Here is a 71,098-nt window from a genome sequence, read left to right on the forward strand (position 1 = left end):
ACACAAACCTCGGCCCGTTTCCCTGGCAAACAAAAGTAAGCTGCCCCGCTTCTGCATGGCAGATTGCAGGTGCTATTTAGTACTATCAAACCAGACCGACTTGGCACTGGTGCCACCTCTGGTCTGGGAACCATCCTGCCTATCGTGGATTTTCTGGGGCCAGACGGCCACTATCAGCCATATGCCCCCAAAAACAAACCACGGCCCTTTTCTCTGGTAAACAAAACTCAACTGCCCCTCTTCTGGATGGCAAATTTTAGGACGCACTTTTTACTACGAATACCGCCCGACTTGGCACTGGTGCCACCTTGGGTCAGGGAACCATCCTGCCTATCGTAGCTTTTTAAGGAGCCAGCAGGCCACGCCCAGCCATATAGCCCCAAAAACAAACCACGGACCATTTCTCTTGGAAACAAAAATCCGCTGCCCCGCGTCAGGATGGCAGATTGCAGGAGCCACTTTGCACCATCAAACCACCCCGACTTGGCACTGGTGCCATCTTGGATCTGGGAACCATCCTGCCTATCGTAGCTTTTCAGGAGCCAGCCGGTTACTCCCAACCATAGGCCCCCAGACAGAAAGCTCTGCCCGTGTCCCTGGCAAACAAAAGTAAGCTACCCCGCTTCTGGATGGCAGATTGCAGGAGCCACTTGGTACTATCAAACCAGCCCAACTTGGCACTGGTGCCACCATGGGTCTGGTCACCATCCTGCCTATCGTAGCTTTTCAGGAGCCAGGCGGTCACTCCCAGCCATAGGCCCCCAGACAAATACCTCGGCCCGTTTCCCTGGCAAACAAATGTAAGCTGCCCCGCTTCTGGATGGCAGATTGCAGGAGCCACATGGTACTATCAAACCAGGCCAACATGGCACTGGTGCCACCTTGGCTCTGGGAACCATCCTGCCTATCGTGGATTTTCAGGTGCCAGCCGGCCACTCTCAGCCATATGCACCCAAACACAAACCACGGCCCTTTTCTCTGGTAAACAAAACTCAACTGCCCCTCTTCTGGATGGCAAATTGCAGGACGCACTTGGTACTACGAAAACAGCCCGACTTGGCAGTGATGCCACCTTGGGTCAGGGAACCATCCTGCGTATCGATGTTTTTAAGGAGTCAGCCGGCAACGTCCAGCCATATACCCCCAAAAAAAACCCACGGAACTTTTCTCCAGCAAGCAAAAATCCGCTGCCCCGCTTCTGGATGGCAGATTGCAGGAGCTATTTAGTATTATCAAACCAGCCCGACTTGGCACTGGTGCCACCATGGGTCTGGTCACCATCCTGCCTATCGTAGCTTTTCAGGAGCCAGCCGGTCACTCTCAGCCATAGGCCCCAAACACAAACCACGGCCCTTTTCTCTGGAAAACAAAACTCAACTGCCCCTCTTCTGGATGGCAGATTGCAGGAGCCACTGGGTACTATGAAACCAGCCCTACTTGGCACTGGTGCCACCTTGGGTCTGGGAACCATGCTGCGTATCATGGATTTTCAGGAGCCAGCCGTCCACTGCCAGCCACAGGCCCCGAAACACAAACAACAGCCTTTTTCTCTGGCAAACAAAATTCAGCTGCCCCGCTTCTGGATGGCAGATTGCAGGAACCACTTGGTACTAACAAACCAGCCCGACTTGGCACTGGTGCCACCTTGGGTCTGGGAACCATCCTGCGTATCGTGGATTCTAAGGAGCCAGCTGGCCACTCCCAGCCACAGGCCCCAAAACACACACAACGGCGCTTTTCCCTGGAAAACAAAACTCGCCTGCCAACTTTTTGATGGCAGATTGCAGGAGCCACTTGGTACTATCAAACCAGCCCAACTTGGCACTGGTGCCACCATGGGTCTGGTCACCATCCTGCCTATCGTAGCTTTTCAGGAGCCAGCCGGTCACTCCCAGCCATAGGCCCCCAGACACAAAGCTCGGCCTGTTTCCCTGGCACACAAAAGAAAGCTACCGCACTTCTGGATGGCAGATTGCAGGAGCCACTTTGCACCATCAAACCAGCCCAACTTGGCACTGGTGCCACCTTGGCTCTGGGAACCATGCTGCGTAACCCGGATTCTAAGACGACAGGCAGCCACTGCCAGCCACAGGCCTCCAAACAAAATCAACGTCGCTTTTCCCTGGAAAACAAAACTCGCCTGACAACTTTTAGATGGCAGATTGCAGGAGCCAGTTGGTACCATCAAACCAGCCCAACTTGGCACTGGTGCCACCTTGGGTCTGGGAACCATCCTGCCTATTGTTGCTTTTCAGGAGCCAGCCGGTCACTCCTAGCCCTAGGCCCCCAGTCATAAACCTCGGCCCGTTTCCCTGGCACACAAAAGTAAGCTACCCCGCTTCAGGATGGCAGATTGCAGGAGCCACTTTTCACCATCAAACCAGCCCGACGTGGCACTGGTGCCACCTTGGGTCTGGGAACCATCCTGCGTATCGTGTGTTCTAAGGAGCCAGCCGGCCACTCCCACCAACAGTCCCCCAAACACAAACAACGGCGCTTTTCCCTGGAAAACAAAACTCGCCTGACAACTTTTTGATGGCAGATTGCAGGAGCCACTTGGTACTATCAAACCAGCCCAACTTGGCACTGGTGCCACCATGGGTCTGGTAACCATCCTGCCTATCGTAGCTTTTCAGGAGCCAGGCGGTCACTCTCAGCCATAGGCCCCCAGACACAAACCTCGGCCCGTTTCCCTGGCAAACAAAAGTAAGCTGCCCCGCTTCTGCATGGCAGATTGCAGGTGCTATTTAGTACTATCAAACCAGCCCGACTTGGCACAGGTGCCACCTCTGGTCTGGGAACCATCCTGCCTATCGTGGATTTTCAGGCGCCAGACGGCCACTATCAGCCATATGCCCCCAAAAACAAACCACGGCCCTTTTCTCTGGTAAACAAAACTCAACTGCCCCTCTTCTGGATGGCAAATTTTAGGACGCACTTTGTACTACGAAAACTGCCCGACTTGGCACTGGTGCCACCTTGGGTCAGGGAACCATCCTGCCTATCGTAGCTTTTTAAGGAGCCAGCAGGCCACGCCCAGCCATATACCCCCAAAAACAAACCACGGACCATTTCTCTTGGAAACAAAAATCCGCTGCCCCGCGTCAGGATGGCAGATTGCAGGAGCCACGTTGCACCATCAAACCACCCCGACTTGGCACTGGTGCCATCTTGAATCTGGGAACCATCCTGCCTATCGTAGCTTTTCAGGAGCCAGCCGGTTACTCCCAACCATAGGCCCCCAGACAGAAAGCTCTGCCCGTTTCCCTGGCAAACAAAAGTAAGCTACCCCGCTTCTGGATGGCAGATTGCAGGAGCCACTTGGTACTATCAAACCAGCCCAACTTGACACTCGTGCCACTTTGGGTCTGGGAACCATGCTGCGTAACGTAGATTCTAAGGCGCCAGGCGGCCACTCCCAGCCACAGGCCCCAAATACAAACAACGGCGCTTTTCCCTGGAAAACAAAACTCGCCTGCCAGCTTTTTGATGGCAGATTGCAGGAGCCACTTGGTACTATCAAACCAGCCCAACTTGGCACTGGTGCCACCATGGGTCTGGTCACCATCCTGCCTATCGTAGCTTTTCAGGAGCCAGCCGGTCACTCCCTGCCATAGGCCCCGAGACACAAAGCTCGGCCCGTTTCCCTGGCAAACAAAAGTAAGCTGCCCCGCTTCTGGATGGCAGATTGCAGGAGCCACTTGGTACTATCAAACCAGCCCGACTTGGCACTGGTACCACCTTGGGTCTGGGAACCATCCTGCCTATCGTGGATTTTAAGGAGCCAGCCGGCTACTCCCAGCCACAGGCCCCCAACAAAAACCACGGCCCTTTTTTCTGGCAAACAAAACTTAGCTGCCTCACTTCTGGATGGCAGATTGCAGGAGCCACTTGGTGTAATCAAACCAGCCCGACTTGGCACTGGTGTCACCTTGGGTCTGGGAACCATCCTGCGTATCGTGGATTCTAAGGAGCCAGCCGGCCACTCCCAGCCACAGGCCCCCAAACAAAATCAACGGCGCTGTTCCCTGGAAAACAAAACACGCCTGCCAACTTTTTGATGGAGTTTGCAGGAGCCACTTGGTACTATCAAACCAGCCCAACTTGGCACTGGTGCCACCATGGGTCTGGTAAACATCCTGCGTATCGTGGATTCTTAGGAACCAGCAGGCCACTCCTAGCCACAGGCCCCCAAACAAAATCCTAGGCCTATTTCTCTGGCAAACAAAAGTAAGCTGCCCCGCTTCTGGATGGCAGATTGCAGGAGACACTTGGGACTATCAAACCAGCCCAACTTGGCACTGGTGCCACCTTGGATCTGGGAACCATGTTGTGTATCGTGGATTTTCAGGGGCCAGCTGGCCACTCTCAGCCATATGTCCCCAAACAGAAACCTCGGCCCGTTTCTCTGGCAAACAAAACTCAACTGCCCCTCTTCTGGATGGCAAATTGCAGGATGAACTTGATACTAAAACCGCAGGCCGACTTGGTAGTGGTGACACCTTGGGCCTGGGAACCATCATGCGTATCGAGCATTTTAAGGAGCCAGCCGGCCACTCCCAGCAATATGCCCCCAAAAACAATCCACGGAATTTTTCTCTGGCAAACAAAAATCAGCTGCCCCGCTTCTGGATGGCAGATTGCAGGAGCCACTTTGACCCATCAAACCAGCCCGACTTGGCACTGGTGCCACCTTGCATCTGGGAACCATGCTGCCTAGCGTGGATTTTCAGGGGCCAGCGGGCCACTCTCAGCTATATGCCCCCAAACAAAACCCACGGCCCGTTTCCCTGGCAAACAAAAGTAAGCTGCCCTGCTTCTGGATGGCAGATTGCAGGAACCACTTGGTAGTATCAAACCAGCCCGACTTGGCACTGGTGCCACCTTGGGTCTGGGAACCATCCTGCGTATCGTGGATTCTAAGCAGCCAGCCGGCCACTCCCAGCCACAGGCCCCCAAACACAAACAACGGCGCTTTTCCCTGGAAAACAAAACTCGCCTGCCAACTTTTTGATGGCAGATTGCAGGAGCAACTTGGTACTATCAAACCAGCCCAACTTGGCACTGGTGCCACCATGGGTCTGGTCACCATCCTGCCTATTGTAGCTTTCCAGGAGCCAGCCGGTCACTCCCAGCCATAGGCCCCCAAACACAAACCTCGGCCCGTTTCCCTGGCAAACAAAAGTAAGCTGCCCCGCTTCTGGATGGCAGATTGCAGGAGCCACTTGGTACTATCAAACCAGCCCAACTTGTTACTGGTGCCACCTTGGGTCTGGGAACCATGCTGCGTATCGCAGATTCTAAGGCTGCAGTCGGCCACTCCCAGCCACAAGCCCCCAAACACAAACAACGGCGCTTTTCTCTGGCAAACAAAACTCAACTGCCCCTCTTCTGGATGGCAAATTGCAGGACGCACTTGGTACTATCAAACCAGCCCGACTTGGCACTGGTGCCACCTTGGGTCTGGGAACCATCCTGCGTATCGATCTTTTTAATGAGACAGCCGGCCACTCCCAGCCATATGCCCCCAAACACAACCCACGGCCCTTTCCTCTGGCAAACAAAACTCAGCTGCACCGCTTCTGGATGGCAGATTGCAGGAGCCACTTGGTACTATCAAACCAGCAAGACTTGGCACTGGTGCGACCTTGGGTCTGGGAACCATCCTGCGTATTGTGGATTGTCAGGAGCCAGCTGAACATTCTCGGCCACAGACCCCAATCAAAAACAACGGCCCGTTTCACAGGCAAACAAAACTCAGCTGCCCCGCTTCTGGATGGGAGATTGCAGGAGGCACTTGACACTGTGAAACCAGCCCCACTTGGCACTGGTGCCACCTTGGGTCTGGGAACCATGCTGCGTATCATGGATTTTCAGGAGCCAGCCGGCCACTCCCAGCCATAGGCCCCCAAACAAAAACCACAGCCTTTTTCTCTGGCAAACAAAATTCAGCTGCCCCACTTCTGGATGGCAGATTGCAGGAGCCACTTGGGACTATCACACCAGCACAACATGGCACTGCTGCCACCTTGGATCTGGGAACCATCCTTCCTATCGTGGATTTTCAGGGGCCAGCCGGTCACTCTCAGCCATAGGCCCCAAACACAAACCACGGCCCTTTTCTCTGGAAAACAAAACTCAACTGCCCCTCTTCTGGATGGCAGATTGCAGGAGCCACTGGGTACTATGAAACTAGCCCTACTTGGCACTGGTGCCACCTTGGGTCTGGGAACCATGCTGCGTATCATGGATTTTCAGGAGCCAGCCGTCCACTGCCAGCCACAGGCCCCGAAACACAAACAACAGCCTTTTTCTCTGGCAAACAAAATTCAGCTGCCCCGCTTCTGGATGGCAGATTGCAGGAACCACTTGGTACTAACAAACCAGCCCGACTTGGCACTGGTGCCACCTTGGGTCTGGGAACCATCCTGCGTATCGTGGATTCTAAGGAGCCAGCTGGCCACTCCCAGCCACAGGCCCCAAAATACACACAACGGCGCTTTTCCCTGGAAAACAAAACTCGCCTGCCAACTTTTTGATGGCAGATTGCAGGAGCCACTTGGTACTATCAAACCAGCCCAACTTGGCACTGGTGCCACCATGGGTCTGGTCACCATCCTGCCTATCGTAGCTTTTCAGGAGCCAGCCGGTCACTCCCAGCCATAGGCCCCCAGAAAAAAACCTCGGTCCGTTTCCCTGGAAAACAAAAGTAAGCTGCCCCGCTTCTGGATGGCAGATTGCAGGAGCCACTTGGTGCTATCAAACCAGCCCGACGTGGCACTGGTGCCACCTTGGGTCTGGGAACCATCCTGCGTATCGTGTGTTCTAAGGAGCCAGCCGGCCACTCCCAGCCACAGTCCCCCAAACACAAACAACGGCGCTTTTCCCTGGAAAACAAAACTGGCCTGCCAACTTTTTGATGGCAGATTGCAGGAGCCACTTGGTACTATCAAACCAGCCCAACTTGGCACTGGTGCCACCATGGGTCTGGTCACCATCCTGCCTATCGTAGCTTTTCAGGAGCCAGCCGGTCACTCCCAGCCATAGGCCCCCAGACACAAACCTCGGCCCGTTTCCCTGGCAAACAAAAGTAAGCTGCCCCGCTTCTGGATGGCAGATTGCAGGTGCTATTTAGTACTATCAAACCAGCCTGACTTGGCACTGGTGCCACCTCTGGTCTGGGAACCATCCTGCCTATCGTGGATTTTCAGGGGCCAGACGGCCACTATCAGCCATATGCCCCCAAAAACAAACCACGGCCCTTTTCTCTGGTAAACAAAACTCAACTGCCCCTCTTCTGGATGGCAAATTTTAGGACGCACTTTGTACTACGAAAACCGCCCGACTTGGCACTGGTGCCACCTTGGGTCAGGGAACCATCCTGCCTATCGTAGTTTTTCAGGAGCCAGCCGGTCACTCCCAGCCATAGGTCCCCAGACAAATACCTCGGCCCGTTTCCCTGGCAAACAAAAGTAAGCTGCCCCGCTTCTGGATGGCAGATTGCAGGAGCCACTTGGTACTATCAAACCAGCCCAACTTGACACTGGTGCCACCTTGGCTCTGGGAACCATGCTGCGTAACCCGGATTCTAAGACGACAGGCAGCCCCTGCCAGCCACAGGCCTCCAAACAAAATCAACGGCGCTTTTCCCTGGAAAACAAAACTCGCCTGACAACTTTTAGATGGCAGATTGCAGGAGCCAGTTGGTACCATCAAACCAGCCCAACTTGGCACTGGTGCCACCTTGGGTCTGGGAACCATCCTGCCTATTGTTGCTTTTCAGGAGCCAGCCGGTCACTTCTAGCCCTAGGCCCCCAGTCATAAACCTCGGCCCGTTTCCCTGGCACACAAATGTAAGCTACCCCGCTTCAGGATGGCAGATTGCAGGAGCCACTTTTCACCATCAAACTAGCCCGACGTGGCACTGGTTCCACCTTGGGTCTGGGAACCATCCTGCGCATCGTGTGTTCTAAGGAGCCAGGCGGCCACTCCCACCCACAGTCCCCCAAACACAAACAACGGCGCTTTTCCCTGGAAAACAAAACTGGCCTGCCAACTTTTTGATGGCAGATTGCAGGAGCCACTTGGTACTATCAAACCAGCCCAACTTGGCACTGGTGCCACCATGGGTCTGGTAACCATCCTGCCTATCGTAGCTTTTCAGGAGCCAGGCGGTCACTCCCAGCCATAGGCCCCCAGACACAAACCTCGGCCCGTTTCCCTGGCAAACAAAAGTAAGCTGCCCCGCTTCTGCATGGCAGATTGCAGGTGCTATTTAGTACTATCAAACCAGACCGACTTGGCACTGGTGCCACCTCTGGTCTGGGAACCATCCTGCCTATCGTGGATTTTCTGGGGCCAGACGGCCACTATCAGCCATATGCCCCCAAAAACAAACCACGGCCCTTTTCTCTGGTAAACAAAACTCAACTGCCCCTCTTCTGGATGGCAAATTTTAGGACGCACTTTTTACTACGAATACCGCCCGACTTGGCACTGGTGCCACCTTGGGTCAGGGAACCATCCTGCCTATCGTAGCTTTTTAAGGAGCCAGCAGGCCACGCCCAGCCATATAGCCCCAAAAACAAACCACGGACCATTTCTCTTGGAAACAAAAATCCGCTGCCCCGCGTCAGGATGGCAGATTGCAGGAGCCACTTTGCACCATCAAACCACCCCGACTTGGCACTGGTGCCATCTTGGATCTGGGAACCATCCTGCCTATCGTAGCTTTTCAGGAGCCAGCCGGTTACTCCCAACCATAGGCCCCCAGACAGAAAGCTCTGCCCGTGTCCCTGGCAAACAAAAGTAAGCTACCCCGCTTCTGGATGGCAGATTGCAGGAGCCACTTGGTACTATCAAACCAGCCCAACTTGGCACTGGTGCCACCATGGGTCTGGTCACCATCCTGCCTATCGTAGCTTTTCAGGAGCCAGGCGGTCACTCCCAGCCATAGGCCCCCAGACAAATACCTCGGCCCGTTTCCCTGGCAAACAAAAGTAAGCTGCCCCGCTTCTGGATGGCAGATTGCAGGAGCCACATGGTACTATCAAACCAGGCCAACATGGCACTGGTGCCACCTTGGCTCTGGGAACCATCCTGCCTATCGTGGATTTTCAGGTGCCAGCCGGCCACTCTCAGCCATATGCACCCAAACACAAACCACGGCCCTTTTCTCTGGTAAACAAAACTCAACTGCCCCTCTTCTGGATGGCAAATTGCAGGACGCACTTGGTACTACGAAAACAGCCCGACTTGGCAGTGATGCCACCTTGGGTCAGGGAACCATCCTGCGTATCGATGTTTTTAAGGAGTCAGCCGGCAACGTCCAGCCATATACCCCCAAAAAAAACCCACGGAACTTTTCTCCAGCAAGCAAAAATCCGCTGCCCCGCTTCTGGATGGCAGATTGCAGGAGCTATTTAGTATTATCAAACCAGCCCGACTTGGCACTGGTGCCACCATGGGTCTGGTCACCATCCTGCCTATCGTAGCTTTTCAGGAGCCAGCCGGTCACTCTCAGCCATAGGCCCCAAACACAAACCACGGCCCTTTTCTCTGGAAAACAAAACTCAACTGCCCCTCTTCTGGATGGCAGATTGCAGGAGCCACTGGGTACTATGAAACCAGCCCTACTTGGCACTGGTGCCACCTTGGGTCTGGGAACCATGCTGCGTATCATGGATTTTCAGGAGCCAGCCGTCCACTGCCAGCCACAGGCCCCGAAACACAAACAACAGCCTTTTTCTCTGGCAAACAAAATTCAGCTGCCCCGCTTCTGGATGGCAGATTGCAGGAACCACTTGGTACTAACAAACCAGCCCGACTTGGCACTGGTGCCACCTTGGGTCTGGGAACCATCCTGCGTATCGTGGATTCTAAGGAGCCAGCTGGCCACTCCCAGCCACAGGCCCCAAAACACACACAACGGCGCTTTTCCCTGGAAAACAAAACTCGCCTGCCAACTTTTTGATGGCAGATTGCAGGAGCCACTTGGTACTATCAAACCAGCCCAACTTGGCACTGGTGCCACCATGGGTCTGGTCACCATCCTGCCTATCGTAGCTTTTCAGGAGCCAGCCGGTCACTCCCAGCCATAGGCCCCCAGACACAAAGCTCGGCCTGTTTCCCTGGCACACAAAAGAAAGCTACCGCACTTCTGGATGGCAGATTGCAGGAGCCACTTTGCACCATCAAACCAGCCCAACTTGGCACTGGTGCCACCTTGGCTCTGGGAACCATGCTGCGTAACCCGGATTCTAAGACGACAGGCAGCCACTGCCAGCCACAGGCCTCCAAACAAAATCAACGTCGCTTTTCCCTGGAAAACAAAACTCGCCTGACAACTTTTAGATGGCAGATTGCAGGAGCCAGTTGGTACCATCAAACCAGCCCAACTTGGCACTGGTGCCACCTTGGGTCTGGGAACCATCCTGCCTATTGTTGCTTTTCAGGAGCCAGCCGGTCACTCCTAGCCCTAGGCCCCCAGTCATAAACCTCGGCCCGTTTCCCTGGCACACAAAAGTAAGCTACCCCGCTTCAGGATGGCAGATTGCAGGAGCCACTTTTCACCATCAAACCAGCCCGACGTGGCACTGGTGCCACCTTGGGTCTGGGAACCATCCTGCGTATCGTGTGTTCTAAGGAGCCAGCCGGCCACTCCCACCAACAGTCCCCCAAACACAAACAACGGCGCTTTTCCCTGGAAAACAAAACTCGCCTGACAACTTTTTGATGGCAGATTGCAGGAGCCACTTGGTACTATCAAACCAGCCCAACTTGGCACTGGTGCCACCATGGGTCTGGTAACCATCCTGCCTATCGTAGCTTTTCAGGAGCCAGGCGGTCACTCTCAGCCATAGGCCCCCAGACACAAACCTCGGCCCGTTTCCCTGGCAAACAAAAGTAAGCTGCCCCGCTTCTGCATGGCAGATTGCAGGTGCTATTTAGTACTATCAAACCAGCCCGACTTGGCACAGGTGCCACCTCTGGTCTGGGAACCATCCTGCCTATCGTGGATTTTCAGGCGCCAGACGGCCACTATCAGCCATATGCCCCCAAAAACAAACCACGGCCCTTTTCTCTGGTAAACAAAACTCAACTGCCCCTCTTCTGGATGGCAAATTTTAGGACGCACTTTGTACTACGAAAACTGCCCGACTTGGCACTGGTGCCACCTTGGGTCAGGGAACCATCCTGCCTATTGTAGCTTTTTAAGGAGCCAGCAGGCCACGCCCAGCCATATACCCCCAAAAACAAACCACGGACCATTTCTCTTGGAAACAAAAATCCGCTGCCCCGCGTCAGGATGGCAGATTGCAGGAGCCACGTTGCACCATCAAACCACCCTGACTTGGCACTGGTGCCATCTTGAATCTGGGAACCATCCTGCCTATCGTAGCTTTTCAGGAGCCAGCCGGTTACTCCCAACCATAGGCCCCCAGACAGAAAGCTCTGCCCGTTTCCCTGGCAAACAAAAGTAAGCTACCCCGCTTCTGGATGGCAGATTGCAGGAGCCACTTGGTACTATCAAACCAGCCCAACTTGACACTCGTGCCACTTTGGGTCTGGGAACCATGCTGCGTAACGTAGATTCTAAGGCGCCAGGCGGCCACTCCCAGCCACAGGCCCCAAATACAAACAACGGCGCTTTTCCCTGGAAAACAAAACTCGCCTGCCAGCTTTTTGATGGCAGATTGCAGGAGCCACTTGGTACTATCAAATCATCCCAACTTGGCACTGGTGCCACTATGGGTCTGGGAACCATCCTGCCAATTGTACCATTTCAGGAGCCAGCCGGTCCCTCCCTGCCATAGGCCCCCATCACAAACCTCGGACCGTTTCCCTGGCAAACAAAATTAAGCTGCCCCGATTCTGGATGGCAGATTGCAGGAGCCACTTGGTAGTGTCAAACCAGCCCGACTTGGCACTGGTGCCACCTTGGGTCTGGGAACCATCCTGCGTATCGTGGATTCTAAGCAGCCACCCGGCCACTCCGTGCCACAGGCGCCCAAACACAAACAACGGCGCTTTTCCCTGGAAAACAAAACTCGCCTGCCAACATTTTGATGGCAGATTGCAGGAGCCACTTGGTACTATCAAACCAGCCCAACTTGGCACTGGTGCCACCATGGGTCTGGTCACCATCCTGCCTATCGTAGCTTTTCAGGAGCCAGCCGGTCACTCCCAGCCATAAACCCCCAGACAGAAACGTCGGCCCGTTTCCCTGGAAAACAAAAGTAAGCACCCCCGATACTGGATGGCAGATTGCAGGAGCCACTTGGTAGTATCAAATTAGCCCAACTTGGCACTGGTGCAATCATGGGTCTGGTAAACATCCTGCCTATCTTAGCTATTCAGGAGCCGGCCGGTCACTCCCTGCCATAGGCCCCCAGAGAAATACCTCGGCCCGTTTCCCTGGCAAACAAAAGTAAGCTGCCCCTCTTCTGGATGGCAGATTGCAGGAACCACTTTGCACCATCAAACCACCCCGACTTGGCACTGGTGCCACCTTGGCTCTGGGAACCATGCTGCGTAACGTAGATTCTAAGAGGACAGGCGGACACTCCCAGCCACAGGCCCCAAATACAAACAACGGCGCTTTTCCCTGGAAAACAAAACTCGCCTGCCAACTTTTTGATGGCAGATTGCAGGAGCCACATGGTACTATCAAACCAGCAAAACTTGGCACTGGTGCCACCTTGGGTCTGGATACCATGCTGCGTATCGTGGATTCTAAGGAGCCAGCCGGCCACTCCCAGCCACAGGCCCCCAAACACAAACAACGGCGCTTTTCCCTGGAAAACAAAACTCTCCTGCCAACTTTTTGATGGCAGATTGCAGGAGCCACTTGGTTTTATCAAATCAGCCCAACTTGGCACTGGTGCCACCATGGGTCTGGTCACCATCCTGCCTATCTTATCTTTTCAGGAGCCAGCCGGTCACTCCCCGCCATAGGCCCCCAGACAAAAAGCTCGGCCCGTTTCCCTGGCAAACAAAAGTAAGCTACCCCGCTTCTGGATGGCAGATTGCAGGAGCCACTTTGCACCATCAAACTAGCCCGTCTTGGCACTGGTGCCACCTCTGGTCTGGGAACCATCCTGCGTATCGTGGATTCTAATTAGCCAGCCGGCCACTCCCTACCACAGGCCCCCAAACACAAACAACGGCGCTTTTCCCTGGAAAACAAAACTCGCCTACCAACTATTTTATGGCAGATTACAGGAGCCACTTGGTACTATCAAACCTGCCCAACTTGGCACTGGTGCCACCATGGGTCTGGTCACAATCCTGCCTATCGTAACTTTTCAGGAGCCAGCCGGTCACTCCCAGCCATAGGTCCCCTGTCACAAACCTCGGCCCGTTTCCCTGGCAAACAAAAGTAAGCTGCCCCGCTTCTGGATGGCAGATTGCAGGAGCCACTTGGTACTATCAAACCAGCCCGACTTGGCACTGGTGCCACCTCTGGTCTGGGACCCATCCTGCGTATCGTGGATTCTAAGGAGCCAGTCGGCCACTCCAAGCCACAGGCCCCCAAACACAAACAACGGCCCGTTTCCGTGGTTAACAAAAGTAAGCTGCCCCGCTTCTGGATGGCAGATTGCAGGTACCACTTGGTAGTATCAAACCAGCACAACTTGGCACTGGTGGCACCTCTTGTCTGGTAACCATGCTGCGTATCGTGGTTTCTAAGGAGCCAGCCGGGCACTCCCAACCACAGGTCCCCAAACACACACAATGGCGCTTTTCCCTGGAAAACAAAACTCGTCTGCCAACTTTTTGATGGCAGATTGCAGGAGCCACTTGGTACTATCAAACCAGCCCAACTTGGCACTGGTGCCACCATGGGTCTGGTCACCATCCTGCCTATCGTAGCTTTTCAGGAGCCAGCCGGTCACTCCCTGCCATAGGCCCCGAGACAGAATGACCGGGCCGTTTCCCTGGCAAACAAAAGTAAGCTGCCCCGCTTCTGGATGGCAGATTGCAGGAGCCACTTTGTACTATCAAACCAGCCCGACTTGGCACTGGTGCCACCTCTGGTCTGGGAACCATGCTGCGTATCGTGGATTTTAAGGAGCCAGTCGGCCACTCCCAGCCATACGCCTCCAAACACAAACAACGGTCCATTTCCCTGGCAAACAAAAGTAAGCTGCCCCGCTTCTGGATGTCAGATTGCAGGAACCACTTGTTGCCAAGTTGGGGTGGTTTGATAGTACCAAGTGGCTCCTGCAATCTGCCATCAAAAAGTTGGCAAGAGAGTTTTGTTTTCCAGGGAAAAGCGACGTTGTTTGTGTTTGGGGTCCTGTGGCTGGGAGTGGCCAGCTGTCTCCTTAGAATCCACGATACGCAGGATGGGTCCCAGACCAGAGGTGGCACCAGTGCCAAGTCGGGCTGGTTTGATGGTGCAAAGTGACTCCTGCAATCTGCCATCCAGAAGCGGGGTAGCTTACTTTTGTTTGCCAGGGAAACGGGTAGAGCTTTGTGTCTGGGGGCCTATGGCTGGGAGTGACCGGCTGGCTCCTGAAAAGCTACGATAGGCAGGATGGTGACCAGACCCATGGTGGCACCAGTGCCAAGTTGGGCTGGTTTGATAGTACCAAGTGGCTCCTGCAATCTGCCATCAAAAAGTTGGCAGGTGAGTTTTGTTTTCCAGGGAAAAGCACCGTTGTTTGTGTTTGGGGGCCTGTGGCTGGGAGTGGCCGACTGGCTCCTTAGAATCCACGATACGCAGGATGGTTCCCAGACCAGAGGTGGCACCAGTGCCATGTTGGCCTGGTTTGATAGTACCATGTGGCTCCTGCAATCTGCCATCCAGAATCGGGGCTGCTTACTTTTGTTTGCCAGGGAAACGGGCCGAGATATTTGTCTGGGGGCCTATGGCTGGGAGTGAGCGGCTGGCTCCTGAAAAGCTACGATAGGCAGGATGGTGACCAGACCCATGGTGGCACCAGTGCCAAGTTGGGCTGGTTTGATAGTACCAAGTGGCTCCTGCAATCTGCCATCAAAAAGTTGTCAGGCGACTTTTGTTTTCCAGGGAAAAGCGCCGTTGTTCTTGTTTAGAGGCCTGTGGCTGGGAGTGGCCGGCTGCCTCCTTTGAACCCAGGATACGCAGGATGGTTCCCAGAGCCAAGGTGGCACCAGTGCCAAGTTGGGCTGGTTTGATAGTACCAAGTGGCTCCTGCAATCTGCCATCCAGAAGCGGGTCAGCTTACTTTTGTTTCCCAGGGAAACGGGCCGAGGTATTTGTCTGGGGGCCTATGGCTGGGAGTGACCGGCTGGCTACTGAAAAGCTACGATAGGCAGGATGGTTACCAGACTCATGGTGGCACCAGTGCCAAGTCGGGCTGGTTTGATAATACTAAATAGCTCCTGAAATCTGCCATTCAGACGCGGGGCAGCGGATTTTTGTTTGCTGGAGAAAAGTTCCGTGGTTTTTTTTTGGGGGTATATGGCTGGACGTGGCCGGCTGGCTCCTTAAAAAGATCGATACGCAGGATTGTTCCCTGACCCAAGGTGGCATCACTGCCAAGTCGGGCTGTTTTCGTAGTACCAAGTGCGTCCTGCAATTTGCCATCCAGAAGAGGGGCAGTTGAGTTTTGTTTGCCAGAGCAAAGGGCCGTGGTATGTGTTTGGGGGCATATGGCTGAGAGTGGCCGGCTGGCCCCTGAAAATCCACGATAGGCAGGATGGTTCCCAGAGCCAAGGTGGCACCAGTGCCATGTTGGCCTGGTTTGATAGTACCATGTGGCTGCTGTAATCTGCCATCCAGAAGCGGGGCAGCTTACTTTTGTTTGCCAGGGAAACGGGCCGAGATATTTGTCTGGGGGCCTATGGCTGGGAGTGACCGGCTGGCTCCTGAAAAGCTACGATAGGCAGGATGGTGACCAGACCCATGGTGGCACCAGTACCAAGTTGGGCTGGTTTGATAGTACCAAGTGGCTCCTGCAATCTGCCATCAAAAATTTGGCAGGCGAGTTTTGTTTTCCAGGGAAAAGCGCCGTTGTTTTTGTTTAGAGGCCTGTGGCTGGGAGTGGCCGCCTGTCCTCGTAGAATCTACGTTACGCAGCATGGTTCCCAGAGCCAAGGTGGCACGAGGGCCAAGTCGGGCAGGTTTGATAGTACCAAATGCATCCTGCAATCTGCCATCCAAAAGCGGGGCAGCTTACTTTTGTTTTCCAGGGAAACGGGCCGAGGTTTGTGTCTGGGGGTCTATGGCTGGGAGTGACCGGCTGGCTCCTGAAAAGCTACGATAGGCAGGATGGTGACCAGACCCATGGTGGCACCAGTGCCAAGTTGGGCTGGTTTGATAGCACCAAGTGGCTCCTGCAATCTGCCATCAAAATGTTGGCAGGCGAGTTTTGTTTTCCAGGGAAAAGCGCCGTTGTTTGTGTTTGGGCGCCTGTGGCTCAGAGTGGCCGGGTGGCTGCTTAGAATCCACGATACGCAGGATGGTTCCCAGACCCAAGGTGGCACCAGTGCCAAGTCGGGCTGGTTTGACACTACCAAGTGGCTCCTGCAATCTGCCATCCAGAATCGGGGCAGCTTAATTTTGTTTGCCAGGGAAACGGTCCGAGGTTTGTGTCTGGGGGACTATGGCTGGGAGTGACCGGCTGGCTCCTGAAAAGCTACGATAGGCAGGATGGTTCCCAGACCCATAGTGGCACCAGTGCCAAGTTGGGATGATTTGATAGTACCAAGTGGCTCCTGCAATCTGCCATCAAAAAGCTGGCAGGCGAGTTTTGTTTTCCAGGGAAAAGCGCCGTTGTTTGTGTTTGGGGGCCTGTGGCTGGGAGTGGACGGCTGGCTCCTTAGAATCCACGATATGCAGGATTGTTCCCAGACCCAAGGTGGCACCAGTGCCAAGTCGGGCTGGTTTGATGGTGCAAAGTGGCTCCTGCAATCTGCCATCCAGACGCGGGGCAGCGGATTTTTGTTTCCATGAGAAATGGTCCGTGGTTTGTTTTTGGGGGTATATGGCTGGGCGTGGCCGGCTGGCTCCTTAAAAAGCTCGATATGCAGGATGGTTCCCTGACACAAGGTGGCACCAGTGCCACGTCGGGCGGTTTTCGTAGTACAAAGTGCGTCCTAAAATTTGCCATCCAGAAGAGGGGCAGTTGAGTTTTGTTTGCCAGAGAAAAGGGCCGTGGTTTGTTTTTGGGGGCATATGGCTGAGAGTGGACGGCTGGCCCCTGAAAATCCACGATAGGCAGGATGGTTCCCAGACCAGAGGTGTCACCAGTGCCAAGTCGGGCTGGTTTGATAGTACTAAATAGCTCCTGCAATCTGCCATGCAGAAGCGGGGCAGCTTACTTTTGTTTGCCAGGGAAACGGGCCGAGGTTTGTGTTTGGGGGCCTATGGCTCGGAGTGACCGGCTGGCTCCTGAAAAGCTACGATAGGCAGGATGGTGACCAGACCCATGGTGGCACCAGTGCCAAGTTGGGCTGGTTTGATAGTACCAAGTGGCTCCGGCAATCTGCCATCAAAAAGTTGGCAGGCGAGTTTTGTTTTCCAGGGAAAAGCGCCGTTGTTTGTGTTTGGGGGCCTGTGGCTGGGAGTGGCCAGCTGGCTCCTTAGAACCCACGATACGCAGGATGGTTCCCAGACCAGAGGTGGCACCAGTGCCAAGTTGGGCTGGTTTGATGGTGCAAAGTGGCTCCTGCAATCTGCCATCCAGAAGCGGGGTAGCTTACTTTTGTTTGCCAGGGAAACGGGCCGAAATATTTGTCTAGGGGCCTCTGGCTGGGGGTGGCTGGCTGGCACCTGAAAAGCTACGATAGGCAGGATGGTGACCAGACCCATGGTGGCACCAGTGCCAAGTTGGGCTGGTTTGATAGTACCAAGTGGCTCCTGCAATCTGCCATCAAATGTTTGGCAGGCGAGTTTTGTTTTCCAGGGAAAAGCACCGTTGTGTGTGTTTTGGGGCCTGTGGCTGGGAGTGGCCAGCCGGCTCCTTAGAATCCACGATACGCAGGATGGTTCCCAGACCCAAGGTGGCACCAGTGCCAAGTCGGGCTGGTTTGTTAGTACCAAGTGGTTCCTGCAATCTGCCATCCAGAAGCGGGGCAGCTGAATTTTGTTTGCCAGAGAAAAAGGCTGTTGTTTGTGTTTCGGGGCCTGTGGCTGGCAGTGGACGGCTGGCTCCTGAAAATCCATGATACGCAGCATGGTTCCCAGACCCAAGGTGGCACCAGTGCCAAGTCGGGCTGGTTTGATACTACCAAGTGCGTCCTGCAATCTGCCATCCAGAAGCGGGGCAGCTTAATTTTGTTTGCCAGGGAAACGGGCCGTGCGTTTTGTATGGGGGCCTATGGCTGAGAGTGGCCGGCTGGCTCCTGAAAATCCACGCTAGGCAGCATGGTTCCCAGATGCAAGGTGGCACCAGTGCCAAGTCGGGCTGGTTTGATGGTGCAAAGTGGCTCCTGCAATCTGCCATCCAGAAGCGGGGCAGCTGATTTTTGTTTGCCAGAGAAAAATTCCGTGGATTGTTTTTGGGGGCATATTGCTGGGAGTGGCCGGCTGGCTCCTTAAAATGCTCGATACGCATGATGGTTCCCAGGTCCAAGGTGTCACCACTACCAAGTCGGCCTGCGGTTTTAGTATCAAGTTCATCCTGCAATTTGCCATCCAGAAGAGGGGCAGTTGAGTTTTGTTTGCCAGAGAAACGGGCCGAGGTTTCTGTTTGGGGACATATGGCTGAGAGTGGCCGGCTGGCCCCTGAATATCCACGATACACAGCATGGTTCCCAGATCCAAGGTGGCACCAGTGCCAAGTTGGGCTGGTTTGATAGTCCCAAGTGTCTCCTGCAATCTGCCATCCAGAAGCGGGGCAGCTTACTTTTGTTTGCCAGAGAAATAGGCCTAGGTTTTTGTCTGGGGGCCTGTGGCTAGGAGTGGCCGGCTGGCTCCTAAGAATCCACGATACGCAGGATGTTTCCCAGACCCAAGGTGGCACCAGTGCCAAGTCGGGCTGGTTTGATAGTACCAAGTGGCTCCTGCAAACTCCATCAAAAAGTTGGCAGGCGTGTTTTGTTTTCCAGGGAACAGCGCCGTTGATTTTGTTTGGGGGCCTGTGGCTGGGAGTGGCCGGCTGGCTCCTTAGAATCCACGATACGCAGGATGGTTCCCAGACCCAAGGTGGCACCAGTGCCAAGTCGGGCTGGTTTGATTACACCAAGTGGCTCCTGCAATCTGCCATCCAGAAGTGAGGCAGCTAAGTTTTGTTTGCCAGAAAAAAGGGCCGTGGTTTTTGTTGGGGGCCTGTGGCTGGGAGTGGCCGGCTGGCTCCTTAGAATCCACCATACGCAGGATGGTTCCCAGACCCAAGGTGGCACCAGTGCCAAGTCGGGCTGGTTTGATAGTACCAAGTGGCTCCTGCAATCTGCCATCCAGAAGCGGTGCAGTTGAGTTTTGTTTGCCAGAGAAAAGGGCCGTGGGTTGTGTTTGGGGGCATATGGCTGGGAGTGGCCGGCTGTCTCATTAAAAAGATCGATACGCAGGATGGTTCCCAGACCCAAGGTGGCACCAGTGCCAAGTCGGGCTGTTTTTATAGTACCAAGTGCGTCCTGCAATTTGCCATCCAGAAGAGGGGCAGTGGAGTTTTGTTTGCCAGAGAATAGCGCCGTTGTTTGTGTTTGGGAGCTTGTGGCTGGGAGTGGCCGACTGGCGCCGTAGAATCTGTGTTACGCAGCATGGTTCCCAGACCAGAGGTGGCACCAGTGCCAAGTTGGGCTGGTTTGATAGTACCAAGTGGCTCCTGCAATCTGCCATCCAGAAGCGGGGCAGCTTACTTTTGTTTGCCAGGGAAACGGGCCGAGGTTTGTGACTGGGGACCTATGGCTGGGAGTGACCGGCTGGCTCCTGAAAAGCTATGATAGGCAGGATGGTGACCAGACCCATGGTGGCACCAGTGCCAAGTTGGGCTGGTTTGATAGTACCAAGTGGCTCCTGCAATCTGCCATCAAAAAGTTGTCAGGCGAGTTTTGTTTTCCAGGGAAAAGCGCCGTTGTTTGTATTTGGGGGCCTGTGGCTGGGAGTGGCCGGCTGGCTCCTTTGAATCCACAATACGCAGGATGGTTCCCAGACCCAAGGTGGCACCAGTGCCAAGTCGGGCTGGTTTGATACTACCAAGTGCGTCCTGCAATCTGCCGTCCAGAAGCGGGGCAGCTTAATTTTGTTTGCCAGGGAAACGGGCCGTGGGTTTTGTTTGGGGGCCTATGGCTGAGAGTGGCCGGCTGGCTCCTGAAAATCCACGCTAGGCAGCATGGTTCCCAGATGCAAGGTGGCACCAGTGCCAAGTCGGGCTGGTTTGATGGTGCAAAGTGGCTCCTGCAATCTGCCATCCAGAAGCGGGGCAGCTGATTTTTGTTTGCCAGAGAAAAATTCCGTGGATTGTTTTTGGGGGCATATTGCTGGGAGTGGCCGGCTGGCTCCTTAAAATGCTCGATACGCATGATGGTTCCCAGGTCCAAGGTGTCACCACTACCAAGTCGGCCTGCGGTTTTAGTATCAAGTTCATCCTGCAATTTGCCATCCAGAAGAGGGGCAGTTGAGTTTTGTTTGCCAGAGAAACGGGCCGAGGTTTCTGTTTGGGGACATATGGCTGAGAGTGGCCGGCTGGCCCCTGAATATCCACGATACACAGCATGGTTCCCAGATCCAAGGTGGCACCAGTGCCAAGTTGGGCTGGTTTGATAGTACCAAGTGTCTCCTGCAATCTGCCATCCAGAAGCGGGGCAGCTTACTTTTGTTTGCCAGAGAAATAGGCCTAGGTTTTTGTCTGGGGGCCTGTGGCTAGGAGTGGCCGGCTGGCTCCTAAGAATCCACGATACGCAGGATGTTTCCCAGACCCAAGGTGGCACCAGTGCCAAGTCGGGCTGGTTTGATAGTACCAAGTGGCTCCTGCAAACTCCATCAAAAAGTTGGCAGGCGTGTTTTGTTTTCCAGGGAACAGCGCCGTTGTTTGTGTTTGGGGGCCTGTGGCTGGGAGTGGCCGGCTGGCTCCTTAGAATCCACGATACGCAGGATGGTTCCCAGACCCAAGGTGGCACCAGTGCCAAGTTGGGCTGGTTTGATTACACCAAGTGGCTCCTGCAATCTGCCATCCAGAAGTGAGGCAGCTAAGTTTTGTTTGCCAGAAAAAAGGGCCGTGGTTTTTGTTGGGGGCCTGTGTCTGGGAGTGGCCGGCTGGCTCCTTAGAATCCACCATACGCAGGATGGTTCCCAGACCCAAGGTGGCACCAGTGCCAAGTCGGGCTGGTTTGATTACACCAAGTGGCTCCTGCAAACTGCCATCCAGAAGCGGGGCAGCTGAGTTTTGTTTGCCAGGGAAATGGGCCGTTGTTTGTGTTTGGGGGCCTGTGGCTGGGAGTGTTCGGCTGGTTCCTGAATATGTACGATACGCAGGATTGTTCCCAGACCCAAGGTGGCACCAGTGCCAAGTCGGGCTGGTTTGATGGTGCAAAGTGGCTCCTGCAATCTGCCATCCAGACGCGGGGCAGCGGATTTTTGTTTCCATGAGAAATGGTCCGTGGTTTGTTTTTGGGGGTATATGGCTGGGCCTGGCCGGCTGGCTCCTTAAAAAGCTCGATATGCAGGATGGTTCCCTGACACAAGGTGGCACCAGTGCCACGTCGGGCGGTTTTCGTAGTACAAAGTGCGTCCTAAAATTTGCCATCCAGAAGAGGGGCCGTTGAGTTTTGTTTGCCAGAGAAAAGGTCCGTGGTTTGTTTTTGGGGGCATATGGCTGAGAGTGGCTGGCTGGCCCCTGAAAATCCACGATACACAGGATGGTTCCCAGATCCAAGGTGGCACCTGTGCCAAGTCGGGCTGATTTGATAGTACTAAGTAGCTCCTGCAATCTGCCATCCAGAAGCGGGGCAGCTTACTTTGGTTTGCCAGGGAAACGGGCCGAGGTTTGTGTTTGGGGGCCTATGGCTGAGAGTGACCGGCTGGCTCCTGAAAAGCTACAATAGGCAGGATGGTGACCAGACCCATGGTGGCACCAGTGCCAAGTTGGGCTGGTTTGATAGTACCAAGTGGTTCCTGCAATCTGCCATCCAGAAGCAGGGCAGCTGAGTTTTGTTTGCCAGAGAAAAGGGCCTTGGTTTGTGTTTGGGGGCATATGGCTGGGTGTGGCCAGCTGGCTCCTTAAAATGCACGATATGCAACATGGCTCCCAGACCCAAGGTGGCACCAGTGCCAAGTTGGGCTGGTTTGATAGTACCAAGTGGCTCCTGCAATCTTCCATGATCACGTGGAGAAATACTTTCTGGTTTCAGCCTCATGCTCTTTCTTCTCTCCCTCAACTTCTCTATCACCTCTCATCTGGTTCACATGCGCTGTCTTCAAGGTCCACAGGCTACTTTTCACAGAATCTTCTGGCCTGATGAAGTAAGAATGATGAATAGAACAGAGCTGGGATCTATTTTCCAGTTTGGATAAAATGCATTCTGCACACAAATCCAAGGAGAACGGGCTGCCCCGATGCCCAGAAAATCTTTCACTCCTGCTAGTGTTCTACGTCAACCGCAACTTAGTCTGAAAGAAAAGCTTTTTCTCTGAGAGCATCTGAGAGGTTTGCATGAAGCACTGATATCTGACATATGCAATTTTGAATAGGAGAGGAAAAAGAAAATGGCAAGGAGTTTTTAATTTTAGTGGTTTCAATTTTAATTTCCGTGCACTTTTTCAAAACTTGTCAGCTCAAATGCCCATCAACATCTTTTAGTCATCTGTAAGTCAGTATTCATATAAAATGTGCTTCAAATCCAAAGAATTTCAAATTTGCACTCCAAGCTTCTATGCCTAGATTTATGATTTCCTACACATATTAGATGAAAGGAAGGCCTTTTTTACTGTGGGAGTGCTGGAACACTGGAACAGGTTGCCCAGAGAAGTTGTGGGTGTCCCATCCCTGAAAGTATTCAAGGTCACCTTGGACGGGGCTTGGAGCAGCAACAAAGGAGAAGCTTGATGGTAGAGAAACAAAGTCGGACTATAGAAGAAACTCGGATTGAAGTATAGGATCAAGTTTTCTCTCAGCTCTTGGGGTAAATTCAAAGTTGTACAAAATGACATTTATCTGTGCTATTCACTACTGTAACAGAAAGTTTCATGAAAACTGTACAGAAGATAGTAAATTTTAAAAGAGATAAGAATTACAGCATAAAATCCATGGGATAGGTTACAACATGAGACACTCTCTAAGAGAAAATCTCTTTGTTTCAGCACTTCATCGGGGTAAGATTTCATGAAGTGCCAAAGAAGGCGGCAAAATATCATTTGGGACATTATTTACTGGAATTCAGCCTGGCCATTAGTAGGAACTGCCTTTGAACATATCATGTAGATATACCACACACACTTTCCCTTCACTGAAAAATTACTGTTTACAACAAATAAGCAATTGACGATCAAAATTGATTGAAAGCATCTTAAACATGTCAAGTATTTCATTGTAGATGATCTGTGATCCAAATGCTTCTTCCACCTTCGAGAGGGACAGAAGAATTCTTCCATATCATGATGGTTTAAAATTGTATCAACCAATGTTTTCTGCTGAAAAGATATCATCTATTTTTTTCTATTTTTGGAAGAAAATATTCCTAGACATACAACAGGTGAGAACTAAGTAATTTTAAAGAAACAAATGAAATGAAAATATTCTGTAAATAGAATGAAATGAAAAGCTGTGTTTTAAATAGGAGCTAAATATTAAACAGAATTTTTGTACCAGGCATTTGAATTACTGCACCAGCTCTTTTGCCCATCAAGAGAGGCATTTAGCATTTCAGTCTTTTCCAAGGTGTTCATGATCTGCTATGCTGATCTCTGTGTGTGCCTAGGTGTGTGTGGAGGGGGGGGCATATGAAGGGGAGTGTGTATGTTTGCTTTACAATTGTTGTGGCAGATTCATGCCTCAGCTCCACATTTTGTTTTAAAAAGGTCACACCGAGTGGATATGAAGTTTACTATCAACAAGAGATCGATTCCCAAATCATCCATTTGACTCTCCCTTATAAATCATGTGCTTTGTTGCATATTTTATCAAATATACTTTCAAGCCAGATGGAGGAAGGAGGATGTGGGAATCCCTCCACCATCTTGCAACTTTTATGTAAGTAGGTTTTCAAGAAAATCATCATTTCTCTTTTAAATATGTCTGGAACAGGCATGATGGTAGTGTCAACCTGTTGGAGTTTTTGTTGCTGGAAGAAGTTGTACAAAAGGATTGGTTTTTACATTGACCAGTTACTGAATCAAGCGCAGGAATACATTGGAAATTTAGCTGGGGGTTCCTTTTCCCAGCAGACTACTTCTAGAACGAGCTTGTACACTGAAGCTGACTCTTTTGCTCTCTTTTTGTTTCTTTCCTATTTTCTTGGCTTCTTTGCCACTATCTAGACAATTTTGGAACTTTGTTCCCAACTAAAATGGTTTCAATAGTCTGATTGTGATCATACATTTTTACAAGGAATTTTTAAAATCTTTCCTCGAGTCCAGAAAGTCAAGGACTTAGATCTTTTTCTTCCCTTATCAATATTGCCATGAAATTGATAAATAAAGACCAACTCTTTATTTTTGTTTTTAACCCACGTAGATAATTCCCATCCATTAATCCATTTTGTGGACCAATAGCTGCCATTCTGATGGAAGCTGTCACTTCTTAACAATAGGCATTCTGTGACTATGTTGACTGCACTTTGGGTGAAGATCCTAACTGGTCTTAGATATACATAGGGAGAAATTTGCTCAGCCAGTGTCAGTCTTAAGCATGCGTATCAGAAGATCTTTCTAGAGCTGGGAATTTTCCCATGAAAGGGATTCAGTTAGGGAAGAGACACTTGTGCCAGAGTTTTACATTCTTCTTGAACACTGCTTAAGGAACTTAGATGCCATGTCCATTTGGATCTCTGTCTGCACAGAACTTTGTCATGCCAGCGCTTTGAAATGCATCTTGAAGAGAATTCACTAGCACAGAATGAAAGAGAGTGGAAGGGGTTGGTGGGGCTAACCAGGCCCAACCCCCCTGCCTAAACCAGGATACCTAGAGCCTCTTGCCCAGGATTCTATCTGGGTGTACTTTTAATGTCTTCAAAGATCCAGGCTCCACAATCTTTCTGGGCAGTCTGTGCCGTGGTTCAGTCACCCTGACAGTAAAGAAACATTTACTGATGTTCAAAGGCAATCTCCTGTATTTCAGTGTGTGCCCACTGCCTCTTGTCTTTTCCCTCAGCATCACTGAAAAGACACTGATTCCCTCCCCTTTGCACTATTGCTTCCATATGTATGTGTGATGCCATGTAGAGGTATGTCAAAAACCTCCCTGAAGCCCAGGCAGATAATATTCCCTTCATCTACCAGTCAAGTTGATTCATCAGAGGAGTTTAAAGTGATGTTCAGCATGAAATTCCCCTGAAAAATCATGCTAACTACATTATTTGGTCATCTGTCATGTGCCTGGCAAGGATTTCCAGGAAGAGCTGCTTCATCAACTTCCTGGGGATAAAAAAGAGGCTGGCTGGTTTGTACTATGGCGAGTCCTCTTAATTGCCTTTTTTGAAGATGGGTGTCATTTGCTAACATCCACTCTTTAGCTCCTCTTCTCATCTACACCTCGGCAAAAAGCTTTTCCACTATGTCTGGCTAGGAAAAACTGTGCCAGCACAGAAAACATCTCCCATCGTGTTCTAGAAGTTGCACGGATGTCTGCCAAGTGTTTGGCAGGAAGAAAAGAAAAGTTGTCCAAAACAGCTTCCAATCGAATGTTCCTGTGATTGGAAAAGTCAGGAGAGTGCAAAGGTACTGTTTTCTATCAGTTGGCAAGGTGCGCACACAATCCCAGTGTTGTACAGCTTGCTTCTTCACCTTCCCGAAGCTGCCGCTCTCGCCGGCTGCCGGAGCCCAAGAAGCGGCTTCTTCGCGCAAAGACGATTGTGCCGCTCACAGTGCTCTCCTTAGCGCGGCTTCTGCCGAAAGACGCCCGGCAGCGGCTCTTACCTCCGGAGAGCATCCTACCTTCGTCTTTAGCTCCTCTTCTCATCTACACCTCGGCAAAACGCTTTTCCACTATGTCTGGCTAGGAAAAACTGTGCCAGCACAGAAAACATCTCCCATCGTGTTCTAGAAGTTGCACGGATGTCTGCCAAGTGTTTGGCAGGAAGAAAAGAAAAGTTGTCCAAAACAGCTTCCAATCGAATGTTCATGTGATTGGAAAAGTCAGGAGAGTGCAAAGGTACTGTTTTCTATCAGTTGGCAAGGTGCGCACACAATCCCAGTGTTGTACAGCTTGCTTCTTCACCTTCCCGAAGCTGCCGCTCTCGCCGGCTGCCGGAGCCCAAGAAGCGGCTTCTTCGCGCAAAGACGATTGTGCCGCTCACAGGGCTCTCCTTAGCGCAGCTTCTGCCGAAAGACGCCCGGCAGCGGCTCTTACCTCCGGAGAGCATCCTACCTTCGTCTTTCGCGTCTTTTGTAGTCTACATCTTAGCAAAACGCTTTTCCACTATGTCTGGCTAGGAAAAACTGTGCCAGCACAGAAAACATCTCCCATCGTGTTCTAGAAGTTGCACGGATGTCTGCCAAGTGTTTGGCAGGAAGAAAAGAAAAGTTGTCCAAAACAGCTTCCAATCGAATGTTCCTGTGATTGGAAAAGTCAGGAGAGTGCAAAGGTACTGTTTTCTATCAGTTGGCAAGGTGCGCACACAATCCCAGTGTTGTACAGCTTGCTTCTTCACCTTCCCGAAGCTGCCGCTCTCGCCGGCTGCCGGAGCCCAAGAAGCGGCTTCTTCGCGCAAAGACGATTGTGCCGCTCACAGTGCTCTCCTTAGCGCGGCTTCTGCCGAAAGACGCCCGGCAGCGGCTCTTACCTCCGGAGAGCATCCTACCTTCGTCTTTCGCGTCTTTTGTAGTCTACATCTTAGCAAAACGCTTCTCCACTATGTCTGGCTAGGAAAAACTGTGCCAGCACAGAAAACATCTCCCATCGTGTTCTAGAAGTTGCACGGATGTCTGCCAAGTGTTTGGCAGGAAGAAAAGAAAAGTTGTCCAAAACAGCTTCCAATCGAATGTTCCTGTGATTGGAAAAGTCAGGAGAGTGCAAAGGTACTGTTTTCTATCAGTTGGCAAGGTGCGCACACAATCCCAGTGTTGTACAGCTTGCTTCTTCACCTTCCCGAAGCTGCCGCTCTCGCCGGCTGCCGGAGCCCAAGAAGCGGCTTCTTCGCGCAAAGACGATTGTGCCGCTCACAGTGCTCTCCTTAGCGCGGCTTCTGCCGAAAGACGCCCGGCAGCGGCTCTTACCTCCGGAGAGCATCCTACCTTCGTCTTTCGCGTCTTTTGTAGTCTACATCTTAGCAAAACGCTTTTCCACTATGTCTGGCTAGGAAAAACTGTGCCAGCACAGAAAACATCTCCCATCGTGTTCTAGAAGTTGCACGGATGTCTGCCAAGTGTTTGGCAGGAAGAAAAGAAAAGTTGTCCAAAACAGCTTCCAATCGAATGTTCCTGTGATTGGAAAAGTCAGGAGAGTGCAAAGGTACTGTTTTCTATCAGTTGGCAAGGTGCGCACACAATCCCAGTGTTGTACAGCTTGCTTCTTCACCTTCCCGAAGCTGCCGCTCTCGCCGGCTCCCGGAACCGAAGAATCGGCTTCTTCGCGCAAAGACGATTGTGCCGCTCACAGTGCTCCCCTTAGCGCGGCTTCTGCCGAAAGACGCCCGGCAGCGGCTCTTAACTCCTGAGAGTGGCAGAACACGATGGGAGATGTTTTCTGTGCTGGCACAGTTTTTCCTAGCCAGACATAGTGGAAAAGCGTTTTGCCGAGGTGTAGATGAGAAGAGGAGCTAAAGACGAAGGTAGGATGCTCTCCGGAGGTAAGAGCCGCTGCCGGGCGTCTTTCGGCAGAAGCCGCGCTAAGGAGAGCACTGTGAGCGGCACAATCGTCTTTGCGCGAAGAAGCCGCTTCTTGGGCTCCGGCAGCCGGCGAGAGCGGCAGCTTCGGGAAGGTGAAGAAGCAAGCTGTACAACACTGGGATTGTGTGCGCACCTTGCCAACTGATAGAAAACAGTACCTTTGCACTCTCCTGACTTTTCCAATCACAGGAACATTCGATTGGAAGCTGTTTTGGACAACTTTTCTTTTCTTCCTGCCAAACACTTGGCAGACATCCGTGCAACTTCTAGAACACGATGGGAGATGTTTTCTGTGCTGGCACAGTTTTTCCTAGCCAGACATAGTGGAAAAGCGTTTTGCTAAGATGTAGACTACAAAAGACGCGAAAGACGAGGGTAGGATGCTCTCCGGAGGTAAGAGCCGCTGCCGGGCGTCTTTCGGCAGAAGCCGCGCTAAGGAGAGCACTGTGAGCGGCACAATCGTCTTTGCGCGAAGAAGCCGCTTCTTGGGCTCCGGCAGCCGGCGAGAGCGGCAGCTTCGGGAAGGTGAAGAAGCAAGCTGTACAACACTGGGATTGTGTGCGCACCTTGCCAACTGATAGAAAACAGTACCTTTGCACTCTCCTGACTTTTCCAATCACAGGAACATTCGATTGGAAGCTGTTTTGGACAACTTTTCTTTTCTTCCTGCCAAACACTTGGCAGACATCCGTGCAACTTCTAGAACACGATGGGAGATGTTTTCTGTGCTGGCACAGTTTTTCCTAGCCAGACATAGTGGAAAAGCGTTTTGCTAAGATGTAGACTACAAAAGACGCGAAAGACGAAGGTAGGATGCTCTCCGGAGGTAAGAGCCGCTGCCGGGCGTCTTTCGGCAGAAGCCGCGCTAAGGAGAGCACTGTGAGCGGCACAATCGTCTTTGCGCGAAGAAGCCGCTTCTTGGGCTCCGGCAGCCGGCGAGAGCGGCAGCTTCGGGAAGGTGAAGAAGCAAGCTGTACAACACTGGGATTGTGTGCGCACCTTGCCAACTGATAGAAAACAGTACCTTTGCACTCTCCTGACTTTTCCAATCACAGGAACATTCGATTGGAAGCTGTTCTGGACAACTTTTCTTTTCTTCCTGCCAAACACTTGGCAGACATCCGTGCAACTTCTAGAACACGATGGGAGATGTTTTCTGTGCTGGCACAGTTTTTCCTAGCCAGACATAGTGGAAAAGCGTTTTGCTAAGATGTAGACGACAACAGAGGCTAAAGAGTGGATGTTAGCAAATGACACCCATCTTCAAAAAAGGCAATTAAGAGGACTCGCCATAGTACAAACCAGCCAGCCTCTTTTTTATCCCCAGGAAGTTGATGAAGCAGCTCTTCCTGGAAATCCTTGCCAGGCACATGACAGATGACCAAATAATGTAGTTAGCATGATTTTTCAGGGGAATTTCATGCTGAACATCACTTTAAACTCCTCTGATGAATCAACTTGACTGGTAGATGAAGGGAATATTATCTGCCTGGGCTTCAGGGAGGTTTTTGACATACCTCTACATGGCATCACACATACATATGGAAGCAATAGTGCAAAGGGGAGGGAATCAGTGTCTTTTCAGTGATGCTGAGGGAAAAGACAAGAGGCAGTGGGCACACACTGAAATACAGGAGATTGCCTTTGAACATCAGTAAATGTTTCTTTACTGTCAGGGTGACTGAACCACGGCACAGACTGCCCAGAAAGATTGTGGAGCCTGGATCTTTGAAGACATTAAAAGTACACCCAGATAGAATCCTGGGCAAGAGGCTCTAGGTATCCTGGTTTAGGCAGGGGGGTTGGGCCTGGTTAGCCCCACCAACCCCTTCCACTCTCTTTCATTCTGTGCTAGTGAATTCTCTTCAAGATGCATTTCAAAGCGCTGGCATGACAAAGTTCTGTGCAGACAGAGATCCAAATGGACATGGCATCTAAGTTCCTTAAGCAGTGTTCAAGAAGAATGTAAAACTCTGGCACAAGTGTCTCTTCCCTAACTGAATCCCTTTCATGGGAAAATTCCCAGCTCTAGAAAGATCTTCTGATACGCATGCTTAAGACTGACACTGGCTGAGCAAATTTCTCCCTATGTATATCTAAGACCAGTTAGGATCTTCACCCAAAGTGCAGTCAACATAGTCACAGAATGCCTATTGTTAAGAAGTGACAGCTTCCATCAGAATGGCAGCTATTGGTCCACAAAATGGATTAATGGATGGGAATTATCTACGTGGGTTAAAAACAAAAATAAAGAGTTGGTCTTTATTTATCAATTTCATGGCAATATTGATAAGGGAAGAAAAAGATCTAAGTCCTTGACTTTCTGGACTCGAGGAAAGATTTTAAAAATTCCTTGTAAAAATGTATGATCACAATCAGACTATTGAAACCATTTTAGTTGGGAACAAAGTTCCAAAATTGTCTAGATAGTGGCAAAGAAGCCAAGAAAATAGGAAAGAAACAAAAAGAGAGCAAAAGAGTCAGCTTCAGTGTACAAGCTCGTTCTAGAAGTAGTCTGCTGGGAAAAGGAACCCCCAGCTAAATTTCCAATGTATTCCTGCGCTTGATTCAGTAACTGGTCAATGTAAAAACCAATCCTTTTGTACAACTTCTTCCAGCAACAAAAACTCCAACAGGTTGACACTACCATCATGCCTGTTCCAGACATATTTAAAAGAGAAATGATGATTTTCTTGAAAACCTACTTACATAAAAGTTGCAAGATGGTGGAGGGATTCCCACATCCTCCTTCCTCCATCTGGCTTGAAAGTATATTTGATAAAATATGCAACAAAGCACATGATTTATAAGGGAGAGTCAAATGGATGATTTGGGAATCGATCTCTTGTTGATAGTAAACTTCATATCCACTCGGTGTGACCTTTTTAAAACAAAATGTGGAGCTGAGGCATGAATCTGCCACAACAATTGTAAAGCAAACATACACACTCCCCTTCATATGCCCCCCCCTCCACACACACCTAGGCACACACAGAGATCAGCATAGCAGATCATGAACACCTTGGAAAAGACTGAAATGCTAAATGCCTCTCTTGATGGGCAAAAGAGCTGGTGCAGTAATTCAAATGCCTGGTACAAAAATTCTGTTTAATATTTAGCTCCTATTTAAAACACAGCTTTTCATTTCATTCTATTTACAGAATATTTTCATTTCATTTGTTTCTTTAAAATTACTTAGTTCTCACCTGTTGTATGTCTAGGAATATTTTCTTCCAAAAATAGAAAAAAATAGATGATATCTTTTCAGCAGAAAACATTGGTTGATACAATTTTAAACCATCATGATATGGAAGAATTCTTCTGTCCCTCTCGAAGGTGGAAGAAGCATTTGGATCACAGATCATCTACAATGAAATACTTGACATGTTTAAGATGCTTTCAATCAATTTTGATCGTCAATTGCTTATTTGTTGTAAACAGTAATTTTTCAGTGAAGGGAAAGTGTGTGTGGTATATCTACATGATATGTTCAAAGGCAGTTCCTACTAATGGCCAGGCTGAATTCCAGTAAATAATGTCCCGAATGATATTTTGCCGCCTTCTTTGGCACTTCATGAAATCTTACCCCGATGAAGTGCTGAAACAAAGAGATTTTCTCTTAGAGAGTGTCTCATGTTGTAACCTATCCCATGGATTTTATGCTGTAATTCTTATCTCTTTTAAAATTTACTATCTTCTGTACAGTTTTCATGAAACTTTCTGTTACAGTAGTGAATAGCACAGATAAATGTCATTTTGTACAACTTTGAATTTACCCCAAGAGCTGAGAGAAAACTTGATCCTATACTTCAATCCGAGTTTCTTCTATAGTCCGACTTTGTTTCTCTACCATCAAGCTTCTCCTTTGTTGCTGCTCCAAGCCCCGTCCAAGGTGACCTTGAATACTTTCAGGGATGGGACACCCACAACTTCTCTGGGCAACCTGTTCCAGTGTTCCAGCACTCCCACAGTAAAAAAGGCCTTCCTTTCATCTAATATGTGTAGGAAATCATAAATCTAGGCATAGAAGCTTGGAGTGCAAATTTGAAATTCTTTGGATTTGAAGCACATTTTATATGAATACTGACTTACAGATGACTAAAAGATGTTGATGGGCATTTGAGCTGACAAGTTTTGAAAAAGTGCACGGAAATTAAAATTGAAACCACTAAAATTAAAAACTCCTTGCCATTTTCTTTTTCCTCTCCTATTCAAAATTGCATATGTCAGATATCAGTGCTTCATGCAAACCTCTCAGATGCTCTCAGAGAAAAAGCTTTTCTTTCAGACTAAGTTGCGGTTGACGTAGAACACTAGCAGGAGTGAAAGATTTTCTGGGCATCGGGGCAGCCCGTTCTCCTTGGATTTGTGTGCAGAATGCATTTTATCCAAACTGGAAAATAGATCCCAGCTCTGTTCTATTCATCATTCTTACTTCATCAGGCCAGAAGATTCTGTGAAAAGTAGCCTGTGGACCTTGAAGACAGCGCATGTGAACCAGATGAGAGGTGATAGAGAAGTTGAGGGAGAGAAGAAAGAGCATGAGGCTGAAACCAGAAAGTATTTCTCCACGTGATCATGGAAGATTGCAGGAGCCACTTGGTACTATCAAACCAGCCCAACTTGGCACTGGTGCCACCTTGGGTCTGGGAGCCATGTTGCATATCGTGCATTTTAAGGAGCCAGCTGGCCACACCCAGCCATATGCCCCCAAACACAAACCAAGGCCCTTATCTCTGGCAAACAAAACTCAGCTGCCCTGCTTCTGGATGGCAGATTGCAGGAACCACTTGGTACTATCAAACCAGCCCAACTTGGCACTGGTGCCACCATGGGTCTGGTCACCATCCTGCCTATTGTAGCTTTTCAGGAGCCAGCCGGTCACTCTCAGCCATAGGCCCCCAAACACAAACCTCGGCCCGTTTACCTGGCAAACAAAAGTAAGCTGCCCCGCTTCTGGATGGCAGATTGCAGGAGCTACTTAGTACTATCAAATCAGCCCGACTTGGCACAGGTGCCACCTTGGATCTGGGAACCATCCTGTGTATCGTGGATTTTCAGGGGCCAGCCAGCCACTCTCAGCCATATGCCCCCAAAAACAAACCACGGACCTTTTCTCTGGCAAACAAAACTCAACTGCCCCTCTTCTGGATGGCAAATTTTAGGACGCACTTTGTACTACGAAAACCGCCCGACGTGGCACTGGTGCCACCTTGTGTCAGGGAACCATCCTGCATATCGAGCTTTTTAAGGAGCCAGCCGGCCAGGCCCAGCCATATACCCCCAAAAACAAACCACGGACCATTTCTCATGGAAAAAAAAATCCGCTGCCCCGCGTCTGGATGGCAGATTGCAGGAGCCACTTTGCACCATCAAACCAGCCCGACTTGGCACTGGTGCCACCTTGGGTCTGGGAACAATCCTGCGTATCGTACATATTCAGGAACCAGCCGAACACTCCCAGCCACAGGCCCCCAAACACAAACAACGGCCCATTTCCCTGGCAAACAAAACTCAGCGGCCCCGCTTCTGGATGGCAGTTTGCAGGAGCCACTTGGGACTATCAAACCAGCCCGACTTGGCACTGGTGCCACCTTGGGTCTGGTAAACATCCTGCGTATCGTGGATTCTTAGGAGCCAGCCGGCCACTCCTAGCCACAGGCCCCCAAACAAAAACCTAGGCCTATTTCTCTGGCAAACAAAAGTAAGCTGCCCCGCTTCTGGATGGCAGATTGCAGGAGACACTTGGGACTATCAAACCAGCCGAACTTGGCACTGGTGCCACCTTGGGTCTGGGAACCATGCTGTGTATCGTGGATATTCAGGGGCCAGCCGGCCACTCTCAGCCATATGTCCCCAAACAGAAACCTCGGCCCTGTTCTCTGGCAAACAAAACTCAACTGCCCCTCTTCTGGATGGCAAATTGCAGGATGAACTTGATACTAAAACCGCAGGCCGACTTGGTAGTGGTGACACCTTGGACCTGGGAACCATCATGCGTATCGAGCATTTTAAGGAGCCAGCCGGCCACTCCCAGCAATATGCCCCCAAAAACAATCCACGGAATTTTTCTCTGGCAAACAAAAATCAGCTGCCCCGCTTCTGGATGGCAGATTGCAGGAGCCACTTTGCACCATCAAACCAGCCCGACTTGGCACTGGTGCCACCTTGAATCTGGGAACCATGCTGCCTAGCGTGGATTTTCAGGAGCCAGCCGGCCACTCTCAGCCATAGGCCCCCAAACAAAACCCACGGCCCGTTTCCCTGGCAAACAAAATTAAGCTGCCCCGCTTCTGGATGGCAGATTGCAGGACGCACTTGGTAGTATCAAACCAGCCCGACTTGGCACTGGTGCCACCTTGGGTCTGGGAACCATCCTGCGTATTGTGGGTTCAAAGGAGCCAGCCGGCCACTCCCAGCCACAGGCCCCCAAATACAAACAACGGCGCTTTTCCCTGGAAAACAAAACTCGCCTGCCAACTTTTTGATGGCAGATTGCAGGAGCCACTTGGTACTATCAAACCAGCCCAACTTGGCACTGGTGCCACCATGGGTCTGGTCACCATCCTGCCTATTGTAGCTTTCCAGGAGCCAGCCGGTCACTCCCAGCCATACGTCCCCAGTCACAAACCTCGGCCCGTTTACCTGGCAAACAAAAGTAAGCTGCCCCGCTTCTGGATGGCAGATTGCAGGAGCCACTTGGTACTATCAAACCAGCCCAACTTGGCACTGGTGCCACCTCTGGTCTGGGAACCATGCTGCGTAAGACAGATTCTAAGGCGCCAGTCGGCCACTCCCAGTCACAAGCCCCCAAACACAAACAACGGCGCTATTCTCTGGCAAACAAAACTCCACTGCCCCTCTTCTGGATGGCAAATTGCAGGACGCACTTGGTACTATAAAAACAGCCCTACTTGGCACTGGTGCCACCTTGGGTCTGGGAACCATCCTGCGTATCGATCTTTTTAATGAGACAGCCGGCCACTCCCAGCCATATGCCCCCAAACACAACCCACGGCCCTTTTCTCTGGCAAACAAAACTCAACTGCACCGCTTCTGGATGGCAGATTGCAGGAGCCACTTGGTACTATCAAACCAGCCCGACTTGGCACTGGTGCCTCCTTGGGTCTGGGAACCATCCAGCCTATCGTGGATTTTAAGGAGCCAGCCGGCTACTCCCAGCCACAGGCCCCCAACAAAAACCACGGCCCTTTTTTCTGGCAAACAAAACTTAGCTGCCTCACTTCTGGATGGCAGATTGCAGGAGCCACTTGCTGTAATCAAACCAGCCCGACTTGGCACTGGTGCCACCTTGGGTCTGGGAACCATGCTGCGTATCGTGGATTCTAAGGAGCCAGCCGGCCACTCCCAGCCACAGGCCCCCAAACAAAATCAACGGCGCTGTTCCCTGGAAAACAAAACACGTCTGCCAACATTTTGATGGAGTTTGCAGGAGCCACTTGGTACTATCAAACCAGCCCGACTTGGCACTGGTGCCACCTTGGGTCTGGGAAACATCCTGCGTATCGTGGATTCTTAGGAGCCAGCCGGCCACTCCTAGCCACAGGCCCCCAGACAAAAACCTAGGCCTATTTCTCTGGCAAACAAAAGTAAGCTGCCCCGCTTCTGGATGGCAGATTGCAGGAGACACTTGGGACTATCAAACCAGCCCAACTTGGCACTGGTGCCACCTTGGATCTGGGAACCATGCTGTGTATCGTGGATATTCAGGGGCCAGCCGGCCACTCTCAGCCATATGTCCCCAAACAGAAACCTCGGCCCGTTTCTCTGGCAAACAAAACTCAACTGCCCCTCTTCTGGATGGCAAATTGCAGGATGAACTTGATACTAAAACCGCAGGCCGACTTGGTAGTGGTGACACCTTGGGCCTGGGAACCATCATGCGTATCGAGCATTTTAAGGAGCCAGCCGGCCACTCCCAGCAATATGCCCCCAAAAACAATCCACGGAATTTTTCTCTGGCAAACAAAAATCAGCTGCCCCGCTTCTGGATGGCAGATTGCAGGAGCCACTTTGCACCATCAAACCAGCCCGACTTGGCACTGGTGCCAGCTTGCATCTGGGAACCATGCTGCCTAGCGTGGATTTTCAGGAGCCAGCCGGCCACTCTCAGCCATAGGCCCCCATACAAAACCCTCGGCCCGATTCCCTGGCAAGCAAAATTAAGCTGCCCCGCTTCTGGATGGCAGATTGCAGGACGCACTTGGTAGTATCAAACCAGCCCGACTTGGCACTGGTGCCACCTCTGGTCTGGGAACCATCCTGCGTATCGTGGGTTCAAAGGAGCCAGCCGGCCACTCCCAGCCATAGGTCCCAAGTCACAAACCTCGGCCCGTTTAACTGGCAAACAAAAGTAAGCTGCCCCGCTTCTGGATGGCAGATTGCAGGAGCCACTTGGTACTATCAAACCAGCCCAACTTGGCACTGGTGCCACCTCTGGTCTGGGAACCATGCTGCGTAACACAGATTCTAAGGCGCCAGTCGGCCACTCCCAGCCACAAGCCCCCAAACACAAACAACGGCGCTATTCTCTGGCAAACAAAACTCAACTGCCCCTCTTCTGGATGGCAAATTGCAGGACGCACTTGGTACTATAAAAACAGCCCTACTTGGCACTGGTGCCAACTTGGGTCTGGGAACCATCCTGCGTATCGATCTTTTTAATGAGACAGCCGGCCACTCCCAGCCATATGCCCCCAAACACAACCCACGGCCCTTTTCTCTGGCAAACAACACTCAACTGCACCGCTTCTGGATGGCAGATTGCAGGAGCCACTTGGTACTATCAAACCAGCCCGACTTGGCACTGGTGCCACCTTGGGTCTGGGAAAAATCCTGCGTATTGTGGGTTGTCAGGAGCCAGCCGAACACTCTCGGCCACAGACCCCAATCAAAAACAACGGCCCGTTTCACAGGCAAACAAAACTCAGCTGCCCCGCTTCTGGATGGGAGATTGCAGGAGGCACTTGACACTGTGAAACCAGCCCCACTTGGCACTGGTGCCACCTTGGGTCTGGGAACCATGCTGCGTATCATGGATTTTCAGGAGCCAGCCGGCCACTCCCAGCCACAGGCCCCCAAACACAAACCACAGCATTTTTCTCTGGCAAACAAAATTCAGCTGCCCCGCTTCTGGATGGCAGATTGCAGGAGCCACTTGGGACTATCACACCAGCACAACATGGCACTGCTGCCACCTTGGATCTGGGAACCATCCTTCCTGTCGTGGATTTTCAGGGGCCAGCCGGTCACTCTCAGCCATAGGCCCCAAACACAAACCACGGCCCTTTTCTCTGGAAAACAAAACTCAACTGCCCCTCTTCCTGATGGGAGATTGCAGGAGCCACTGGGTACTATGAAACCAGCCCTACTTGGCACTGGTGCCACCTTGGGTCTGGGAACCATGCTGCGTATCATGGATTTTCAGGAGCCAGCCGGCCACTGCCAGCCACAGGCCCCGAAACACAAACAACAGCCTTTTTCTCTGGCAAACAAAATTCAGCTGCCCCGCTTCTGGATGGCAGATTGCAGGAACCACTTGGTACTATCAAACCAGCCCGACTTGGCACTGGTGCCACCTTGGGTCTGGGAACCATCCTGCGTATCGTGGATTCTAAGGAGCCAGCTGGCCACTCCCAGCCACAGGCCCCAAAACACACACAACGGTGCTTTTCCCTGGAAAACAAAACTCGCCTGCCAAACATTTGATGGCAGATTGCAGGAGCCACTTGGTTTTATCAAATCAGCCCAACTTGGCACTGGTGCCACCATGGGTCTGGTCACCATCCTGCCTATCGTAGCTTTTCAGGTGCCACCCAGTCACCCCCAGCCAGAGGCCCCTAGACAAATATTTCGGCCCGTTTCCCTGGCAAACAAAAGTAAGCTACCCCGCTTCTGGATGGCAGATTGCAGGAGCCACTTTGCACCATCAAACCAGCCCAACTTGGCACTGGTGCCACCTCTGGTGTGGGAACCATCCTGCGTATCGTGGGTTCTAAGGAGCCAGCTAGCCACTCCCAGCCACAGGCCCCCAAACACAAACAACGGCGCTTTTCCCTGGAAAACAAAACTCGCCTGCCAACTTTTTGATGGCAGATTGCCGGAGCCACTTGGTACTATCAAACCAGCCCAACTTGGCACTGGTGCCACCATGGGTCTGGTCACCATCCTGCCTATCGTAGCTTTTCAGGAGCCAGCCGGTCACTCGCAGCCATAGGCCCCCAGACACAAACCTCGGCCCGTTTCCCTGGGAAACAAAAGTAAGCTGCCCCGCTTCTGGATGGCAGATTGCAGGAGCTATTTAGTACTATCAAACCACCCCGACTTGGCACTGGTGACACCTCTGGTGTGGGAACCATCCTGCTTATTGTGGATTTTCAGGGGCCAGCCGGCCACTATCAGCCATATGCCCCCAAAAACAAACCACGGCCCTTTTCTCTGGCAAACAAAACTCAACTGCCCCTCTTCTGGATGGCAAATTTTAGGACGCACTTTGTACTACGAAAACCGCCCGACGTGGCACTGGTGCCACCTTTTGTCAGGGAACCATCCTGCATATCGAGCTTTTTAAGGAGCCAGCCGGCCACGCCCAGCCATATACCCCCAAAAACAAACCACGGACCATTTCTCATGGAAACAAAAATCCGCTGCCCCGCGTCTGGATGGCAGATTGCAGGAGCCACTTTGCACCATCAAACCAGCCCGACTTGGCACTGGTGCCACCTTGGGTCTGGGAACAATCCTGCATATCGTGGATTCTAAGGAGCCAGCCGGCCACTCCCAGCCACAGGCCCCCAAACACAAACAACGGCGCTTTTCCCTGGAAAACAAAACTCGCCTGCCAGCTTTTTGATTGCAGATTGCAGGAGCCACTTGGTACTATCAAATCATCCCAACTTGGCACTGGTGCCACTATGGGTCTGGGAACCATCCTGCCTATTGTAGCATTTCAGGAGCCAGCCGGTCACTCCCAGCCATAGGCCCCCAGACACAAACCTCGGACCGTTTCCCTGGCAAACAAAATTAAGCTGCCCCGATTCTGGATGGCAGATTGCAGGAGCCACGTGGTAGTGTCAAACCAGCCCGACTTGGCACTGGTGCCACCTTGGGTCTGGGAACCATCCGGCGTATCGTGGATTCTAAGCAGCCACCCGGCCACTCTGAGCCACAGGCGCCCAAACACAAACAACGGCGCTTTTCCCTGGAAAACAAAAATCGCCTGCCAACATTTTGATGGCAGATTGCAGGAGCCACTTGGTGCTATCAAACCAGCCCAACTTGGCACTGGTGCCACCATGGGTCTGGTCACCATCCTGCCTATCGTAGCTTTTCAGGAGCCAGCCGGTCACTCCCAGCCATAGACCCCCAGACACAAACCTCGGCCCGTTTCCCTGGAAAACAAAAGTAAGCTGCCCCGATTCTGGATGGCAGATTGCAGGAGCCACTTGGTACTATCAAATCAGCCCAACTTGGCACTGGTGCCACCATGGGTCTGGTAAACATCCTGCCTATCGTAGCTTTTCAGGAGCCAGACGGTCACTCCCTGCCATAGGCCCCCAGACAAAAACCTCGGCCCGTTTCCCTGGCAAACAAAAGTAAACTGCCCCGCTTTTGGATGGCAGATTGCAGGATGCATTTGGTACTATCAAACCTGCCCGACTTGGCCCTGGTGCCACCTTGGCTCTGGGAAACATGCTGCGTAACGTAGATTCTACGAGGACAGGCGGCCACTCCCAGCCACAGGCCTCTAAACAACGGCGCTTTTCCCTGGAAAACAAAACTCGCCTGCCGAATTTTTGATGGCAGATTGCAGGAGCCACTTGGTACTATCAAACCAGCCCAACTTGGTACTGGTTCCACTTTGGGTCTGGTCACCATCCTGCCTATCGTAGCTTTTCAGGAGCCAGCCGGTCACTCCCAGCCATAGGCCCCCAGACAAATATCTCGGCCCGTTTCCCTGGCAAAAAAAAGTAAGCTGCCCCGATTCTGGATGGCAGATTGCAGGAGCCACATGGTACTATCAAACCAGGCCAACATGGCACTGGTGCTACCTTGGCTCTGGGAACCATCCTGCCTATCGTGGATTTTCAGGGGCCAGCCGGCCACTCTCAGCCCTATGCCCCCAAACACATACCACGGCCCTTTGCTCTGGCAAACAAAACTCAACTGCCCCTCTTCTGGATGGCAAATTGCAGGACGCACTTGGTACTACGAAAACAGCCCGACTTGGCAGTGATGCCACCTTGTGTCAGGGAACAATCCTGCGTATCGATCTTTTTAAGGAGCCAGCCGGCCACGTCCAGCCATATACCCCCCAAAAAAAACCACGGAACTTTTCTCCAGCAAACAAAAATCCGCTGCCCCGCGTCTGAATGGCAGATTTCAGGAGCTATTTAGTATTATCAAACCAGCCCGACTTGGCACTGGTGCCACCATGAGTCTGGTAACCATCCTGCCTATCGTAGCTTTTCAGTAGCCAGCTGGTCACTCCCAGCCATAGGCCCCCAGACAAATACCTCGGCCCGTTTCCCTGGGAAACAAAGGTAAGCTGTCCCGCTTCTGGATGGCAGATTGCAGGAGCCACTTGGTACTATCAAACCAGCCCAACTTGGCACTGGTGCCACCTTGGGTCTGGGAACCATCCTGCGTATCCTGGATTCAAAGGAGGCAGCCGGCCACTCCCAGCCACAGGCCTCTAAACAAGAACAACGGCGCTTTTCCCTGGAAAACAAAACTCGCCTGACAACTTTTTGATGGCAGATTGCAGGAGCCACTTGGTACTATCAAACCAGCCCAACTTGGCACTGGTGCCACCATGGGTCTGGTCACCATCCTGCCTATCGTAGCTTTTCAGGAGCCAGCCGCTCACTCCCAGCCATAGGCCCCCAGACAAATATCTCGGCCCGTTTCCCTGGCAAACAAAAGTAAGCTACCCCGCTTCTGGATGGCAGATTGCAGGAGCCACATGGTACTATCAAACCAGGCCAACATGGCACTGGTGCCACCTTGGTTTTGGGAACCATCCTGCCTATCGTGGATTTTCAGGGGCCAGCCGGCCACTCTCAACCATATGCCCCCAAACATATACCACGGCCCTTTTCTCTGGCAAACAAAACTCAACTGCCCCTCTTCTGGATGGCAAATTGCAGGACGCACTTGGTACTACGAAAACAGCCCGACTTGGCACTGATGCCGCCTTGGGTCAGGGAACAATCCTGCGTATCGATCTTTTAAGGAGCCAGCCGGCCGCGTCCAGCCATATACCCCCAAAAAAAAACCACGGAACTTTTCTGCAGCAAACAAAAATCCGCTGCCCCCCGTCTGGATGGCAGATTGCAGGAGCTATTTAGTATTATCAAACCAGCCCGACTTGGCACTGGTGCCACCATGAGTCTGGTCACCATCCTGCCTATTGTAGCTTTTCAGTAGCCAGCCAGTCACTCCCAGCCATAGGCCCCCAGACAAATACCTCGGCCCGTTTCCCTGAGAAACAAAATTAAGCTGTCCCGCTTCTGGATGGCAGATTGCAGGAGCCGCTTGGTACTATCAAACCAGCCCAACTTGACACTGGTGCCACCATGGGTCTGGTCACCATCCTGCCTATCGTAGCTTTTCAGGCGCCAGCCGGTCACTCCCAGCCATAGGCCCCCAGTCACAAACCTCGGCCCGTTTCCCTGGCAAACAAAAGTAAGCTACCCCGCTTCTGGATGGCAGATTGCAGGAGCCACTTTGTACCATCAAACCAGCCCGACTTGGCACTGGTGCCACCTCTGGTCTGGGAACCATCCTGCGTATCGTGGATTCTAAGGAGCCAGCTGGCCACTCCCAGCCACAGGCCCCCAAACACAAACAACGGCGCTTTTCCCTGGAAAACAAAACTCACCTGCAACTTTTTGATGGCAGATTGCAGGAGCCACTTGGTACTATCAAACCAGCCCAACTTGGCACTGGTGCCACCATGGGTCTGGTCACCATCCTGCCTATCGTAGCTTTTCAGGAGGCAGCCGGTCACTCCCAGCCATAGGCCCCCAGACACAAAGCTCTGCCCGTTTCCCTGGCAAACAAAAGTAAGCTACCCCGCTTCTGGATGGCAGATTGCAGGAGTCACTTTGCACCATCAAACCAGCCCGACTTGGCACTGGTGCCACCTCTGGTCTGGGACCCATCCTGCGTATCGTGGATTCTAAGGAGACAGCTGGCCACTCCCAGCCACAGGCCCCCAAACACAAACAACGGCGCTTTTCCCTGGAAAACAAAACTCGCTTGCCAACTTTTTGATGGAAGATTGCAGGAGCCACTTGGTACTATCAAACCACCCCAACTTGGCAACAAGTGGTTCCTGCAATCTGACATCCAGAAGCGGGGCAGCTTACTTTTCTTTGCCAGGGAAACGGACCGTTGTTTGTGTTTGGAGGCGTATGGCTGGGAGTGGCCGACTGGCTCCTTAAAATCCACGATACGCAGGATGGTTCCCAGACCAGAGGTGGCACCAGTGCCAAGACGGGCTAGTTTGATGGTGCAAAGTGGCTCCTGCAATCTGCCATCCAGAAGCGGTGTAGCTTACTTTTGTTTGCCAGGGAAACGGGCCGAGCTTTTTGTCTGGGGGCCTATGGCTGGGAGTGACCGGCTGGCTCCTGAAAAGCTACGATAGGCAGGATGGTGACCAGACCCATGGTGGCACCAGTGCCAAGTTGGGCTGATTTGATAGTACCAAGTGGCTCCTGCAATCTGCCATCAAAAAGTTGGCAGGAGAGTTTTGTTTTCCAGGGAAAAGCGCCGTTGTTTGTGTTTGGGGGCCTGTGGCTGGGAGTGGCCGGCTGGCTCCTTAGAATCCACGATACGCAGCATGGTATCCAGACCCAAGGTGGCACCAGTGCCAAGTTTTGCTGGTTTGATATTACAAAGTGGTTCCTGCAATCTGCCATCCAGAAGCAGGGCAGCTTACTTTTGTTTGCCAGGGAAACGGTCCGAGGTTTTTGTCTGGGGGCCTATGGCTGGGAGTGACCGGCTGGCTCCTGAAAAGCTACGATAGGCAGGATGGTGACCAGACCCATGCTGGCACCAGTCCCAAGTTGGGCTGATTTGATAGTACCAAGTGGCTCCGGCAATCTGCCGTCAAAATTTGGCAGGCGAGTTTTGTTTTCCAGGGAAAAGCGCCGTTGTTTTTGTTTGGGGGCCTGTGGCTGGGAGTGGCCGGCTGGCTCCTTAGAATCCACGATACGCAGGATGGTTCCCAGACCCAAGGTGGCACCAGTGCCAAGTCGGGCTAGTATGATGGTGCAAAGTGGCTCCTGCAATCTGCCATCCAGAAGCGGGGCAGATTACTTTTGTTTGCCAGGGAAAAGGGCCGAGCTTTGTGTCTCGGGGCCTATGGCTGGGAGTGACCGGCTGGCTCCTGAAAAGCTACGATAGGCAGGATGGTGACCAGACCCATGGTGGCACCAGTGCCAAGTTGGGCTGGTTTGATAGTACCAAGTGGCTCCTGCAATCTGCCATCAAAATGTCGGCAGGCGAGTTTTGTTTTCCAGGGAAAAGCGCCGTTGTTTGTGTTTGGGGGCCTGTGGCTGGGAGTGGCCGGCTGGCTCCTTAGAATCCACGATACGCAGGATGGTTCCCAGAGCTGAGGTGGCACCAGTGCCAAGTCGGGCTGGTTTGATAGTACCAAATGCGTCCTGCAATCTGCCATCCAGAAGCGGGGCAGCTTACTTTTGTTTGCCAGGGAAACGGGCCGAGCTTTTTGTCTGGGGGCCTATGGCTGGGAGTGAGCGGCTGGCTCCTGAAAAGCTACGATAGGCAGAATGGTGAGCAGACCCATGGTGGCACAAGTGCCAAGTTGGGCTGGTTTGATAGTACCAAGTGGCTCCTGCAATCTGCCATCAAAATGTTGGCAGGCGAGTTTTGTTTTCCAGGGAAAAGCGCCGTTGTTTGTGTTTGGGTGCCTATGTCTGGGAGTGGCCGGCTGGCTCCTTAGAATCCACGATACGCAGGATGGTTCCCAGACCAGAGGTGGCACCAGTGCCAAGTCGGGCTGGTTTGATAGTACCGAGTGCGTCCTACAATCTGCCATCCAGAAGCGGGACAGCTTGCTTTTGTTTGCCAGGGAAACGGGTCGAGATTTGTGTCTGGGGGACTATGGCTGGGAGTGACCGGCTAGGTCCTGAAAAGCTAAGGTAGGCAGGATGGTGACCAGACCCATGGTGGCACCAGTGCCAAGTTGGGCTGGTTTGATAGTACCAAGTGGCTCCTGCAATCTGCCATCAAAAAGTTGGCAGGCGAGTTTTGTTTTCCAGGGAAAAGCGCCGTTGTTTGTGTTTGGGGGCCTTTGGCTGGGAGTGGCCGGCTGGCTCCTTAGAATCCACGATACGCAGCATGGTTCCCAGACCAGAGGTGGCACCAGTGCCAAGTCGGGCTGGTTTTATAGTACCAAGTGGTTCCTGCAATCTGCCATCCAGAAGCGGGGCAGCTTACTTTTGTTTGCCAGGGAAACGGGCCGAGGTTTTTGTCTGGGAGCCTATGGCTGGGAGTGACCGCCTGGCTCCTGAAAAGCTACGATAGGCAGGATGGTGACCAGACCCATGGTGGCACCAGTGCCAAGTTGGGCTGATTTGATAGTAGCAAGTGGCTCCTGCAATCTGCCATCAAAAAGTTGTCAGGCGAGTTTTGTTTTCCAGGGAAAAGAGCCGTTTTTTTTGTTTGGGGGCCTGTGGCTGGGAGTGGCCGGCTGGCTCCTTAGAATCCACGATACGCAGAATGGTTCCCAGACCAGAGGTGGCTCCAGTTCCAAGTCGGGCTATTTGATGGTGAAAAGTGGTTCCTGCAATCTGCCATCCAGAAGCGGGGCAGCTTACTTTGGTTTGCCAGGGAAAAGGGCAGAGCATTGTGTCTGGGCGCCTATGGCTGGGAGTGACCGGCTGGCTCCTGAAAAGCTACGATAAGCAGGATGGTGACCAGACCCATGGTGGCACCAGTGCCAAGTTGGGCTGATTTGATAGTACCAAGTGGCTCCTGCAATCTGCTATCAAAAAGTTGGCCGGCGAATTTTGTTTTCCAGGGAAAAGCGCTGTGGTTTGTGTTTGGGGGCCTGTGGCTGGGAGTGGCCGGCTGGATCCTTATAATCCACGATACGCAGCATGGTTCCCAGACCCAAGGTGGCACCAGTGCCAAGTTGGGCTGGTTTGATAGTACCAAGTGGCTCTGGCAATCTGCCATCAAAAAGTTGGCAGACGAGTTTTGTTTTCCAGGGAAAAGCGCCGTTGTTTTTGTTTGGGGGCCTGTGGCTGGGAGTGGCCGGCTGGCTCCTTAGAATCCACGATACGCAGGATGGTGACCAGACCCATGGTGGCACCAGTGCCAAGTCGGGCTGGTTTGATAGTACCAAGTGGCTCCTGGAATCTGCCATCCAGAAGCGGGATAACTTACTTTTGTTTGTCAGGGAAACGGGCCGAGGTTTGTGTCTGGGGGCCTATGGCTGGGAGTGACCGGCTGGCTCCTGAAAAGCTACGATAGGCAGGATGGTGACCAGACCCATGGTGGCACCAGTGCCAAGTTGGTCTGATTTGATAAAACCAAGTGGCTCCTGCAATCTCCCATCAAAAATTGGCAGGAGAGTTTTGTTTTCCAGGGAAAAGCGCCGTTGTTTGTGTTTGGGGGCCTGTGGCTGGGAGTGGCCGGCTGGCTCCTTAGAATCCACGATACGCAGCATGGTATCCAGACCCAAGGTGGCACCAGTGCCAAGTTTTGCTGGTTTGATAGTACCAAGTGGTTCCTGCAATCTGCCATCCAGAAGCAGGGCAGCTTACTTTTGTTTGCCAGGGAAACGGGCCGAGGTTTTTGTCTGGGGGCCTATGGCTGGGAGTGACCGGCTGGCTCCTGAAAAGCTACGATAGGCAGGATGGTGACCAGACCCATGGTGGCACCAGTCCCAAGTTGGGCTGATTTGATAGTACCAAGTGGCTCCTGCAATCTGCCGTCAAAATTTGGCAGGCGAGTTTTGTTTTCCAGGGAAAAGCGCCGTTGTTTGTGTTTGGGGGCCTGTGGCTGGGAGTGGCCGGCTGGCTCCTTAGAATCCACGATACGCAGGATGGTTCCCAGACCTGAGGTGGCACCAGTGCCAAGTCGGGCTGGTTTGATAGTACTAAATAGCTCCTGCAATCTGCCATGCAGAAGCGGGGCAGCTTACTTTTGTTTGCCAGGGAAACGGGCCGAGGTTTTTGTCTGGGGGCCTATGGCTGCGAGTGACCGTCTGGCTCCTGAAAAGCTACGATAGGCAGGATGGTGAGCAGACCCATGGTGGCACCAGTGCCAAGTTGAGCTGGTTTGATAGTACCAAGTGGCTCCTGCAATCTGCCATCAAAAAGTTGGCAGGCGAGTTTTGTTTTCCAGGGAAAAGCGCCGTTGTTTGTGTTTGGGTGCCTATGGCTGGGAGTGGCCGGCTGGCTCCTTAGAATCCACGATACGCACCATAGTTCCCAGACCAGAGGTGGCACCAGTGCCAAGTCGGGCTGGTTTGATAGTACCAAGTGCGTCCTACAATCTGCCATCCAGAAGCGGGGCAGCTTACTTTTGTTTGCCAGGGAAACGGGCCGAGCTTTGTGTCTGGGGGCCTATGGCTGGGAGTGACCGGCTGGCTCCTGAAAAGCTACGATAGGCAGGATGGTGACCAGACCCATGGTGGCACCAGTGCCAAGTTGGGCTGATTTGATAGCAGCAAGTGGCTCCTGCAATCTGCCATCAAAATGTCGGCAGGCGGGTTTGTTTTCCAGGGAAAAGCGCTGTGGTTTGTGTTTGGGGGCCTGTGGCTGGGAGTGACCGGCTGGCTCCTTAGAATCCACGATACGCAGGATGGTTCCCAGACCCAAGGTGGCACCAGTGCCAAGTTGGGCTGGTTTGATAGTACCAAGTGGCTCCTGCAATCTGCCATCCAGAAGCGGGGCAGCTTACTTTTGTTTGCCAGGGAAACGGGCCGAGCTTTGTGTCTGGGGGCCTATGGCTGGGAGTGACCGGCTGGCTCCTGAAAAGCTACGATAGGCAGGATGGTGACCAGACCCATGGTGGCACCAGTGTCAAGTTGGGCTGGTTTGATAGTACCAAGTGGCTCCTGCAATCTGCCATCAAAAATTTGGCAGGCGAGTTTTGTTTTCCAGGGAAAAGCGCCGTTGTTTTTGTTTGGGGGCCTGTGGCTGGGAGTGGCCGGCTGGCTCCTTAGAATCCACGATACGCAGCATGGTTCCCAGACCAGAGGTGGCACCAGTGCCAAGTTGGGCTGGTTTTATAGTACCAAGTGGTTCCTGCAATCTGCCATCCAGAAGCGGGGCAGCTTACTTTGGTTTGCCAGGGAAAAGGGCAGAGCATTGTGTCTGGGCGCCTATGGCTGGGAGTGACCGGCTGGCTCCTGAAAAGCTACGATAGGCAGGATGGTGAGCAGACCCATGGTGGCACCAGTGCCAAGTTGAGCTGGTTTGATAGCAGCAAGTGGCTCCTGCAATCTGCCATCAAAATGTCGGCAGGCGGGTTTGTTTTCCAGGGAAAAGCGCTGTGGTTTGTGTTTGGGGGCCTGTGGCTGGGAGTGACCGGCTGGCTCCTTAGAATCCACGATACGCACCATAGTTCCCAGACCAGAGGTGGCACCAGTGCCAAGTCGGGCTGGTTTGATAGTACCAAGTGGCTCCTGCAATCTGCCATCCAGAAGCGGGGTAGCTTACTTTTGTTTGCCAGGGAAACGGGCCGAGCTTTGTGTCTGGGGGCCTATGGCTGGGAGTGACCGGCTGGCTCCTGAAAAGCTAAGATAGGCAGGATGGTGACCAGACCCATGGTGGCACCAGTGTCAAGTTGGGCTGGTTTGATAGTACCAAGTGGCTCCTGCAATCTGCCATCAAAAATTTGGCAGGCGAGTTTTGTTTTCCAGGGAAAAGCGCCGTTGTTTTGGTTTGGGGGCCTGTGACTGGGAGTGGCCGGCTGGCTCCTTAGAATCCACGATACGCAGCATGGTTCCCAGACCAGAGGTGGCACCAGTGCCAAGTCGGGCTGGTTTTATAGTACCAAGTGGTTCCTGCAATCTGCCATCCAGAAGCGGGGTAGCTTACTTTGGTTTGCCAGGGAAAAAGGCAGAGCATTGTGTCTGGGCGCCTATGGCTGGGAGTGACCGGCTGGCTCCTGAAAAGCTACGATAAGCAGGATGGTGACCAGACCCATGGTGGCACCAGTGCCAAGTTGGGCTGGTTTGATAGTACCAAGTGGCTCCTGCAATCTGCCATCAAAAAGTTGGCAGGCGAGTTTTGTTTTCCAGGGAAAAGCGCCGTTGTTTTTGTTTGGGGGCCTGTGTCTGGGAGTGGACGGATGGCTCCTTAGAATCCACGATACGCAGCATGGTTCCCAGACCAGAGGTTGCACCAGTGCCAAGTCGGGCTAGTTTGATGGTGCAAAGTGGCTCCTGCAATCTGCCATCCAGAAGCGGGGTAGCTTACTTTTGTTTGCCAGGGAAACGGGCCGAGGTTTGTGTCTGGGGGCCTATGGCTGGGAGTGACCGGCTGGCTCCTGAAAAGCTACGATAGGCAGGATGGTGACCAGACCCATGGTGGCACCAGTGCCAAGTTGGGCTGATTTGATAGTACCAAGTGGCTCCTGCAATCTGCCATGAAAAAGTTGGCAGGCGAGTTTTGTTTTCCAGGGAAAAGCGCCGTTGTTTCTGTTTGGGGGCCTGTGGCTGGGAGTGGCCGGCTGGCTCCTTAGAATCCACGATACGCGGCATGGTTCCCAGACCAGAGGTGGCACCAGTGCCAAGTTTTGCTGGTTTGATAGTACCAAGTGGTTCCTGCAATCTGCCATCCAGAAGCGGGGCAGCTTACTTTTGTTTGCCAGGGATACGGGCCGAGGTTTGTGTCTCAGGGCCTATGGCTGGGAGTGACCGCCTGGCTCCTGAAAAGCTACGATAGGCAGGATGGTGACCAGACCCATGGTGGCACCAGTGCCAAGTGTGGCTGGTTTGATAGTACCAAGTGGCTCCTGCAATCTGCCATCAAAAAGTTGGCAGGCGAGTTTGTTATCCAGGGAAAAGCGCCGTTGTTTGTGTTTGGGGGCCTGTGGCAGGGAGTGGCCGGCTGGCTCCTTAGAATCCACGATACGCAGGATGGTTCCCCGACCAGAGGTGGCACCAGTGCCAAGTTGGGCTGGTTTGATGGTGAAAAGTGGCTCCTGCAATCTGCCATCCAGAAGCGGGATAACTTACTTTTGTTTGCCAGGGAAACGGGCCGAGGTTTTTGTCTGGGGGCCTATGGCTGGGAGTGACCGGCTGGCTCCTGAAAAGCTACGATAGGCAGGATGGTGACCAGACCCATGGTGGCACCAGTGCCAAGTCGGGCTGGTTAGATAGTACTAAATAGCTCCTGCAATCTGCCATGCAGAAGCGGGGCAGCTTACTTTTGTTTGCCAGGGAAACGGGCCGAGGTTTTTGTCTGGGGGCCTATGGCTGCGAGTGACCGTCTGGCTCCTGAAAAGCTACGATAGGCAGGATGGTGAGCAGACCCATGGTGGCACCAGTGCCAAGTTGAGCTGGTTTGATAGTACCAAGTGGCTCCTGCAATCTGCCATCAAAAAGTTGGCAGGCGAGTTTTGTTTTCCAGGGAAAAGCGCCGTTGTTTGTGTTTGGGTGCCTATGGCTGGGATTGGCCGGCTGGCTCCTTAGAATCCACGATACGCACCATAGTTCCCAGACCAGAGGTGGCACCAGTGCCAAGTCGGGCTGGTTTGATAGTACCAAGTGCGTCCTACAATCTGCCATCCAGAAGCGGGGCAGCTTACTTTTGTTTGCCAGGGAAACGGGCCGAGCTTTGTGCCTGGGGGCCTATGACTGGGAGTGACCGGCTGCCTCCTGAAAAGCTACGATAGGCAGGATGGTGACCAGACCCATGGTGGCACCAGTGCCAAGTTGGGCTGATTTGATAGCAGAAAGTGGCTCCTGCAATCTGCCATCAAAATGTCGGCAGGCGGGTTTGTTTTCCAAGGAAAAGCGCTGTGGTTTGTGTTTGGGGGCCTGTGGCTGGGAGTGACCGGCTGGCTCCTTAGAATCCACGATACGCAGGATGGTTCCCAGACCCAAGGTGGCACCAGTGCCAAGTTGGGCTGGTTTGATAGTACCAAGTGGCTCCTGCAATCTGCCATCCAGAAGCGGGGCAGCTTACTTTTGTTTGCCAGGGAAACGGGCCGAGCTTTGTGTCTGGGGGCCTATGGCTGCGAGTGACCGGCTGGCTCCTGAAAAGCTAAGATAGGCAGGATGGTGACCAGACCCATGGTGGCACCAGTGTCAAGTTGGGCTGGTTTGATAGTACCAAGTGGCTCCTGCAATCTGCCATCAAAAATTTGGCAGGCGAGTTTTGTTTTCCAGGGAAAAGCGCCGTTGTTTGTGTTTGGGGGCCTGTGGCTGGGAGTGGCCGGCTGGCTCCTTAGAATCCACGATACGCAGGATGGTTCCCAGACCTGAGGTGGCACCAGTGCCAAGTCGGGCTGGTTTGATAGTACTAAATAGCTCCTGCAATCTGCCATGCAGAAGCGGGGCAGCTTACTTTTGTTTGCCAGGGAAACGGGCCGAGGTTTTTGTCTGGGGGCCTATGGCTGCGAGTGACCGTCTGGCTCCTGAAAAGCTACGATAGGCAGGATGGTGAGCAGACCCATGGTGGCACCAGTGCCAAGTTGAGCTGGTTTGATAGTACCAAGTGGCTCCTGCAATCTGCCATCAAAAAGTTGGCAGGCGAGTTTTGTTTTCCAGGGAAAAGCGCCGTTGTTTGTGTTTGGGTGCCTATGGCTGGGAGTGGCCGGCTGGCTCCTTAGAATCCACGATACGCACCATAGTTCCCAGACCAGAGGTGGCACCAGTGCCAAGTCGGGCTGGTTTGATAGTACCAAGTGCGTCCTACAATCTGCCATCCAGAAGCGGGGCAGCTTACTTTTGTTTGCCAGGGAAACGGGCCGAGCTTTGTGTCTGGGGGCCTATGGCTGGGAGTGACCGGCTGGCTCCTGAAAAGCTACGATAGGCAGGATGGTGACCAGACCCATGGTGGCACCAGTGCCAAGTTGGGCTGATTTGATAGCAGCAAGTGGCTCCTGCAATCTGCCATCAAAATGTCGGCAGGCGGGTTTGTTTTCCAGGGAAAAGCGCTGTGGTTTGTGTTTGGGGGCCTGTGGCTGGGAGTGACCGGCTGGCTCCTTAGAATCCACGATACGCAGGATGGTTCCCAGACCCAAGGTGGCACCAGTGCCAAGTTGGGCTGGTTTGATAGTACCAAGTGGCTCCTGCAATCTGCCATCCAGAAGCGGGGCAGCTTACTTTTGTTTGCCAGGGAAACGGGCCGAGCTTTGTGTCTGGGGGCCTATGGCTGGGAGTGACCGGCTGGCTCCTGAAAAGCTACGATAGGCAGGATGGTGACCAGACCCATGGTGGCACCAGTGTCAAGTTGGGCTGGTTTGATAGTACCAAGTGGCTCCTGCAATCTGCCATCAAAAATTTGGCAGGCGAGTTTTGTTTTCCAGGGAAAAGCGCCGTTGTTTTTGTTTGGGGGCCTGTGGCTGGGAGTGGCCGGCTGGCTCCTTAGAATCCACGATACGCAGCATGGTTCCCAGACCAGAGGTGGCACCAGTGCCAAGTTGGGCTGGTTTTATAGTACCAAGTGGTTCCTGCAATCTGCCATCCAGAAGCGGGGCAGCTTACTTTGGTTTGCCAGGGAAAAGGGCAGAGCATTGTGTCTGGGCGCCTATGGCTGGGAGTGACCGGCTGGCTCCTGAAAAGCTACGATAGGCAGGATGGTGAGCAGACCCATGGTGGCACCAGTGCCAAGTTGAGCTGGTTTGATAGCAGCAAGTGGCTCCTGCAATCTGCCATCAAAATGTCGGCAGGCGGGTTTGTTTTCCAGGGAAAAGCGCTGTGGTTTGTGTTTGGGGGCCTGTGGCTGGGAGTGACCGGCTGGCTCCTTAGAATCCACGATACGCACCATAGTTCCCAGACCAGAGGTGGCACCAGTGCCAAGTTGGGCTGGTTTGATAGTACCAAGTGGCTCCTGCAATCTGCCATCCAGAAGCGGGGTAGCTTACTTTTGTTTGCCAGGGAAACGGGCCGAGCTTTGTGTCTGGGGGCCTATGGCTGGGAGTGACCGGCTGGCTCCTGAAAAGCTAAGATAGGCAGGATGGTGACCAGACCCATGGTGGCACCAGTGTCAAGTTGGGCTGGTTTGATAGTACCAAGTGGCTCCTGCAATCTGCCATCAAAAATTTGGCAGGCGAGTTTTGTTTTCCAGGGAAAAGCGCCGTTGTTTTGGTTTGGGGGCCTGTGACTGGGAGTGGCCGGCTGGCTCCTTAGAATCCACGATACGCAGCATGGTTCCCAGACCAGAGGTGGCACCAGTGCCAAGTCGGGCTGGTTTTATAGTACCAAGTGGTTCCTGCAATCTGCCATCCAGAAGCGGGGTAGCTTACTTTGGTTTGCCAGGGAAAAAGGCAGAGCATTGTGTCTGGGCGCCTATGGCTGGGAGTGACCGGCTGGCTCCTGAAAAGCTACGATAAGCAGGATGGTGACCAGACCCATGGTGGCACCAGTGCCAAGTTGGGCTGGTTTGATAGTACCAAGTGGCTCCTGCAATCTGCCATCAAAAATTTGGCAGGCGAGTTTTGTTTTCCAGGGAAAAGCGCCGTTGTTTGTGTTTGGGGGCCTGTGTCTGGGAGTGGACGGATGGCTCCTTAGAATCCACGATACGCAGCATGGTTCCCAGACCAGAGGTTGCACCAGTGCCAAGTCGGGCTAGTTTGATGGTGCAAAGTGGCTCCTGCAATCTGCCATCCAGAAGCGGGGTAGCTTACTTTTGTTTGCCAGGGAAACGGGCCGAGGTTTGTGTCTGGGGGCCTATGGCTGGGAGTGACCGGCTGGCTCCTGAAAAGCTACGATAGGCAGGATGGTGACCAGACCCATGGTGGCACCAGTGCCAAGTTGGGCTGATTTGATAGTACCAAGTGGCTCCTGCAATCTGCCATGAAAAAGTTGGCAGGCGAGTTTTGTTTTCCAGGGAAAAGCGCCGTTGTTTCTGTTTGGGGGCCTGTGGCTGGGAGTGGCCGGCTGGCTCCTTAGAATCCACGATACGCGGCATGGTTCCCAGACCAGAGGTGGCACCAGTGCCAAGTTTTGCTGGTTTGATAGTACCAAGTGGTTCCTGCAATCTGCCATCCAGAAGCGGGGCAGCTTACTTTTGTTTGCCAGGGATACGGGCCGAGGTTTGTGTCTCAGGGCCTATGGCTGGGAGTGACCGCCTGGCTCCTGAAAAGCTACGATAGGCAGGATGGTGACCAGACCCATGGTGGCACCAGTGCCAAGTGTGGCTGGTTTGATAGTACCAAGTGGCTCCTGCAATCTGCCATCAAAAAGTTGGCAGGCGAGTTTGTTATCCAGGGAAAAGCGCCGTTGTTTGTGTTTGGGGGCCTGTGGCAGGGAGTGGCCGGCTGGCTCCTTAGAATCCACGATACGCAGGATGGTTCCCCGACCAGAGGTGGCACCAGTGCCAAGTTGGGCTGGTTTGATGGTGAAAAGTGGCTCCTGCAATCTGCCATCCAGAAGCGGGATAACTTACTTTTGTTTGCCAGGGAAACGGGCCGAGGTTTTTGTCTGGGGGCCTATGGCTGGGAGTGACCGGCTGGCTCCTGAAAAGCTACGATAGGCAGGATGGTGACCAGACCCATGGTGGCACCAGTGCCAAGTCGGGCTGGTTAGATAGTACTAAATAGCTCCTGCAATCTGCCATGCAGAAGCGGGGCAGCTTACTTTTGTTTGCCAGGGAAACGGGCCGAGGTTTTTGTCTGGGGGCCTATGGCTGCGAGTGACCGTCTGGCTCCTGAAAAGCTACGATAGGCAGGATGGTGAGCAGACCCATGGTGGCACCAGTGCCAAGTTGAGCTGGTTTGATAGTACCAAGTGGCTCCTGCAATCTGCCATCAAAAAGTTGGCAGGCGAGTTTTGTTTTCCAGGGAAAAGCGCCGTTGTTTGTGTTTGGGTGCCTATGGCTGGGATTGGCCGGCTGGCTCCTTAGAATCCACGATACGCACCATAGTTCCCAGACCAGAGGTGGCACCAGTGCCAAGTCGGGCTGGTTTGATAGTACCAAGTGCGTCCTACAATCTGCCATCCAGAAGCGGGGCAGCTTACTTTTGTTTGCCAGGGAAACGGGCCGAGCTTTGTGCCTGGGGGCCTATGACTGGGAGTGACCGGCTGCCTCCTGAAAAGCTACGATAGGCAGGATGGTGACCAGACCCATGGTGGCACCAGTGCCAAGTTGGGCTGATTTGATAGCAGAAAGTGGCTCCTGCAATCTGCCATCAAAATGTCGGCAGGCGGGTTTGTTTTCCAAGGAAAAGCGCTGTGGTTTGTGTTTGGGGGCCTGTGGCTGGGAGTGACCGGCTGGCTCCTTAGAATCCACGATACGCAGGATGGTTCCCAGACCCAAGGTGGCACCAGTGCCAAGTTGGGCTGGTTTGATAGTACCAAGTGGCTCCTGCAATCTGCCATCCAGAAGCGGGGCAGCTTACTTTTGTTTGCCAGGGAAACGGGCCGAGCTTTGTGTCTGGGGGCCTATGGCTGCGAGTGACCGGCTGGCTCCTGAAAAGCTAAGATAGGCAGGATGGTGACCAGACCCATGGTGGCACCAGTGTCAAGTTGGGCTGGTTTGATAGTACCAAGTGGCTCCTGCAATCTGCCATCAAAAATTTGGCAGGCGAGTTTTGTTTTCCAGGGAAATGCGCCGTTGTTTTTGTTTGGGGGCCTGTGGCTGGGAGTGGCCGGCTGGCTCCTTAGAATCCACGATACGCAGCATGGTTCCCAGACCAGAGGTGGCACCAGTGCCAAGTCGGGCTGGTTTTATAGTACCAAGTGGTTCCTGCAATCTGCCATCCAGAAGCGGGGCAGCTTACTTTGGTTTGCCAGGGAAAAGGGCAGAGCATTGTGTCTGGGCGCCTATGGCTGGGAGTGACCGGCTGGCTCCTGAAAAGCTACGATAAGCAGGATGGTGACCAGACCCATGGTGGCACCAGTGCCAAGTTGGGCTGATTTGATAGTAGCAAGTGGCTCCTGCAATCTGCCATCAAAATGTCGGCAGGCGGGTTTTGTTTTCGAGGGAAAAGCGCTGTGGTTTGTGTTTGGGGGCCTGTGGCTGGGAGTGGCCGGCTGGCTCCTTATAATCCACGATACGCAGCATGGTTCCCAGACCCAAGGTGGCACCAGTGCCAAGTTGGGCTGGTTTGATAGTACCAAGTGGCTCTGGCAATCTGCCATCAAAAAGTTGGCAGGCGAGTTTTGTTTTCCAGGGAAAAGCGCCGTTGTTTGTGTTTGGGGGCCTGTGTCTGGGAGTGGACGGATGGCTCCTTAGAATCCACGATACGCAGCATGGTTCCCAGACCAGAGGTGGCACCAGTGCCAAGTCGGGCTAGTTTGATGGTGCAAAGTGGCTCCTGCAATCTGCCATCCAGAAGCGGGGTAGCTTACTTTTGTTTGCCAGGGAAACGGGCCGAGGTTTGTGTCTGGGGGCCTATGGCTGGGAGTGACCGGCTGGCTCCTGAAAAGCTACGATAGGCAGGATGGTGACCAGACCCATGGTGGCACCAGTGCCAAGTTGGGCTGATTTGATAGTACCAAGTGGCTCCTGCAATCTGCCATGAAAAAGTTGGCAGGCGAGTTTTGTTTTCCAGGGAAAAGCGCCGTTGTTTCTGTTTGGGGGCCTGTGGCTGGGAGTGGCCGGCTGGCTCCTTAGAATCCACGATACGCGGCATGGTTCCCAGACCAGAGGTGGCACCAGTGCCAAGTTTTGCTGGTTTGATAGTACCAAGTGGTTCCTGCAATCTGCCATCCAGAAGCGGGGCAGCTTACTTTTGTTTGCCAGGGATACGGGCCGAGGTTTGTGTCTCAGGGCCTATGGCTGGGAGTGACCGCCTGGCTCCTGAAAAGCTACGATAGGCAGGATGGTGACCAGACCCATGGTGGCACCAGTGCCAAGTGTGGCTGGTTTGATAGTACCAAGTGGCTCCTGCAATCTGCCATCAAAAAGTTGGCAGGCGAGTTTGTTATCCAGGGAAAAGCGCCGTTGTTTGTGTTTGGGGGCCTGTGGCAGGGAGTGGCCGGCTGGCTCCTTAGAATCCACGATACGCAGGATGGTTCCCCGACCAGAGGTGGCACCAGTGCCAAGTTGGGCTGGTTTGATGGTGAAAAGTGGCTCCTGCAATCTGCCATCCAGAAGCGGGATAACTTACTTTTGTTTGCCAGGGAAACGGGCCGAGGTTTTTGTCTGGGGGCCTATGGCTGGGAGTGACCGGCTGGCTCCTGAAAAGCTACGATAGGCAGGATGGTGACCAGACCCATGGTGGCACCAGTGCCAAGTCGGGCTGGTTAGATAGTACTAAATAGCTCCTGCAATCTGCCATGCAGAAGCGGGGCAGCTTAATGTGTTTCCCAGGGAAACGGGCCGAGGTTTGTGTCTGGGGGCCTATGGCTGCGAGTGACCGTCTGGCTCCTGAAAAGCTACGATAGGCAGGATGGTGAGCAGACCCATGGTGGCACCAGTGCCAAGTTGAGCTGGTTTGATAGTACCAAGTGGCTCCTGCAATCTGCCATCAAAAAGTTGGCAGGCGAGTTTTGTTTTCCAGGGAAAAGCGCCGTTGTTTGTGTTTGGGGGCCTATGGCTGGGATTGGCCGGCTGCCTCCTTAGAATCCACGATACGCACCATAGTTCCCAGACCAGAGGTGGCACCAGTGCCAAGTCGGGCTGGTTTGATAGTACCAAGTGCGTCCTACAATCTGCCATCCAGAAGCGGGGCAGCTTACTTTTGTTTGCCAGGGAAACGGGCCGAGCTTTGTGTCTGGGGGCCTATGACTGGGAGTGACCGGCTGCCTCCTGAAAAGCTACGATAGGCAGGATGGTGACCAGACCCATGGTGGCACCAGTGCCAAGTTGGGCTGATTTGATAGCAGAAAGTGGCTCCTGCAATCTGCCATCAAAATGTCGGCAGGCGGGTTTGTTTTCCAGGGAAAAGCGCTGTGGTTTGTGTTTGGGGGCCTGTGGCTGGGAGTGACCGGCTGGCTCCTTAGAATCCACGATACGCAGGATGGTTCCCAGACCCAAGGTGGCACCAGTGCCAAGTTGGGCTGGTTTGATAGTACCAAGTGGCTCCTGCAATCTGCCATCCAGAAGCGGGGCAGCTTACTTTTGTTTGCCAGGGAAACGGGCCGAGCTTTGTGTCTGGGGGCCTATGGCTGCGAGTGACCGGCTGGCTCCTGAAAAGCTAAGATAGGCAGGATGGTGACCAGACCCATGGTGGCACCAGTGTCAAGTTGGGCTGGTTTGATAGTACCAAGTGGCTCCTGCAATCTGCCATCAAAAATTTGGCAGGCGAGTTTTGTTTTCCAGGGAAAAGCGCCGTTGTTTTTGTTTGGGGGCCTGTGGCTGGGAGTGGCCGGCTGGCTCCTTAGAATCCACGATACGCACCATGGTTCCCAGACCAGAGGTGGCACCAGTGCCAAGTCGGGCTGGTTTTATAGTACCAAGTGGTTCCTGCAATCTGCCATCCAGAAGCGGGGCAGCTTACTTTGGTTTGCCAGGGAAAAGGGCAGAGCATTGTGTCTGGGCGCCTATGGCTGGGAGTGACCGGCTGGCTCCTGAAAAGCTACGATAAGCAGGATGGTGACCAGACCCATGGAGGCACCAGTGCCAAGTTGGGCTGATTTGATAGTAGCAAGTGGCTCCTGCAATCTGCCATCAAAATGTCGGCAGGCGGGTTTTGTTTTCGAGGGAAAAGCGCTGTGGTTTGTGTTTGGGGGCCTGTGGCTGGGAGTGGCCGGCTGGCTCCTTATAATCCACGATACGCAGCATGGTTCCCAGACCCAAGGTGGCACCAGTGCCAAGTTGGGCTGGTTTGATAGTACCAAGTGGCTCTGGCAATCTGCCATCAAAAAGTTGGCAGACGAGTTTTGTTTTCCAGGGAAAAGCGCCGTTGATTTTGTTTGGGGGCCTGTGGCTGGGAGTGGACAGATGGCTAATTAGAATCCACGATAGGCAGGATGGTGACCAGACCCATGGTGGCACCAGTGCCAAGTCGGGCTGGTTTGATAGTACCAAGTGGCTCCTGCAATCTGCCATGAAAAAGTTGGCAGGCGAGTTTTGTTTTCCAGGGAAAAGCGCCGTTGTTTCTGTTTGGGGGCCTGTGGCTGGGAGTGGCCGGCTGGCTCCTTAGAATCCACGATACGCGGCATGGTTCCCAGACCAGAGGTGGCACCAGTGCCAAGTTGGGCTGGTTTGATAGTACCAAGTGGTTCCTGCAATCTGCCATCCAGAAGCGGGGCAGCTTACTTTTGTTTGCCAGGGATACGGGCCGAGGTTTGTGTCTCAGGGCCTATGGCTGGGAGTGACCGCCTGGCTCCTGAAAAGCTACGATAGGCAGGATGGTGACCAGACCCATGGTGGCACCAGTGCCAAGTGTGGCTGGTTTGATAGTACCAAGTGGCTCCTGCAATCTGCCATCAAAAAGTTGGCAGGCGAGTTTTGTTATCCAGGGAAAAGCGCCGTTGTTTGTGTTTGGGGGCCTGTGGCAGGGAGTGGCCGGCTGGCTCCTTAGAATCCACGATACGCAGGATGGTTCCCAGACCAGAGGTGGCACCAGTGCCAAGTTGGGCTGGTTTGATGGTGAAAAGTGGCTCCTGCAATCTGCCATCCAGAAGCGGGATAACTTACTTTTGTTTGCCAGGGAAACGGGCCGAGGTTTGTGTCTGGGGGCCTATGGCTGGGAGTGAGCGGCTGGCTCCTGAAAAGCTACGATAGGCAGGATGGTGACCAGACCCATGGTGGCACCAGTGCCAAGTCGGGCTGGTTTGATAGTACTAAATAGCTCCTGCAATCTGCCATGCAGAAGCGGGGCAGCTTACTTTTGTTTGCCAGGGAAACGGGCCGAGGTTTTTGTCTGGGGGCCTATGGCTGCGAGTGACCGTCTGGCTCCTGAAAAGCTACGATAGGCAGGATGGTGAGCAGACCCATGGTGGCACCAGTGCCAAGTTGAGCTGGTTTGATAGTACCAAGTGGCTCCTGCAATCTGCCATCAAAAAGTTGTCAGGCGAGTTTTGTTTTCCAGGGAAAAGCGCCGTTGTTTGTGTTTGGGTGCCTATGGCTGGGAGTGGCTGGCTGGCTCCTTAGAATCCACGATACGCACCATAGTTCCCAGACCAGAGGTGGCACCAGTGCCAAGTCGGGCTGGTTTGATAGTACCAAGTGCGTCCTACAATCTGCCATCCAGAAGCGGGGCAGCTTACTTTTGTTTGCCAGGGAAACGGGCCGAGCTTTGTGTCTGGGGGCCTATGACTGGGAGTGACCGGCTGGCTCCTGAAAAGCTACGATAGGCAGGATGGTGACCAGACCCATGGTGGCACCAGTGCCAAGTTGGGCTGATTTGATAGCAGCAAGTGGCTCCTGCAATCTGCCATCAAAATGTCGGCAGGCGGGTTTGTTTTCCAGGGAAAAGCGCTGTGGTTTGTGTTTGGGGGCCTGTGGCTGGGAGTGGCCGGCTGGCTCCTTAGAATCCACGATACGCAGGATGGTTCCCAGACCCAAGGTGGCACCAGTGCCAAGTTGGGCTGGTTTGATAGTACCAAGTGGCTCCTGCAATCTGCCATCCAGAAGCGGGGCAGCTTACTTTTGTTTGCCAGGGAAACGGGCCGAGCTTTGTGTCTGGGGGCCTATGGCTGCGAGTGACCGGCTGGCTCCTGAAAAGCTAAGATAGGCAGGATGGTGACCAGACCCATGGTGGCACCAGTGTCAAGTTGGGCTGGTTTGATAGTACCAAGTGGCTCCTGCAATCTGCCATCAAAAATTTGGCAGGCGAGTTTTGTTTTCCAGGGAAAAGCGCCGTTGTTTTTGTTTGGGGGCCTGTGGCTGGGAGTGGCCGGCTGGCTCCTTAGAATCCACGATACGCAGCATGGTTCCCAGACCAGAGGTGGCACCAGTGCCAAGTCGGGCTGGTTTTATAGTACCAAGTGGTTCCTGCAATCTGCCATCCAGAAGCGGGGCAGCTTACTTTGGTTTGCCAGGGAAAAGGGCAGAGCATTGTGTCTGGGCGCCTATGGCTGGGAGTGACCGGCTGGCTCCTGAAAAGCTACGATAAGCAGGATGGTGACCAGACCCATGGTGGCACCAGTGCCAAGTTGGGCTGATTTGATAGTAGCAAGTGGCTCCTGCAATCTGCCATCAAAATGTCGGCAGGCGGGTTTTGTTTTCGAGGGAAAAGCGCTGTGGTTTGTGTTTGGGGGCCTGTGGCTGGGAGTGGCCGGCTGGCTCCTTATAATCCACGATACGCAGCATGGTTCCCAGACCCAAGGTGGCACCAGTGCCAAGTTGGGCTGGTTTGATAGTACCAAGTGGCTCTGGCAATCTGCCATCAAAAAGTTGGCAGGCGAGTTTTGTTTTCCAGGGAAAAGCGCCGTTGTTTGTGTTTGGGGGCCTGTGTCTGGGAGTGGACGGATGGCTCCTTAGAATCCACGATACGCAGCATGGTTCCCAGACCAGAGGTGGCACCAGTGCCAAGTCGGGCTAGTTTGATGGTGCAAAGTGGCTCCTGCAATCTGCCATCCAGAAGCGGGGTAGCTTACTTTTGTTTGCCAGGGAAACGGGCCGAGGTTTGTGTCTGGGGGCCTATGGCTGGGAGTGACCGGCTGGCTCCTGAAAAGCTACGATAGGCAGGATGGTGACCAGACCCATGGTGGCACCAGTGCCAAGTTGGGCTGATTTGATAGTACCAAGTGGCTCCTGCAATCTGCCATGAAAAAGTTGGCAGGCGAGTTTTGTTTTCCAGGGAAAAGCGCCGTTGTTTCTGTTTGGGGGCCTGTGGCTGGGAGTGGCCGGCTGGCTCCTTAGAATCCACGATACGCGGCATGGTTCCCAGACCAGAGGTGGCACCAGTGCCAAGTTTTGCTGGTTTGATAGTACCAAGTGGTTCCTGCAATCTGCCATCCAGAAGCGGGGCAGCTTACTTTTGTTTGCCAGGGATACGGGCCGAGGTTTGTGTCTCAGGGCCTATGGCTGGGAGTGACCGCCTGGCTCCTGAAAAGCTACGATAGGCAGGATGGTGACCAGACCCATGGTGGCACCAGTGCCAAGTGTGGCTGGTTTGATAGTACCAAGTGGCTCCTGCAATCTGCCATCAAAAAGTTGGCAGGCGAGTTTGTTATCCAGGGAAAAGCGCCGTTGTTTGTGTTTGGGGGCCTGTGGCAGGGAGTGGCCGGCTGGCTCCTTAGAATCCACGATACGCAGGATGGTTCCCCGACCAGAGGTGGCACCAGTGCCAAGTTGGGCTGGTTTGATGGTGAAAAGTGGCTCCTGCAATCTGCCATCCAGAAGCGGGATAACTTACTTTTGTTTGCCAGGGAAACGGGCCGAGGTTTTTGTCTGGGGGCCTATGGCTGGGAGTGACCGGCTGGCTCCTGAAAAGCTACGATAGGCAGGATGGTGACCAGACCCATGGTGGCACCAGTGCCAAGTCGGGCTGGTTAGATAGTACTAAATAGCTCCTGCAATCTGCCATGCAGAAGCGGGGCAGCTTAATGTGTTTCCCAGGGAAACGGGCCGAGGTTTGTGTCTGGGGGCCTATGGCTGCGAGTGACCGTCTGGCTCCTGAAAAGCTACGATAGGCAGGATGGTGAGCAGACCCATGGTGGCACCAGTGCCAAGTTGAGCTGGTTTGATAGTACCAAGTGGCTCCTGCAATCTGCCATCAAAAAGTTGGCAGGCGAGTTTTGTTTTCCAGGGAAAAGCGCCGTTGTTTGTGTTTGGGGGCCTATGGCTGGGATTGGCCGGCTGCCTCCTTAGAATCCACGATACGCACCATAGTTCCCAGACCAGAGGTGGCACCAGTGCCAAGTCGGGCTGGTTTGATAGTACCAAGTGCGTCCTACAATCTGCCATCCAGAAGCGGGGCAGCTTACTTTTGTTTGCCAGGGAAACGGGCCGAGCTTTGTGTCTGGGGGCCTATGACTGGGAGTGACCGGCTGCCTCCTGAAAAGCTACGATAGGCAGGATGGTGACCAGACCCATGGTGGCACCAGTGCCAAGTTGGGCTGATTTGATAGCAGAAAGTGGCTCCTGCAATCTGCCATCAAAATGTCGGCAGGCGGGTTTGTTTTCCAGGGAAAAGCGCTGTGGTTTGTGTTTGGGGGCCTGTGGCTGGGAGTGACCGGCTGGCTCCTTAGAATCCACGATACGCAGGATGGTTCCCAGACCCAAGGTGGCACCAGTGCCAAGTTGGGCTGGTTTGATAGTACCAAGTGGCTCCTGCAATCTGCCATCCAGAAGCGGGGCAGCTTACTTTTGTTTGCCAGGGAAACGGGCCGAGCTTTGTGTCTGGGGGCCTATGGCTGCGAGTGACCGGCTGGCTCCTGAAAAGCTAAGATAGGCAGGATGGTGACCAGACCCATGGTGGCACCAGTGTCAAGTTGGGCTGGTTTGATAGTACCAAGTGGCTCCTGCAATCTGCCATCAAAAATTTGGCAGGCGAGTTTTGTTTTCCAGGGAAAAGCGCCGTTGTTTTTGTTTGGGGGCCTGTGGCTGGGAGTGGCCGGCTGGCTCCTTAGAATCCACGATACGCACCATGGTTCCCAGACCAGAGGTGGCACCAGTGCCAAGTCGGGCTGGTTTTATAGTACCAAGTGGTTCCTGCAATCTGCCATCCAGAAGCGGGGCAGCTTACTTTGGTTTGCCAGGGAAAAGGGCAGAGCATTGTGTCTGGGCGCCTATGGCTGGGAGTGACCGGCTGGCTCCTGAAAAGCTACGATAAGCAGGATGGTGACCAGACCCATGGAGGCACCAGTGCCAAGTTGGGCTGATTTGATAGTAGCAAGTGGCTCCTGCAATCTGCCATCAAAATGTCGGCAGGCGGGTTTTGTTTTCGAGGGAAAAGCGCTGTGGTTTGTGTTTGGGGGCCTGTGGCTGGGAGTGGCCGGCTGGCTCCTTATAATCCACGATACGCAGCATGGTTCCCAGACCCAAGGTGGCACCAGTGCCAAGTTGGGCTGGTTTGATAGTACCAAGTGGCTCTGGCAATCTGCCATCAAAAAGTTGGCAGACGAGTTTTGTTTTCCAGGGAAAAGCGCCGTTGATTTTGTTTGGGGGCCTGTGGCTGGGAGTGGACAGATGGCTAATTAGAATCCACGATAGGCAGGATGGTGACCAGACCCATGGTGGCACCAGTGCCAAGTCGGGCTGGTTTGATAGTACCAAGTGGCTCCTGCAATCTGCCATGAAAAAGTTGGCAGGCGAGTTTTGTTTTCCAGGGAAAAGCGCCGTTGTTTCTGTTTGGGGGCCTGTGGCTGGGAGTGGCCGGCTGGCTCCTTAGAATCCACGATACGCGGCATGGTTCCCAGACCAGAGGTGGCACCAGTGCCAAGTTGGGCTGGTTTGATAGTACCAAGTGGTTCCTGCAATCTGCCATCCAGAAGCGGGGCAGCTTACTTTTGTTTGCCAGGGATACGGGCCGAGGTTTGTGTCTCAGGGCCTATGGCTGGGAGTGACCGCCTGGCTCCTGAAAAGCTACGATAGGCAGGATGGTGACCAGACCCATGGTGGCACCAGTGCCAAGTGTGGCTGGTTTGATAGTACCAAGTGGCTCCTGCAATCTGCCATCAAAAAGTTGGCAGGCGAGTTTTGTTATCCAGGGAAAAGCGCCGTTGTTTGTGTTTGGGGGCCTGTGGCAGGGAGTGGCCGGCTGGCTCCTTAGAATCCACGATACGCAGGATGGTTCCCAGACCAGAGGTGGCACCAGTGCCAAGTTGGGCTGGTTTGATGGTGAAAAGTGGCTCCTGCAATCTGCCATCCAGAAGCGGGATAACTTACTTTTGTTTGCCAGGGAAACGGGCCGAGGTTTGTGTCTGGGGGCCTATGGCTGGGAGTGAGCGGCTGGCTCCTGAAAAGCTACGATAGGCAGGATGGTGACCAGACCCATGGTGGCACCAGTGCCAAGTCGGGCTGGTTTGATAGTACTAAATAGCTCCTGCAATCTGCCATGCAGAAGCGGGGCAGCTTACTTTTGTTTGCCAGGGAAACGGGCCGAGGTTTTTGTCTGGGGGCCTATGGCTGCGAGTGACCGTCTGGCTCCTGAAAAGCTACGATAGGCAGGATGGTGAGCAGACCCATGGTGGCACCAGTGCCAAGTTGAGCTGGTTTGATAGTACCAAGTGGCTCCTGCAATCTGCCATCAAAAAGTTGTCAGGCGAGTTTTGTTTTCCAGGGAAAAGCGCCGTTGTTTGTGTTTGGGTGCCTATGGCTGGGAGTGGCTGGCTGGCTCCTTAGAATCCACGATACGCACCATAGTTCCCAGACCAGAGGTGGCACCAGTGCCAAGTCGGGCTGGTTTGATAGTACCAAGTGCGTCCTACAATCTGCCATCCAGAAGCGGGGCAGCTTACTTTTGTTTGCCAGGGAAACGGGCCGAGCTTTGTGTCTGGGGGCCTATGACTGGGAGTGACCGGCTGGCTCCTGAAAAGCTACGATAGGCAGGATGGTGACCAGACCCATGGTGGCACCAGTGCCAAGTTGGGCTGATTTGATAGCAGCAAGTGGCTCCTGCAATCTGCCATCAAAATGTCGGCAGGCGGGTTTGTTTTCCAGGGAAAAGCGCTGTGGTTTGTGTTTGGGGGCCTGTGGCTGGGAGTGGCCGGCTGGCTCCTTAGAATCCACGATACGCAGGATGGTTCCCAGACCCAAGGTGGCACCAGTGCCAAGTTGGGCTGGTTTGATAGTACCAAGTGGCTCCTGCAATCTGCCATCCAGAAGCGGGGCAGCTTACTTTTGTTTGCCAGGGAAACGGGCCGAGATTTGTGTCTGGGGGCCTATGGCTGGGAGTGACCGGCTGGCTCCTGAAAAGCTAAGATAGGCATGATGGTGACCAGACCCATGGTGGCACCAGTGTCAAGTTGGGCTGGTTTGATAGTACCAAGTGGCTCCTGCAATCTGCCATCAAAAATTTGGCAGGCGAGTTTTGTTTTCCAGGGAAAAGCGCCGTTGTTTTTGTTTGGGGGCCTGTGGCTGGGAGTGGCCGGCTGGCTCCTTAGAATCCACGATACGCAGCATGGTTCCCAGACCAGAGGTGGCACCAGTGCCAAGTCGGGCTGGTTTTATAGTACCAAGTGGTTCCTGCAATCTGCCATCCAGAAGCGGGGCAGCTTACTTTGGTTTGCCAGGGAAAAGGGCAGAGCATTGTGTCTGGGCGCCTATGGCTGGGAGTGACCGGCTGGCTCCTGAAAAGCTACGATAAGCAGGATGGTGACCAGACCCATGGTGGCACCAGTGCCAAGTTGGGCTGATTTGATAGTACCAAGTGGCTCCTGCAATCTGCCATCAATAATTTGGCCGGCGAATTTTGTTTTCCAGGGAAAAGCGCTATGGTTTGTGTTTGGGGGCCTGTGGCTGGGAGTGGCCGGCTGGCTCCTTATAATCCACGATACGCAGGATGGTTCCCAGACCCAAGGTGGCACCAGTGCCAAGTTGGGCTGGTTTGATAGTACCAAGTGGCTCTGGCAATCTGCCATCAAAAAGTTGGCAGACGAGTTTTGTTTTCCAGGGAAAAGCGCCGTTGTTTTTGTTTGGGAGCCTGTGGCTGGGAGTGGACAGATGGCTAATTAGAATCCACGATAGGCAGGATGGTGACCAGACCCATGGTGGCACCAGTGCCAAGTCGGGCTGGTTTGATAGTACCAAGTGGCTCCGGCAATCTGCCATCCAGTAGCGGAATAACTTACTTTTGTTTGTCAGGGAAACGGGCCGAGGTTTGTGTCTGGGGGCCTATGGCTGGGAGTGACCGGCTGGCTCCTGAAAAGCTACGATAGGCAGGATGGTGACCAGACCCATGGTGGCACCAGTGCCAAGTTGGTCTGATTTGATAAAACCAAGTGGCTCCTGCAATCTCCCATCAAAAAGTTGGCAGGAGAGTTTTGTTTTCCAGGGAAAAGCGCCGTTGTTTGTGTTTGGGGGCCTGTGGCTGGGAGTGGCCGGCTGGCTCCTTAGAATCCACGATACGCAGCATGGTATCCAGACCCAAGGTGGCACCAGTGCCAAGTTTTGCTGGTTTGATAGTACCAAGTGGTTCCTGCAATCTGCCATCCAGAAGCAGGGCAGCTTACTTTTGTATGCCAGGGAAACGGGCCGAGGTTTTTGTCTGGGGGCCTATGGCTGGGAGTGACCGGCTGGCTCCTGAAAAGCTACGATAGGCAGGATGGTGACCAGACCCATGGTGGCACCAGTCCCAAGTTGGGCTGATTTGATAGTACCAAGTGGCTCCTGCAATCTGCCGTCAAAATTTGGCAGGCGAGTTTTGTTTTCCAGGGAAAAGCGCCGTTGTTTGTGTTTGGGCGCCTGTGGCTGGGAGTGGCCGGCTGGCTCCTTAGAATCCACGTTACGCAGGATGGTTCCCAGACCTGAGGTGGCACCAGTGCCAAGTCGGGCTGGTTTGATAGTACTAAATAGCTCCTGCAATCTGCCATGCAGAAGCGGGGCAGCTTACTTTTGTTTGCCAGGGAAACGGGCCGAGCTTTGTGTCTGGGGGCCTATGGCTGGGAGTGACCGGCTGGCTCCTGAAAAGCTACGATAGGCAGGATGGTGACCAGACCCATGGTGGCACCAGTGCCAAGTTGGGCTGATTTGATAGTAGCAAGTGGCTCCTGCAATCTGCCATCAAAATGTCGGCAGGCGGGTTTTGTTTTCCAGGGAAAAGCGCTGTGGTTTGTGTTTGGGGGCCTGTGGCTGGGAGTGACCGGCTGGCTCCTTAGAATCCACGATACGCAGGATGGTTCCCAGACCCAAGGTGGCACCAGTGCCAAGTTGGGCTGGTTTGATAGTACCAAGTGGCTCCTGCAATCTGCCATCCAGAAGCGGGGCAGCTTACTTTTGTTTGCCAGGGAAACGGGCCGAGGTTTGTGTCTGGGGGCCTATGGCTGGGAGTGACCGGCTGGCTCCTGAAAAGCTACGATAGGCAGGATGGTGACCAGACCCATGGTGGCACCAGTGCCAAGTTGGGCTGGTTTGATAGTACCAAGTGGCTCCTGCAATCTGCCATCAAAATGTTGGCAGGCGAGTTTTGTTTTCCAGGGAAAAGCGCCGTTGTTTTTGTTTGGGGGCCTGTGGCTGGGAGTGGCCGGCTGGCTCCTTAGAATCCACGATACGCAGCATGGTTCCCAGACCAGAGGTGGCACCAGTGCCAAGTTGGGCTGGCTTGATAGTACCAAGTGCGTCCTGCAATCTGCCATCCAGAAGCGGGGTAGCTTACTTTTGTTTGCCAGGGAAACGGGCCGAGGTTTTTGTCTGGGGGCCTATGGCTGGGAGTGACCGGCTGGCTCCTGAAAAGCTACGATAGGCAGGATGGTGACCAGACCCATGGTGGCACCAGTGCCAAGTTGGGCTGGTTTGATAGTACCAAGTGGCTCCTGCAATCTGCCATCAAAAAGTTGGCAGGCGAGTTTGTTATCCAGGGAAATGCGCCGTTGTTTGTGTTTGGGGGCCTGTGGCTGGGAGTGGCCGGCTGGCTCCTTAGAATCCACGATACGCAGCATGGTTCCCAGACCAGAGGTGGCACCACTTCCAAGTCGGGCTGGTTTGATGGTGAAAAGTGGCTCCTGCAATCTGCCATCCAGTAGCGGAATAACTTACTTTTGTTTGCCAGGGAAACGGTCCGAGCTTTGTGTCTGGGGGCCTATGGCTGGGAGTGACCGGCTGGCTCCTGAAAAGCTACGATAGGCAGGATGGTGACCAGACCCATGGTGGCACCAGTGTCAAGTTGGGCTGGTTTGATAGTACCCAGTGGCTCCGGCAATCTGCCATCAAAATTTGGCAGGCGAGTTTTGTTTTCCAGGGAAAAGCGCCGTTGTTTTTGTTTGGGGGCCTGTGGCTGGGAGTGGACGGATGGCTAATTAGAATCCACGATACGCAGGATGGTTCCCAGAGCCAAGGTGGCACCAGTGCCAAGTCGGGCTGGTTTGATGGTGCAAAGTGGCTCCTGCAATGTGCCATCCAGAAGCGGGGTAGCTTATTTTTCTTTGCCAGGGAAACGGGCCGAGGTTTTTCTCTGGGGGCCTATGGCTTGGAGTGACCGGCTGGCTCCTGAAAAGCTACGATAGGCAGGATGGTGACCAGACCCATGGTGGCACCAGTGCCAAGTTGGGCTGGTTTGATAGTACCAAGTGGCTCCTGCAATCTGCCATCAAAAAGTTGGCAGGCGAGTTTGTTATCCAGGGAAATGCGCCGTTGTTTGTGTTTGGGGGCCTGTGGCTGGGAGTGGCCGGCTGGCTCCTTAGAATCCACGATACGCAGCATGGTTCCCAGACCAGAGGTGGCACCAGTGCCAAGTCGGGCTGGTTTGATGGTGAAAAGTGGCTCCTGCAATCTGCCATCCAGTAGCGGAATAACTTACTTTTGTTTGCCAGGGAAACGGTCCGAGCTTTCTGTCTGGGGGCCTATGGCTGGGAGTGACCGGCTGGCTCCTGAAAAGCTACGATAGGCAGGATGGTGACCAGACCCATGGTGGCACCAGTGCCAAGTTGGGCTGGTTTGATAGTACCCAGTGGCTCCGGCAATCTGCCATCAAAATTTGGCAGGCGAGTTTTGTTTTCCAGGGAAAAGCGCCGTTGTTTTTGTTTGGGGGCCTGTGGCTGGGAGTGGACGGATGGCTAATTAGAATCCACGATACGCAGGATGGTTCCCAGACCAGAGGTGGCACCAGTGCCAAGTCGGGCTGGTTTGATGGTGCAAAGTGGCTCCTGCAATCTGCCATCCAGAAGCGGGACAGCTTACTTTTGTTTGCCAGGGAAACGGGCCGAGCTTTGTGTCACGGGGCCTATGGCTGGGAGTGACCGTCTAGGTCCTGAAAAGCTACGATAGGCAGGATGGTGACCAGACCCATGGTGGCACCAGTGCCAAGTTGGGCTGGTTTGATAGTACCAAGTGGCTCTGGCAATCTGCCATCAAAAAGTTGGCAGACGAGTTTTTTTTGCCAGGGAAAAGCGCCGTTGTTTTTGTTTGGGGGCCTGTGGCTGGGAGTGGCCGGCTGGCTGCTTAGAATCCACGATACGCAGCATGGTTCCCAGACCAGAGGTGGCACCAGTGCCAAGTCGGGCTGGTTTTATAGTACAAAGTGGTTCCTGCAATCTGCCATCCAGAAGCGGGGCAGCTTACTTTGGTTTGCCAGGGAAAAGGGCAGAGCATTGTGTCTGGGCGCCTATGGCTGGGAGTGACCGGCTGGCTCCTGAAAAGCTACGATAAGCAGGATGGTGACCAGACCCATGGTGGCACCAGTGCCAAGTTGGGCTGATTTGATAGTACCAAGTGGCTCCTGCAATCTGCCATCAATAATTTGGCCGGCGAATTTTGTTTTCCAGGGAAAAGCGCTATGGTTTGTGTTTGGGGGCCTGTGGCTGGGAGTGGCCGGCTGGCTCCTTAGAATCCACGATACGCAGCATGGTTCCCAGACCCAAGGTGGCACCAGTGCCAAGTTGGGCTGGTTTGATAGTACCAAGTGGCTCTGGCAATCTGCCATCAAAAAGTTGGCAGACGAGTTTTGTTTTCCAGGGAAAAGCGCCGTTGTTTTTGTTTGGGGGCCTGTGGCTGGGAGTGGACAGATGGCTAATTAGAATCCACGATAGGCAGGATGGTGACCAGACCCATGGTGGCACCAGTGCCAAGTCGGGCTGGTTTGATAGTACCAAGTGGCTCCGGCAATCTGCCATCCAGAAGCGGGATAACTTACTTTTGTTTGTCAGGGAAACGGGCCGAGGTTTGTGTCTGGGGGCCTATGGCTGGGAGTGACCGGCTGGCTCCTGAAAAGCTACGATAGGCAGGATGGTGACCAGACCCATGGTGGCACCAGTGCCAAGTTGGGGTGATTTGATAAAACCAAGTGGCTCCTGCAATCTCCCATCAAAAAGTTGGCAGGAGAGTTTTGTTTTCCAGGGAAAAGCGCCGTTGTTTGTGTTTGGGGGCCTGTGGCTGGGAGTGGCCGGCTGGCTCCTTAGAATCCACGATACGCAGCATGGTATCCAGACCCAAGGTGGCACCAGTGCCAAGTTTTGCTGGTTTGATAGTACCAAGTGGTTCCTGCAATCTGCCATCCAGAAGCAGGGCAGCTTACTTTTGTATGCCAGGGAAACGGGCCGAGGTTTTTGTCTGGGGGCCTATGGCTGGGAGTGACCGGCTGGCTCCTGAAACGCTACGATAGGCAGGATGGTGACCAGACCCATGGTGGCACCAGTCCCAAGTTGGGCTGATTTGATAGTACCAAGTGGCTCCTGCAATCTGCCGTCAAAATTTGGCAGGCGAGTTTTGTTTTCCAGGGAAAAGCGCCGTTGTTTGTGTTTGGGCGCCTGTGGCTGGGAGTGGCCGGCTGGCTCCTTAGAATCCACGTTACGCAGGATGGTTCCCAGACCTGAGGTGGCACCAGTGCCAAGTCGGGCTGGTTTGATAGTACTAAATAGCTCCTGCAATCTGCCATGCAGAAGCGGGGGAGCTTACTTTTGTTTGCCAGGGAAACGGGCCGAGGTTTGTGTCTGGGGGCCTATGGCTGCGAGTGACCGTCTGGCTCCTGAAAAGCTACGATAGGCAGGATGGTGAGCAGACCCATGGTGGCACCAGTGCCAAGTTGAGCTGGTTTGATAGTACCAAGTGGCTCCTGCAATCTGCCATCAAAAAATTGGCAGGCGAGTTTTGTTTTCCAGGGAAAAGCGCCGTTGTTTGTGTTTGGGTGCCTATGGCTGGGAGTGGCCGGCTGGCTCCTTAGAATTCACGATACGCACCATGGTTCCCAGACCAGAGGTGGCACCAGTGCCAAGTCGGGCTGGTTTGATAGTACCAAGTGCGTCCTACAATCTGCCATCCAGAAGCGGGGCAGCTTACTTTTGTTTGCCAGGGAAACGGGCCGAGCTTTGTGTCTGGGGGCCTATGGCTGGGAGTGACCGGCTGGCTCCTGAAAAGCTACGATAGGCAGGATGGTGACCAGACCCATGGTGGCACCAGTGCCAAGTTGGGCTGATTTGATAGTAGCAAGTGGCTCCTGCAATCTGCCATCAAAATGTCGGCAGGCGGGTTTTGTTTTCCAGGGAAAAGCGCTGTGGTTTGTGTTTGGGGGCCTGTGGCTGGGAGT

The sequence above is a fragment of the Melospiza melodia genome, chromosome 6 (genome assembly GCF_035770615.1).
Source record: "Melospiza melodia melodia isolate bMelMel2 chromosome 6, bMelMel2.pri, whole genome shotgun sequence".
Taxonomy (NCBI): domain Eukaryota; kingdom Metazoa; phylum Chordata; class Aves; order Passeriformes; family Passerellidae; genus Melospiza; species Melospiza melodia.